Source organism: Nicotiana tomentosiformis, chromosome 5 (assembly GCF_000390325.3).
Source record: "Nicotiana tomentosiformis chromosome 5, ASM39032v3, whole genome shotgun sequence".
NCBI classification, from domain to species: Eukaryota; Viridiplantae; Streptophyta; class Magnoliopsida; order Solanales; family Solanaceae; genus Nicotiana; species Nicotiana tomentosiformis.
The window spans coordinates 40,004,557-40,076,645 of NC_090816.1; the positions used below are offsets into that span (position 1 = coordinate 40,004,557).

The 72,089-nt window shown below is 38.2% G+C and overlaps 1 protein-coding gene and 1 long non-coding RNA gene across 5 annotated transcripts in view; both read right to left on the minus strand.

Moving 5' to 3' along the window:
* Positions 1-21,071: 21,071 nt before the first annotated feature.
* Positions 21,072-41,347, minus strand: LOC104107295 (uncharacterized). Of its 3 annotated transcripts, none has more exons than XR_011407773.1 (4): positions 40,947-41,347; positions 40,597-40,667; positions 35,994-36,081; positions 21,072-21,391 (listed from the first exon to the last, which is right to left on the minus strand). It is a non-coding gene; the product is annotated as an uncharacterized lncRNA (long non-coding RNA). The 3 variants fall into 3 exon arrangements; XR_011407772.1 differs by lacking the exon at positions 21,072-21,391 and adding an exon at positions 26,385-26,704; XR_688767.4 differs by lacking the exons at positions 21,072-21,391; positions 35,994-36,081 and adding an exon at positions 26,385-26,704 and having other exon boundaries at positions 40,947-41,346.
* Positions 41,348-59,215: 17,868 nt separating this feature from the next.
* LOC104099763 (uncharacterized) overlaps positions 59,216-72,089 on the minus strand; it is a 15,827-nt gene continuing 2,953 nt past the window's right edge. Inside the window, exons 4-16 of one of the 2 annotated variants that reach the window (XM_009606860.4) lie at positions 71,310-72,089; positions 70,893-71,220; positions 69,881-70,136; positions 69,577-69,793; positions 68,336-68,688; positions 67,716-68,240; positions 66,376-66,483; positions 65,289-66,291; positions 64,193-64,534; positions 63,827-64,064; positions 60,470-63,180; positions 60,242-60,387; positions 59,216-59,713 (exon numbers count right to left, since the gene is read on the minus strand). The exon at positions 71,310-72,089 is cut by the window's right edge and continues 417 nt beyond it. In XM_009606860.4, the coding sequence (XP_009605155.1) occupies positions 59,422-59,713; positions 60,242-60,387; positions 60,470-63,180; positions 63,827-64,064; positions 64,193-64,534; positions 65,289-66,291; positions 66,376-66,483; positions 67,716-68,240; positions 68,336-68,688; positions 69,577-69,793; positions 69,881-70,136; positions 70,893-71,220; positions 71,310-72,089 (7,299 nt within the window). In that variant the 3' untranslated portion in view covers positions 59,216-59,421. Of the gene's footprint in view, positions 59,714-60,241; positions 60,388-60,469; positions 63,181-63,826; positions 64,065-64,192; positions 64,535-65,288; positions 66,484-67,715; positions 68,241-68,335; positions 68,689-69,576; positions 69,794-69,880; positions 70,137-70,892; positions 71,221-71,309 lie in introns of both variants that reach the window. The other variant, XM_009606859.4, reaches the window with a different exon arrangement.

The window sequence follows — 72,089 nt, forward strand, 5'->3', positions numbered from 1 at the left end:
TCATGAATATAGCTACGCACGGACTCTTGTCACCTCGTGCGTACATAGCTCCCCACAACAAGTAGCACACAACAATTATTACATCTAAGGGGAAAATTTCCCTCTTACAAGGTTAGGCAAGAGACTTACCTTGATTCCAAGTACTCAATCCGGCTCTTCAAAGTCACTAGAGCTCCTCAAACGATGCCGAGGACTCGAAAACTCTTGGTGTTGATGAAAATTCCCCACAAAATGCTCTCAAAATCGTCCAAGACCAAGTGGAAAATGAAAAATTAGAGACTAAGTCCCGTAATAAATTCAAGTCTACCTAGTGATCCCTTCTCCGCGATCGCGGAAAATGCCTCGCAATCGCGAAGGCCAGAATTGCAACTGCCCAAAAACCTTCTTTGCGTTAGCGTCCAGACGGTCACGTTCGTGATGCATCGCTGTCCACTCTTCCGCGTTCGCGATCCCCAAGTTGGATTCGCGAGGGCCAAAGGACTCCCTACCCAGCTCCTCTATTTCCTCTTCGCGATCGCGGTTGATGGTCAATACCAAATCAACGGCCACATCTCAAGTCAGTAAACTCATGAGTACGCGGACTCCTTATCAAATATTTCACACGATTCTGCTGAGGCAAGTGGCCTGATCCCATAAGAGTGTTTCATAGAACTACCGAGGCTAACAGCCCAATCCCATAAGAGTGTGATGCATAATCCTGACGAGGTGAATGGCCCAATCCCATAAGAATATGTTACTCTGCTGAGGCGAACTGCCCGATCCCATAAGAGTGTGTTACATGATACCCCTGAGGCGAACGACCCGATCCCATAAGAGTGTGTCACATGATAGCGCCGAGGCGAACGGACCGATCCCATAAGAGTGTGTTACATGATAGTGCCGAGGCAAACGACTCGATCCCATAAGAGTATGTTACATGATACCATCGAGGCGAACGGCCCGATCCCATAAGAGTATTGCTGAGGCGTTCAGCCCGATCCCTTTAGAATATGAAACTTTGACGGGTCACTGACACCACTCACGAATATACATGTGAGTTATAAAATTCAAGAAAAACTATCGGACGAATACGCACAAAGCAGAAGAAATTCGTAAAGGAAAGTACAATTTCCATGGCTAATCAAGTAGCTCATCAAGTATCTAAAATAGCAAGTCTGATACTCTACGCGAGTCTAATTTCAGGCTAAATTTAAATTAATGCATTTAAACAGGAGGGAATAACTCAAATAGTACAATTAAAGCATGGCGTGAGTCTAAGTCTACCCAGACATAATCAAGAATTCTGGCATATGCAAGGACACTCGTCACCTCATACGTCCGTAGCTCCCACAACATGTATCACATAATAAATATAACACATACGGTGTAAATTTTCCCCTAAAACGGTTAGACAGGAGACTTACCTTGCTCCGAAATCCGATAACCGGCTCCAACCCCTCTCCAACTCCTCAAACCGATGCCAAACGATCCAAAACTAATAAAACAACGTGCAAACCAATCAAAATATACTCTAATACTCGTAATTTAACAATTTGTAACAATTCCAAACTTCGCTCGAAAAGTCAACAAGGTAAACGTCGGGCCAACATGCCCGGATTCCAAATATTATCAAAAATAACTTATATAGTATATATCTAGAAAATCATCCAATTTCATCCACAAATTGACCCTCAAATCAAGGATTTACTATTTCTCAACTTTGGGGCTCGAAATCTCAATTTCTACAATACAAAGACGGATAAAAATAATAATCAACGAAACTAATCATGGAAAAACATCAAAATAAAGCTCATATATTTACCCCCTTGTTGAGACGAGAACAACGCCGAAAAAATCACCTCAAACGGAGATCACCTCACACAGAGCTCTAGAACTCAAGATATGCTCAAAATACTAAAATTCTCGATTTAAAATACTACCCAGATGATTTTTATTCATCGCCTTCGCGGGAGACCTTCGCGTTTGCGAAGAGAAATTTTTCGCGTTGACCGATCAACCCATAAATCCTTTTTCGTGTTCGCGGAACCTCTCTCGCGTTTGCGAAGAACAAAAGTTCGCACGAGAAACTAACAATCTTTCCCGATACGAAAATAGACATAACTCTCTCACTCGAGGCCCCCGAGACCCGGCCCAATCACACAAACCAGTCCCAAAATATAACACGAACCTACTCGATACCTCAAATCACACAAAACAATATCAAAACCATAAATTTCATATCAATTCAAGCCTAATGAACTAATGAACTTTTAACATTCTAAAACTCATGTCGAACCATAACAAATCAACCTGGAATGACCTCGAATTTTGCATGAAAGTCCCAAATGATACAACGGACCTATACTAACTCTCAGAACCATAATCTGGATCCGATATTAACAAAGTCAACTCTCGGTCAAACCTATCAACCTTCAATCTTCCAACGTTTTCCAAAAAGCATCAAATCAACCTACTGACTTCTAAATCCAAATTCGGACATACGCCTAAGTCCAAAATCATCATCTGGACCTAACGGAACTATAAAAACTCTAATCCGAGGTCGTTTACCCAAAATTCAAACCATGTCAACTCTTCCAACTTAAAGCTTCCTAATTGAGAATTATTCTTCCAAACCAACTCTGATCTTCCCAAAAATCTAACCCGACTACATGCGCAAGTCATAATACATGAAGTGAAGCTACTTAAGGTCTCGAATCACCGAACGACATGCTAGATCTCAAAACAACCGATCGGATCGTTACAAGTTATCTATAACCGAGCACCTCTATTAACCGTTATCGAGACGGAAACATTATGTACCCGATCTACCTTTTGCACCCTTCCATTTTACTTAACCTTTAGTAATTTGTCCAGTAAAAGTAAAATACTTTTTTTCAAACTAACTACGGTCGTCCGTGTGGAATCGAACTTGCTATATTTGTAATGAATCTTATGCCAATCACTTCTCCTTTCCATATTGGGTTACTTTATTCCGTGTCACTCCATTGGGTTCCTGATGTTGTAATTTGTCCGATTAGAAAATGGAATACTAAGCCACGGACCCTACAATGGTTTTTTTCATGTCGTCCTACCAATGTAATCTTTTGTCCCAATACGCAATCGGCCATGATATTTCAAGATCCCTCCTTCAATAGACTCAAAAAAATGTATTTTTCTCTATACCTCTTTTAACTTTCCCTAAAACAAAAATATTCCTTATCTACAAGAGATGACTCTACCATATTCCCGGCCATTATACTTTCATTATCTGAGTCTGCCAAGCGTATTACTAACCTGTTAATTGGTGAAGACCTCCAGTCAACCCTTCTTCCTTTTGGTCTTGCGCATTTATTAAACCACCCGTGACTTACGACTAAACACATTCGTTACAATATTGATTCCGCTATTTTTATTCTAGTTCTAAGTCGTCTTATATGAAACATGTATACCATTATGGTCCTTCATTCCTCCTTATTTTTCTCACTGCTCCTAGTAGTCAACGACTTCTTATTATGCTAATATTATGATATTCTTTATTTGAAACTATGATCTAACTACACATTCTGAATCCCTTGTACATATAGTTTTGGACCTCATCTATTGATTTCCATCTTCTTGTTACCATATATATTTGATGTATTTATTTGTTAGTTATGCTTCGATATATAGAAGAAACCGACGTTGTGAAAAAACCTACCTTCATACTGCTTCTTTCTACTTCGTCTTTTCCTTATTGTCTATCCTATGTCTTATCCTCGATGTCAACTTTATTGTTTTCACTTTGATGGTTTCTCTTCTTTAGGGGTTTCCTTGAAATATTGTACTAGCTCCATTGCTCTTGCTGTCATCTCGACTATCCCTCACGGTTGCAATATTTAGATATTACTATAGTCTATCTTTAATTTCGAGAGTCATCGTACTCGGGTCCCTTTCTAACTCCTTATGATTGTTCTTCCTTCTCCTTTCAATCTCAGCAATTTCCTTTGGAGTCATATCTTCCAACTTTAACACATTCTTCAGGTTAACATTCCCATGTATAAAGTGTTTGACTATGCTTGTTGTCTATTTATAAACCATTGTTTTCTTCTTCCATATTGTTTGTACTAGTGCATTACTTTAAAGTTGCTTATACTCCTTTCTGCACAATCCTCCCATCTTTTCGTTGTTAACTAAACTTTCTCTCGACTTAGAGCTTTACCACCTCATCTCCCCTCTTAGGGAAATAGTTCAATGTTTCACGCTAGAAGTTCTAGTCGTCTTTCTTCCTTCCATAGGTCTGTATTCCTAGTAGCTTACGATTGACCTATGGGTATCCTTTCTTCCTCTAAGACAATTTATAGGGGTCGATATACGTAGCAAGTCATATGTTCTTGCTGGCATGGCTTCTTTCGATTAGTTCAGTTCATGTGGCTTGTCAAGAATATCATTATAATTTCTTGCAGGGTTCTTTTCTCACTAATCCTCCTTCTACTTATTCACTCTTTAGATCACTGCAATGCTAGCTAGTGTGAGAGTCCTTTGAATCTCTAATCGGTACCTTAGTTCTAGTTCATCCTAAGTCATCCTTCGATATCAGCACCTCGCATTTGTATTGTTAAATAGAACTTCTAATAATTCCCATTAAAATTACTAATCCACTTTTAATGAACCATATTGCTTTATAACCTTAGAGCTCACTTGCCTACGAATCTTATTGTACTTCCATACTTTAACTTACGTCCCTTAATAGTCTTCTCTATTCACTCATATTGCTCAATTTGGTTTTGTACAAACCTTTTACAACATTCCACTTCTCGTCTCCTTCAAAGTAATTTCTACAAAACATCCTTGATTCTAACTGGCCTCATTCTTTATTTGTCTAATTTTGCTTTACTTATCTGTTAAAAGCAGAAGCTGTAGTACCTCCCCGATGATATCTTTCGCATGTTGTGCTTATCGTCTATCTTTACTACATTTTCATATATAATGATTTATCCATAAGGGTCATAAATTATCTATCTGAGCTTCCCCGCACTACCGGGTAACATTCTACTAGTCAGCATGAACTAAAAGAAGATTGGGCCATGTATCTGTACTCTAAAGGTAACATTTGGAGCCCGACGCTCCATCTTCACTCCTATCTTGGTCTTTATACTTAAGTGTTGGATACATATATATCTTGTGGATCTTCCTACCACACTAACAACAACCCCCCGTACCTACACGACGTGGCTAGGCATGAGCCCGATAACACTAACGACACAATGGCCAGGGCGGTTCCACTCTACCTGTACTAGCACGATCCTAACATACTGACGTCAGCAAACCTAGCCTTGGTCTTACCTGAGAACTCTGATCATGTACAAGCCACTGTGCAAATCTAGTCTGCTGTAACCTACCAGCACCCAGCAGTCATCTGAAATTATCAATTGTCCTGGCCTTCTTGGTCCATCCCCTAACCTCATCGGAATCATCTCTTGGAAATATAGACAGCTCTCGCTCTCTGAACTCTTTAGGTTGTGAATTTCCTGACCCGTCAAGGGCCCTATCACTATTAGGGGCCCTTGGGTGATGCCAATACTGAGAGGCTACCAAGTGCATCAATACTTGTATTGCTTTTCTTACATCCCGATCAGCCGGTGGTGGAACTGGTAGAGCTGGTGATGCTGGAGCCTCCATCGGCTCCTCTAGTACTAGTGGAACCGGGGCTATCTGAGGGAGTGACTCACCCTGGTCCCCAAATGGATCTATCCCAATAGAGGGCGTACGTCTAATACCCCCTCCCATTCCTTCCATAACATCCTGACTAGCTGCAACACTTCTGGGCAATGACATCTTTGTACAACCTACATCAACGCATACGCTACACTCGATTCCCTACAACTCAGCTCTTTCGCACGATCTATAACATGAAAAGAAGATAACCATCCTAAATGTCCCACAACCTCTTGTTTATAAGTGTGGCATGCAACACACCTATAAATAAGACTCTACTAGACATGGCTTATAGGCATCCCTAGGACAGACCTGCTCTGATGCCATGTTTGTCACGACCCAAATCGGAGGTCCGCGACGGGCACCCGAGACTTACTTGCCGAGAACCAACGTAACATATCCTTAAACTAAGGATATGATACCAACTTGTCACGGCCCAAAACCATAACCAGTCATGATGACACCTAACACACTTGCTAGGCAGGCCGAACATGACAATAATGAACCATAAAAGCAGAAATGATAGAAATAACATAAGCATGAAACCTTAATATAGCATAGTAATGCCAATGCATGATAAATCCCCCATAACTGGTAAATACAAAGGCATGAGCTCTAACAATGGAGAATACAAGTCTGAAAGATAAATAGCAATATTGTCTGAAATAAAGACAATAGTACAATATAGAAAGAGACGCCAAGACTGTGGTCGAGAATGCAGCTCTACCTCATCTCTTGGTGATCAACTCAGCTAGCAAAGTCCGCTATCGATGACTGGATCCGACACCTAGATCTGCACAATTAAGTAGAGAGTGTAGCATGAGTACAACTGATCCCATGTACTCATCAAGTATCATAACTAACCTCGGCGTGGTAAAAGCAACAGGAATTATAAATGATACTCGTTATAACCTGTACAGTTCATGAATGCAACAAGTATAGAACGATAACATGATCAAGTTATAAAGCACAGAAAGAACAACCCTGGTGTACACAGTTTATCAAGTTCTTTGCTCAGTCGATAATTAAGCATACAAAGATGATATACAAGTAAATTAGGTAAATAATCATGGAAATGGCAAGTAAAGATGAAATGCAATAACCAACAACACTAGCCAAATTTTCCTTGGAATTTTCAATACACTACCAAACCACTGATCATTTTTTCTCAATCCACGTGTACACCATCAAGAGAGAAACATGAGAGGGTAACCCTAGGGGGAAGGATCCATATCCATACGCTACACGGTGGGGTCACGTGCAATAATCATACTTCGCCCGTGGTCACAGGCTATATATCATAATCTGCCTAGCGTGGTCACAGGCTCAATATCACATATTTGCCTAGCGTAGTCATAGGCATAACAACGCAATCTGCCCGGCGTGGTCACAGGCATTCAGTCCAAATCATATCACAAAGAAGCAAATATACAAGAATACATGTATATGATCAATGAATATTATATTTCATGCTCCTGGACTGGTAAAATTGACATGCTAAGGTGTATGCATGTGCAAATTGTGCTATCATAGCTCAAATCAATAGTTTCATTTCGTAAATAGCAATTATCAAGTTCATTTAGGGTATTAGCCTTTGTGTAACCTCAAACATGGATCAAATAGTTCACAATAGGGTTACAATTATGAGAAACATTGCAGCATAAAGCTTATCAATCAATTCAAGGCATGTCATAGCATAAGCACTACCTAGAGCATAGATAAATACCTCGGTGCTCGCACATGGGCTCAAACCCCACACATATGCGCACCCATATCACGTAAATATCACAAATAATTCAAGCAACTAGTGCCTCAACTAAGTTTAGGTAAGATTACCTCAAGCAAGCCAAATCACTCCTCTAACAAGCCCTTCCCATGTGAATTAACCTCCGTACGGCTCGAATCTAGCCAAAATAACTTAATATAATCAAAATCACAAAGTCAACCCAAAAAAGTCAACCCCGGGCCGACACCCCAGAACCCGAATAAATTCACTAATTCTGAACACCCATTCAAATATAAGTCCAACCATACCAACTTCAATGAATTCCAAGCAAAAATCGACCCCCAAACCGTCAAATCTCACTCTCCAACAACATAGTCTAAAACCCCCAAATTTCACATTAAATTCACATAAACTAGATATAAAAATTAATGGGTAAGCAATATATATCATCAAAAGTGATCACAAACTTTACTTACCTCATCAATTAGGATGAAAATCACTCCAAAAATCGTCTTGGAACGACCTCCACAAATCCAAAAATAAGAAAAACACTCAAACCCTCGAATATATGAAGTCTACCAGTAAAACCGCATTTGCGGTCCACTAAGTCGCACCTGCGACGCTGCAATTCTCGCATCTGTGATATCCATTTAAGTCCCGACCATGCGCAGCTGTGATCCCTTTTCGCACCCACGGGACCGCTTCGGCGATCCAATGTCAACATCTGAGGACTCCCAAGCTTCCGTCTAGTTTCACTTATGCGCTCACTTGTCCGCATCTGCGGGCTCGCAGATGCAAAAATACCCTCACACCTACGCTCCCAGCCAGACTCCACCTTACCTAGCACCTGCGTGCAAATGGCCTCTCCTGTGGCTCCACATCTACGGGCAAACCCTCCGCATATGCAAAACACCCTCCACAATTGATCGAATCTCAACCCGAAACATACCCAAGGCCCTCGGGACCCCATCCAAACATACCAACAAGTCCTAAAACACAATATGAACCTACTCGAAGCTTCAAATCACATAAAACAACATCAAAACCATGAACCACACACCATTTCAAGCCTAATGAAACTAAAGAACTTTCAACTTCCAAAACGCATGTCAAACCATATCAAATCAACTCCGAATGACCTCAAATTTGGCACACAATTCCCAAATGATACACCGGACCTATTCCAACTCCTAGAACCAAAATTTGAACTCGATATCAACAAAGTCAACTCTCGGTCAAACCTCTCAGCCTTCCAAACCTTTAACTTCCACTTTTCGACAAAACACACCAAATCAATCTACGGACCTCCAAATCCACATCCGGACATACGGCTATGTCCAAAATAACCATACAAAGTTATTGAAACCATCAAAACTCTATTTCAGAGTCTTCTACATAAAAGTCAAACTCCGAAAAACTCTTACAACTTAAGTTTCCAACCTTGAGACTAAGTGTCCCAATTCATTCCAAAACTTCTCCGAAACCAAACCAACCACCCCACCAAGTCACATAACTATAATTACACATAAATAGGGCATAAAATAGGGGAAACAAGGCTAAAATACTCGAAATGACTGGCCTAGTCAATGGCTACAAGTATGGATACACAGAGAATTACACTCAAGTAACGATCTAATGTATTTCATGATTTTACAAATATGAGAAAGTTTTTGTTAATTAGCCTCAGATAATAATTCCATATTAGCTTCTTCTGGAGACTAACAAGACTTCCTACTTGAATTATCCCTATAACAATTGAGCGGATTAAGTGCACCCAAATATGACTACAAGTAGTTCAACCTATCCCTAGGTAGAATCTATAAAATGAGGATTAACGCTTCAAGTTCTTATTAATTAATCATTTCCAACCCCAAATTACCTTTTCCAAATTTAATTCGAAGTTAATGGGCGAGTCCTATGGTTAGCTAATCCCTTTGAAAACATTAAAGAACATGAATAATTAGAGAAAGAATAACTAACCTTAATATTAATAAAAATTATTCAATACATAAGCATAACTAGAGATTAAATCCAAACTTTAATAATGAATATTCCTATAAATAAGATTCAAGTAATGGAATAAAAACACCACACTTAGATATTCTATACAAAACAAGGAAATAAAAAAATGAGTAAAAATGGGTAAGAAAATATGATCCAAAGACTTCAAATCTTCAATACTCAAGTGTGTATGCAAGAACCCTAGCTCCAAAGCTTTTATTTCCTTTCAAAAACTTCCAAAGATCATTTATGCTCACTCTTTGAGAAGTAGATTTGGACGTCATCCAAATTGGCGCTGTTGCCGGGGAACATTTTGGCGCATTTAGGTTGTTTGAGAAGTAAGTGTACGTGCTTTTATCCAAACTTGTGAATATTTATGTAGTTAGTTTTCTTACCTCGTTTATTTTCATGTTTATTTTTGTAGTTTTTTAAAATGGCATCACATAATAAAAATTAGTCGGATGGTGGTTGTTCATACTTTGATGACCCTTGTCTTTATTGTGGAGGACCACACTCGTGATAAAAATTCTTAAATTCTCCCACGGGCGGATTGTGCGCACAATCTCAAACCCATGAGTGGAGTATGTGTGATAGGTGTGGTGGTCAAAATGGTCATTTGGGCAATTGTGCTTGTTTGTTCTTCCCCTCCCCGAACCCCCACTATGATGCTTCTATTCTTGGTTGTGATATTTATAGGGCTTTCAAAGCGGAAGAAAATGATCATGGGCAAAGCGGAGAGTTCAAACTCATGATGAAGTGCCTACTTGAAGAAGGAAACAAAGAGCAAAAAGACTTAGAGGAGATTTTGGAAAATAGTCTAAAAAATGGCTGGGAGCTTGAATCAAGATTTGAACATTCGCCAACCGACTCCATGCTTATTGGTGATTCCAAGAAAAAAATAGAATTAGAGTCAACTGGCGTAATTGAAAGATGGTCGAAATTGACTCTAGTTCGGGGGGAAAAGAGAATGTCAAAATACGGAAAAGGCTGAAAGTTGGGAGGTTGTTATCTCATTCTAAACATTTTTCAACTTTGAAATTTTATGGTGATATGGAAATTGAGCCATGTGATTTCATGTGGGAGTGAAAATAAGGAAGACAAGAGCCATACCTCTTACAATTTGAATGTTCAAGAATGCAAAATGACATTTCTCTAAAGAAAGCCAAGAAATGCAAAATGATGAAATCGATGTTTGGCTTGATCATCACTTACCACCCCTGCCGCTCGTGGTCACAAACTTGAGTCCAAGTTAGGTGCCTAATTCATATCCTCCAAGTGGCGAAAAAAGTGATAAAGTTGATTTGCACCGTGTCACGATGTTAAATGTGGCGCTTGGTGGGAGGCAACCCATCGTTTTTGATTTTGTAGTAATTTTTTAAAATTTTCAATTTTTAGAAATTCTTCTGTTAGATTTTTGTTTTTGTAGGTTTATTTGTTGTTGTTGAACACTTTGATGTGTCTGTCTTAGAGCGTAGAGAAAGTGAAGAAAAAGTAGCTAAGCTTCAGTTGCTTTTCTGCAGCCAAAAACGCGACCGCATAATGGTTATGCAGACATCATATTGGTCGGGAAATAGTCAAAGTTCCTATGAAAATGTCGCTCAAAAATGCCGTTGAAGGTCAATTCTGCGGACCGCAGAACGGTTATGAGACCATGCATGCGATCGCACATTGGTTAAGCACATACCCATCATTTTTAAATTTTTAAGTCATTTTTAAATTTTCTTTTTTGTAGAATAGTTTACTATATTATTTTTGACTAATCTGCCAAGTTTTATATTTTTTGGAGTTGATTTAAGAAGTTTGCGATGTTGGAAACATACCAAAATAGTGCTACACAGTTATGTCTATCAGATTTCTGGGGCAACCGCATCTGCAAAAATAATCACGCAGATGCGGAACTGCAAAAGCGAGAAAAAGATCGGAGATGCGCGTTTTGTGCAAAAGCGGTCTGCTTATCGCATAAGCGGCTCCGCAGAAGCGCTCTAAACATCACAGATGCGGCTCGTCAGGTAAGTTTAAACAGCCATCCCTTCTTCAATAGGTAAAATTTTAAACCCTCTTCTCCCAAACTCTAACTCTTCCCATCTCTTGCACACAACTACTCTTATCACTCTATTGCTCGCATTCTCTTGCTCACACACAAGAAACTCACCTACACTCTTCCTCTCTCTCCCTCTTCTATTTATATTTTCTTCTTCTCTTATTGTTTTTTCTACTTCTTCTCCATAGTTGTTTTCCCACAATCCCTTTTCCCCTCTATATAAATGTTAGTTTTAGGGGTGATGAAAATTGGTTGAGCTTAGCTGTGTGTGCTTGGTGTTGTTCAACCACAAAATGGGAAAGTCTGAGTACCTAATTACTTTTAGGAATCAAAACTCTCTCGTTGCTTGCTAAGTGTTCGAGGATTTGTCCAAGAGAAATGTATGTGCTAAGTGCCTTGAAATCATGTGTAATCAAGTCGGGTAATCATGTAGTGCAAAAAATTTAGAAATCTTGAGTATAAATTATGTGCTAAAGAAGTTATTTGAATTTTAAAAAGATGGCAGTTTTTGTGCTTTGAAAATTCTCATGAACACCGCAAAAGCGAAAAAAAGGCTGCAGATGTGGCCCGACACTTGAGATGATTTTCCACAGGTGTGGAATCAACTGAGTAGTGAAAGAATGCAGAAGCAGAAAACTTCCGCAAAAGCAGAATCTCACCTGCGATGATTTTTCTGCAGGTGCGATGACTGGGCAGAAAATGCAAAATTAGTAGCTTTGAGAATATGGCTTGTTGGGCCCTTTAGACTTTGATTCTTTAGCCTAATTGCAGTGTTTTGAATTGCTTAACATGATTATAATGCCCGACTAACTTGGTTTTGATTTTTAGGTATTTTGAGCTTCAAAATTGGACCCAAACATGAACGAAAATACGGCACATGACCTTGAAATTGAAGTAGATGTTGTGGAAGAACAGTATGACACTGATCATTTCATGTCCGCTGATTTTCATCGCCGATACCGTGACAACCTTCTTACAAAGAAGGTCCTACTTGAATAAGGGATCTCCGGGGAAAGATTGGTCGAGCTACTTCCAGATTTCAATGGCCATCTACAAACCACTTATTGGACTTGTTTCATGCCTACTCCGTGCGATGCCAATGAGGAAGTGGTACACGAGTTCTATGCAAATCTTAAGCGTACAAACTTCAACAACCCAGAACACATCATAAAGGGCAAAACAATGTGATTTGGACCTGAGCAAATTAATGATATCTATGGGCTTCCAAGCCATCCACTTGAGCCGATGTGAGAAAAAGATACATGCTCCAATGGAGATTGGCTAGTGTCTCAACTTTATCTCTCAGACAAGTGAGTGAACTGGACCAACAAGATGAAGGGCTTAAAATCCATTAATTTCATAGCTGAGGCCAAGATGTGGTTGTACATAATCTGTAGCAGAGTTTCACTTTATAGTAATATCTCTGTTGTTCCATATGTCAGAGCCCTGATGATTGCATGCATACTTGATGGAATTCTTGTGAATGTCGGTTATTATATCATTTAGGAGCTGACAGAGTACCTTCTACAAAATAGTCCACGCTTGATGTTCCCTTTGTTGATCACAGAGTTGTGCCGGTGGGCAGATGTTGATGTGCGTAGCACCGATCGTTGGTTACCGGCCGACAAACCCTTGCATCCGTTAAGAGTAACAGAAGAGGGTAATGCAATAAAGAGTAAGAAGCGCAAAATCACCACAGTTGTCGGATCAGAGTCCTCACAGGAAACACTGCCCGAGGGACCATTTGGGATGCTTAATTCCCAGCTTGTGTCCATTCATGACTTAGTGTCACAGATCCCTAGTGGAACCCTCGCATTCCCAACCTATTTCTGACTACTAGAGATGAAATGAAGATCTATTTGGAGGCTCAGAAAAAGCAGGCGGAGTCTCAGGAGAAGTTAGCAACTTCTGTTAGCAGGCTTGAGGTAGCTTACAGGCATATGGCCAAGGCACATATCGATCTTCAAGTTGAATTCACGAAGGAGAAAGAGAAAAACAAGAATAAAGGCAAGTTCATGGTAAAGATGTGGAGAGGCATCAAGGCCATATTCAAATGGGGGCAGCCGAACAAGAAGATATCGATTAAAGACGACGATAATAGTTAATAGTATTCTTTCTTGTTGGATGATGCCGGTGATGATGAGGCCCAGAGCTCTACATAGCAGTGATGAGCCTTTTCCTGTAATTTGCTAGTCTGATGCAGACCTCAAGGAAACCCTGAAACAACTCTTATTTTATTATGATATTATGCAGTAAGGACATTGCATTGTTTTTATCTGGGGTGAAATTAGGAAGTATACTTTATTTGTACATCTATGCTTGACTTTTGCCCTTGTCGGGCTTATGATTTTGTATGGATAATTTGTTCCCTTGTCAGAACTGTTTTACTATTGTGAATGATCATATGCCCTTGTCGGGCTTAGTTTGTGATTGGTGATATATTTGCGAATTAGTCACTTTTGTTATTTTATTTTCTTTAGTAGTTTTTAGTTATTTTATTTTTCTTTATTTAGTAGTAATATACTTGTCAATAAATCTCTTTGGGTTTTATTTATGCCACGGTTCTTTCCCGAGGAATATTTTTGTGTTGAACCGAGTGACTTTTTTGTATTACGGATAGCGTGACAGCTTTCTTAAGGGAATGAGTCTTGTTTAAGTATGACTTTTGGATTGTTTGATAATAATAAAATTAGTATTTTTCATGTGAGATGTGAATTGAGAATACCCCTCCGAAGCTGTTTGTTGAAAATTTGAAAAAGTAAAAGGCACGGGAAAGAATAATTTTTGTGATAACTTTTTGGCTCATTTTGTGACTCATTGCCCACTAGTTGGCATGATATTGATCTAGTTTTTCATATTAATAAGTGGAATTGATCCATCTTGACTAGTTCATGTGCCATGTGTGTTAGTTTTTGATAATACATTCTTGTACTTACTTTTATCATCTAGAACTTGCCTGGTTGATCTTTTAATGCTAATCTTAATTATGTTTAGTTGGAGGGATGACCTTAGACATTCTTTGTGATCTTTGAAAAAACTTCTTTAGCCTTTCGACCGTAGTTCTATTGCATAAATATTATCATTAGTTAACCCCATTTGAGACTTTAACCTTTTTTTGGCTACTACATTACAAACCTTTACCCTTTTGTGAAATAATTCCCTCTTTTGAACCCGTCCTTTTTTGAATGTTATGAATGAGGCTAAAAGTCTAAGTTAGGGGTGTTAGTTTCAATTGGTAAATGGTGAAGATGCATATTGTGTGTAAAAGCAAATACCTCGAAGTTGTGTAACATGAAAACACTCAAGATCCAAAACAAATGCAAAAACATATTTATATAAAACAAGGGGAGTCTTGAGAAAATTAGAAAGGAAGCACAACTAGAGGGTAGTTACGAAATTCAAGGTGGTTCAATGTTGGCAACTAGAGGTCAATAAGGGCTATGTATTTTTTTAAAAAGCAAAGTGCAAAAAGAAAGACAAATGTGAGTAGTGTTCAGGGAGGGTGTAGTCACTTTTATCCCAAATTCTTATCCTACCCTTCTCTAAGCCTACATTACATGCTTAAAAAGTCCTTATGGGATCTCCAATCGAATGTTCTTAAATTGGCGGCGAAATAAAATAAGGGCAAGCTTATGGCATTATATTTGTTAACACTTGAAATTTTATGTTGAGAGTGAGTGGCTTTGTGCATTTGTCCCTTGTGTATTTGTTGTAAATATGGTGATTTTGGGACTTTCGTTTTTGTAAGAAAATATGGATTATGATGGATTGGTGACATTAATATATTCCAAATTGAGTAAAATGAGCATATTTAGTAGACTAGTGTTTTTAAGTCACTTCTTGAGGCATGGTTGTTATCACTTGATTATTTTGAAACTGAATTGCATTCTTGAGGTTGTGTTTTTAAATGAGGGAGTTATTTAATTAAAGTTCACATGTTTATAGCCCAATTATTAGTACCAACCAAACCATAAAAGTTGTGCTTAATTGGAAAATGTGATTTGGAAATAACGGTGATGCTAATTGTGCTTTAAATGGTTGAGCCTCATTGAATTTTTGGTTTTGATTTTCTTGAGGACAAGCAAAAAGTTTAAATTGGGGGTGTTGATGAGTGGTGATTTTACCACTTATTTTAGTCTCTTTTCTTTAGTTTTTGTATCGTTTAATTATAAGATGAGGTAATTTATGGTGTGCATTATTAGATTTTCAGGTACAATGAGTCCTGAATAGAATTGAAATCAAATGAAATGGAATTGAGCAAAAGTGAGTTGAAGAGGTGAAAATACATTCAGTGATCTCGCTTATGCGGAACACTGTTCGCATCTAAGAGAAGATGCCCGCATCTGCAGAATTGCCAATATTCCACTGGGATCGCACCTGCGTTTGGCCATCTGCATCTGCGCTAGAAATACGTATTTGCGAAGCCGCTTCTGACGAGACATGTCTGCCTGTGGAGTAGCCAGTTCTCCACAAGACTCGCATCTACAAGTAAAATTCGGCATTTGCGGAGCCACACCTGCGATGATTCTTCCGCAGGTGCGGCCAACAGGCTTCGGCTCTGGACAGACTTGGCATTTCACATTCTCTTTATCTCAAACCCCCAAATACACGACCAAGATCATTTGAAACACATCTTTGGCTGTCTCTGGCATATCCTTGGACAAAAATACAAACTTGGAGCTAGGGTTCTTGCACACACACTTGGGAGTTGAAGATTTGAAGACTTTGGTTGAGATTTTCTTACCCATTTTTACTCATTTCTTCATTTTCTTGCTTTGTATTGAATATCTAAGTGTGGTGTATTTATTCCATTACTTGAATCCCTTTTATGGGAATATTCATTATAAAAGTTTGAATTAAACCTCTTGTTGTGCTTATGTATTGAATGATTTTCATTAATATTGAAGTGAGTTAATTGTTTCTTTAATTATTCTTGTTCTTTAATGTTTTCAAAGAGATTAGCTCACCCTAGGACTCGCCCATTAACTTTGAATTAAACTTGGTAAAGGTAAGTTGGGGTTGAAAAATATTAATTAACAATAACTTGAAGCGTTAACCCTTATTTTATAGATACTACCTAGGGATAGGATTGAACTACTTGTAGCCATATTCGGGTGAACTTAATCCTCTTAATTATTTTAGGGATAATTAAATTAGGAAGTCTTATTAGCCTTTAAAATAAGCTAATATAAAACTATTATCCGACGCTAATTAACATAAACTCACTCATATTTGTAAAATCATGAAATACATTGGATCGCTACTTGAGTATAATTCCCTATGTATCCATGCTTTTAGCAATTGATCATTTTACTTGCTTTCAAGGTTAGTTTATATTTTTGCATTTAGTTATAACATTTTCTCAAAACACCTTTATTAGTGTTTGGCTTAGCAAAATAAGAGATAATTCTCTTATTTTCCTAATCACCTACATATTGTTCTCTGTGGAATTCGACCCGGACTCATAGTTGGGTAAATTATAGTGCATGCGACCGTGTCCGCTTACTCTTTGAGGTGTGGATTTGGACATCATGAGGTGAAATTAATTAGGATATTGTGAAATGGCAAATCTACCTAGATCTAAAGCCCATTAACCACACGTGCAGAGGAATCATCGCATATGCGAGTCTTGTGGAAATTGGCTACACCGCAAATGCGGACTCTGAAGCGCAGAAGTGCACACACAGGTGCAGACATATTGTGCAGAAGCACCTCCGCGGATGCGGGAATTCACTCGCAAATGTGATATCAGTGTAACAGCTCCCATTCACAGATGCAGATAGGTAGTCACAGATGCGAGTCCGCAGAAGCGGAAATTTCCCTGCAGGTGCGAAACCACTCGAACCAATTTTTGCACTTCTTCAACTATTTATTGCTCAATTCCACTTTATTTGATTTCAATTCTCCTCAAGACTCATTGTACCTAAAAATTTAGCAATGCATACCATAAATTACCTCATCTTATAATTAAACGAAATAAAATTTAAAGAAAAGAGACTAAAATAAGTGGTAAAATCACTACTCATCAACATGTCGTACAAGTAGTGCCTCCAATCTTGTGCGCGTGTACAATAGATGCCAGCTCCAAATCATACATAGTATATTTCTTCTCATGGATCTTCATTTGATGAGACACATAGGCAATCATCCTACTATTCTGCATCAATATTGCGCCAAGTCCAATACGTGAAGCATCACAATATATAGTATAAGGCCCTGAATTGCTATGTAACACTAATATTGTGGTTGTAGTCAAGGCAGTCTTGAGCTTCTGAAAGATCTCCTTGCACTCATAATACTATCTGAAAAGAGCGCCTTTCTGAGTTAACTTTGTCAATGGGGTTGCGATAGATAAAAACCCTCCATAAAATGATGATATTAGCCCGCCAAACCCACGAAGCTCCGAATTTCTGTAGCTGAAGTAGGTCGTGGCCAACTTTGAATTTCCTCAATCTTCTTAGGATCATCCTTGATACCATAACAAGACACAACATGTCCCAAGAAGGCAAATAAGTCTAGCCAGAACTCACACTTCAAAAACATGGCATAAAGTTGGCGGTCCTTCAAAGTTTGAAGTACAATCCGTAAATGTTGCTCATGCCCCTCTCTACTATGAGATTAAACTAGAATATCATCAATAAAAACAATCACAAAGGAATCCAAGTAAGGCTTGAACACTCGGTTCATCAAATCCACGAAGGTTGTTGGAGCATTAGTCAACCAAATGATATCACCAAGAAACACATAATAACCCTATCGGGTCCTAAAATCTCTCATAAGAGTATCTGATGCCCTAATCTTCACCTTATGGTAGCCCGATCTCAAATCAATCTTGGAAAATACCTTGGTACCCAGAAGCTGGTAAAACAAATCATCAATCCTAGGTAACGGATACTTATTCTTGATGGTAACCTTGTTCAACTGTCGATATTCGATGTACATCCCCATCGATCCGTCCTTCTTAACAAACAACATTGACACGCCCCAAGGTGAAACACTCGGTCTAATAAATCCTTTATCAAGCAAATACTGCAACTAATTCTTCAATTCTTTGAACTCAGCTAGAGCCATACGGTACAGTAGGATAGAAATAGTTGAGTTCCCAGAACCAAATCAATGCAAAATTCGATATCCTTGTCAGATGGCATGCCCGATAAATATGTAGGAGATACTTCTGGGAACTCCCTCACAGCCCGCACTAAATCCATAGAAAGAACCTCCGCACTAAATCCATAGAAAGAACCTCTGCACTAGAATCGTGAATGCAAGCCAAATATGCTAAGAACCCCTTCTCAACAATACGCTAAGCCTTCGAAAATAAGACCACTCTGCTAGTAGAATGAATGGGGGTCCCTCTTCACTCTAATTTGGGCAACCCCAACATGGTAAAGTTATAATCATGGCCTGACAATCTAAGATGGCGTGATATGGGAACAACCAATCCATACTTAGAATAACCTCAAAAATCTGCCATATCCAACAACAAGAGATCATAGTATCAAAACCATTAATAGTAACAACACAAGACCAGTACACTTAATATACTACTACAGAATCCCCAACGGGCGTGGACACAAAAGCAGGAACATAAAGAGAATCACGAGGCATACTCAAGTGGGATACAAAGTATGAAGACACATAAGAATATGTAGAACTCGGATCAAACAACACCGAAGCATATCTATGACAGACTAAGATAATACCTGTAATAACTGCATCGGACAACTCCGCCTCAGGCCTAGATGGGAATGCATAACAATGGGGCTAAGCCCCACCAACCTGTCCTCCATCTCTAGGATGACCTCTCACTAACTAGCCTCCACCTATAATTGGCTAGCCTCCACCTCTGGCTACCTGACCCCCTCCTCTATCTGACTGAGCAGGTGGTGTAGAAACCAGTACCAGAATTATGGCATGAGTACACTGTTGTGTCATACTACTCTGTGATCTAGAGCAAAACCTTGTGATATGACTCAAATCCCCACACACATAGCAAGCCCTTTGCTAATGTGATTGCTGAACCTGGAGCTGTACTTGACAACCCGAATAACCACCATGGTAACTCTTTATTGGAGGTGCACTAGCAGGAGCTAGAGATGCACTGAATGCTAGATGCTCGGAATGAGGTCCATAAGCACTATGGCTGCTTGATGTGCCATGTGTGACATTGTAGTGTTAACTATACCAGCCTGATAGAATTGACTCTATCCAAGGAACCCCTTCCTCCTGACGAGGCACCACTTAAACCACCAAAATGATGAGGCCTCTTATCAGAGGTCGTCTCTCTCACCTGACCTCTATTGCGCTCAATCCTCCAGGCAATCTCTAGTACCTGAGTAAAAGAAGTCTTGGTCTCAGCCTCTCTAGCCATATGGAGCATGATGCCATGGGTAAGACCCTCTATGAACCTCTGCACCTTCTCCCTCTCAGTAGGAATCAGGATAGCTGCATGGCAAGACAAATAAAAAAATCTAGTCTCATACTAGGTGATGATCATGCTACCCTGATGAAGGCGCTCAAACTGGTTGCGTAGCTCATTTCTTTGAGTGAGGGGAATAAAGTTCACTAAGAACAACTATGAAAACTAAGCCTCCGTAAGAAGAGGTGATTTTGCTGGCCTGCCCAGCTAAAAAACCTACCACCACCTATTTGTTGAACCATGCATTTGAAAGACTATGAAATCAACTCCATTGGACTCAACTAGTCCTAGGATGTGCAAATCTCATGGCAACGGTCCAAGAAGTCATGGGCATCCTCTGAAGGTGCACCGCTAAAGTGTGGAGGAGACAACTTGGTAAACCTGTCGAACCTCTTCACATCAACTGACACCGTGGGCATATCATCGGGCTGTGCGGCTATAATATACCAAACCACCCCAACGGGTAGAACTCCTAAGGTCTGATAATCATGGGCCATCTGCTCTGTGGTATGTGTAGTGGTAGTCTGAACTCTTCCCCCAGCCTGAGAAGTGGTTGGTGCCATGGGAAATACTCCGTCCTGGGCCATACTCTCCATGAATCCGACCATGCAGACTAAGGCATCCTGAAGCATTGCGTAGCAATGAACCCATCTGGGACCTAAGTTGGTCCTATCAGCTCGACCTGAATTGGAATCTCCTCCTCTGGAGCTATCTGAGGCATGACTTTGGGTGTTGCTGCGTGCACTCTAGGCTGAGTTCTGCATGTGTCTCTGCCTCTGCCCTTGCCCCAGCCCCTACCCCTAATAGTGGCTGCAATTTAGGGCTGTAGCTCTTAATCACCTTCAGTCGAAGCATATTTCCTCACCATCTTTGAGAGAAAAAGAGATCGAAGATTCAAACTTTAGGATATAACAAAGCCGCACGATAGAGAAAGAAAGAAAGTACAGTTTCCTAGTAGCCTCTAGATGATAAGTTGAAACATCTGTGTAACGATCCTCAAGACTCTATCAAGCTTGCTCATGACTCGTGAGACATATGCAACCTAGTGCTCTGAAACTTGTCACGACCCAAATTCCAAACCAAGGGGATCGTGATGGCGCCTAACGCCACTTGCTAGGCAAGCCAACAATAGCAACAATAAAGGAAAAGCAAAACGTAAATAACAAAATACTATAAATGAAAGATAAAATTCAGGAAAACTAAATCAAGTCTGAAACCCATAACCATCTAACATCTCCCAGAAATTAGAGTCACTGAGTACATGAGCGTCTACAAACTCAACTAAATACACAGTCTGGAATAATGGTACACTGTTCGAAATAAATAAAGAGTAATAAAAATATGACATGGGTGAATCTAAGGCTTGCGAACGAGAGTGCAGTACTACCTCGGGTCTGCTCAACCAGCTAGCTAGTCTCTCCTCTATGTAACACCGAAACTAGGACTAAAATCATCAGAAGAAGTGCGAAAGTGTAGTATGAGTACAACTGACCCAATGTACTCCGTAAGTGTTGAGCCAAGGCTGACGAGGCTAATACAAGACACCAACATATAAGCATGTACAGTTATGTAACGAGTAATAACGTGAAATAACAAGAAACAATGAGATGAGATAATAAGTAAAATAGCAAGAAAGATGATAATATGTGAGAGAGATAACAAGTATAATAAGGAGATATAGAACGATAAAATAAAGGAAGATACTACTATAGTAAACCACAACTTATGCTTCCACAAGCAACTCTGAACAAACCTTTCAAAGATAACCATGAAGCAACATAGCCATATCCTCAATCCGTATAGCAAAATAAAGAAAAAACAATACTAACAAAAGATATGGCATCACCCTTCGTACTTTTAGTCTCATTATCACAAACACAATATAATAACAAGCACGAAAGCACCCTTCACGCATATTCTCTTTTCCTCTCAATCATGGTAAGACCCTTCCTACAATGATATTGATATGTAAAAAGAAAGCACGAAAACACCCTTCGTGCACAATCACTCGTTCTCACAAGCACGGAAAACTCTTCGTGCAACTCATTATTTCTTGTTGCACCCTAATTTGCACATGTTAAAACAAAACACAACTTTTGGTTCCTTTGAGGTTAATAAAAGAAGAGTCGCCACCTAATATTTAAAGGTATACTAGGTACCTATATGTCAGATAAAGATCAACATCCTGATGGTCCACTAAACTAGTGAGAATCTAGGTAAGGGTTCTGGTTATTCTAAGGGGAAGGTGTTAGGCATAAATCTACACTAAAGTAGTTCCTTAATCTTAAAGTTATAAGGTGTTTAGGCGTTAATTTGTTGAAAGATAACAGGTTCAAAAATAGTTTGTAAAGGAGTATTTAATTAAAGACTATACTATAAATTGCTTCCAAAATAATTAAAGTTGCTTTCTGATGCAAAAGGTAATCAAAATATGAGTTTATAATAATACTTAAACTTTTGTAAACTAAAAATAACGTGTGAAATATCCGTATACCTTAGCCGTGTTTAAAGGAATTGTTTGAGCAAGGTTATTCGATTTCCAAAATAACTTTTTATCTTTGTGAAAATCGGGTCCAGATTGTATTCTACCTGCGTGTCTTACGTAAAAATTGCATGGGGCACCCTATTTGATCGCCCATTTTTAACTTATACCCGTTTTATTTTTCTGTTTGCATCCGTACCCATTTTTTTGTTAAATGCATTTTAAAAAGGCGATTTTGCCCTTCTTTAATAAAAGACTATTGATAAAACTGTAGACTACAGGGTAAAACTTCAGCATATTTTGGTATGAAATTTTAGCAAATGAACTAAATAACTTCAGCATGCATTAAAAAAAAACTAATTAGAAAATTACATACTGCAAGACAAAAATTTAAGCATGTTTAGTCTGAAATTTTGGCAAATGAACTAAAACACTTCAGCTTGCTTAGACTGAAGTTTCGGATAAAACTGATGACAAAACTGTAGACTGCATGACGAAACTTCAGCATGTTTTGGTATGAAATTTTAGCAAATGAACGAAATAACTTCAGCATGCATTAGCAAAAACTCATTAGAAAATTAATACTGCAAGACAAAAACTTAAGCATCTTTAGTCTGAAGTTTTAGCAAATGAACTAAATAACTTAAGCATGTTTAGTCTGAAGCTTTAGCAAATGAACTAAAAACTTAAGCATGTTTAGTCTGAAATTTTAGCAAATGAACTAAATAACTTCAGCATGCATTAGCAAAAGTTCATTAGAAAATTACATACTGCAAGACAAAAACGTAAGCATGTTTAGTCTGAAATTTTAGCAAATGAACTAAAAAACTTAAGCATGTTTAGTCTGAAGTTTTAGCAAATGAACTAAATAACTTCAGCATGTTTAGTCTGAAATTTTAGCAAATGAACTAAATAACTTCAGCATGTTTAGACTGAAGTTTCGAATAAAACTCGTGACAAAACTTTAGACTGCAGGATAAATAACTTCAGCATGCATTAGCATGAAGTTTTAGCTTCAATTTGAAACAACTTAATGCTATATTAGCATGAAATTTTAGTTTCAACATGAAACAACTTCATGCTACATTAGCATGAAGTTTTAGCCTCAAGGTGAGAGGAGGAGGAGATCTCACGCGATTAATGCATGATGTAGATTTTATATCTTTTGTCAGGGGTGTAATTGTCATATTATTACGATTTTTTTGTCAGCTGGCTACCAAATCAATCATTTTTAAAAATAGGACACAGGTTAAAAGTTGGCACAAATACAGGGTATGGCTGCAAATGCCCCGTGTCTTACTTCCAATATATTTCGTTTCTAGTTTTGCCTAAATGATCAATTGAAAACTCTTTAAATGGTTATCATGTGCACAAGTTACAAGCTGTCAGTCTTATTACCTTGTGTTTGCCTTATGTCCAACATGATTAGTTTATACTAAGATTATTTCCTAGGTAATCAATCAAAGTAAAGATAAGAACATATAATATTAGCATTAGTTTCATAACACAAGTATACAACTGGGACTAATAAATGGCAGTGATATAAAGTTAGGAGGCTAGACTCTTGTAATGGGCTGACAAAGAATCAGACCCATCGATTTAAAATCAGCAGCAGACATCAGTAATAGTAACGCAATGAGGACAATAGTGTTCAAAGTGAACTCCATTGGCCCAGGGTACTCATGCAAAATAAAAGGGAAAATCCAGTTAGTATTTGCACATAAGGGTAAAGGCAGAAGTGCGAGGAATGAATGCATAACTGTAATCTGAAGCGAAAGAGGCAAGTCAAGGTTATATCACTAACAACCATTCATACAAAGAAAATTTTTTCTTCTTCAAAACATGACAAAGCAACTGTAATTTTCCCAAGTAATTCATCCTATAATTTTCTTGTGACGACCTGATAGGTCATTTTGAGAATTAGCCTTTATTTATGTGCTCTGAGACCTCCATTAGCTTCATTTAATACTTCTTGATTTGTGTGCATGGTCCAAGAAATTTTTCCAAAAGTTTTTACGTGATTTCCATCGTTAACATTTCAAGAAAATGTGATTTTTGGCTTTAAAACTAACTTGAGTTGAGTACGGTCAACATTTTGAGTAGACGACCCCGGATCGCTCTTTTGATGATTCCGATAGGTTGGTATTGTAATTTTGGATTTGAGCGTATGCCTGGAATTGAATTCGGAGGTCCCTAGGTTGATTTGACTCATTTTGCCAAAAGTAAGCAATTTGAATGTTTGGAAATCCCCTAGGTTTGGCCGTAGGTTGACTTTATGGTTATCATGTTTGTATTTTGGTTTTGGAACTTGGAATAAGTCTGTTTTTCTATTTGAAACGTGTCTGCAAAATTTAGTGTAATTCCCAGTTGGTTTGATAGGAATCGGACGCTTGGTTGTGTTTCTAGCTACTCTTGAGTTCCCTTTTGAATTTCATGTGTTTTGATATCTGATTCGTGGTTCTGGATGTTATTTTGGTTTTTTAATCGCGTGAGCTAGTTCATATGATGTTATTACACTTGTGTGATTTTTGGTTTGGAGCCCGAGGGGCTCGGGTGAGTTTCGAATGCATTACGGATGAGTTTGGATAGTTTGAGGATTGCTGGTGCATTGCCTGTTTCTGGTGGCTGTTGTAGATCTCGCAATTGCAAGGTATGGCTCGCATTTGCGAGAGGGGCCTGGGCTGGGTGACCTCACATTTACGAGGAATGGGTTCGCTTGTGCGAACTGTCATTGTTCACTTTTGCAAACATAATGGTCGCATTTGCGATCACAAGCAACATGGGTGAGCTACGCATTTGCGAAGCTTTTGGGCACATTTGCGATGGGGTACCTTCGCATTTTCAAGAAATTTATCGCATTTGCGACATCGGGGCTTCTGACTCACAGTTCGCATTTGCGACCTGTGTTTCGCATTTGCAGAGCTCACAACTGCGAACAAGATATCGCAATTGCGACATCTGCAACTGGGTAAAAGAGGAAAAATGGTACTTAGCACATTTTACACCATTTCTCAACTCTAAATACTCTAGAAGCTATTTTTCAAGAATTTCTTCTTCCCAAAATTATTGGAAAGAACTTTAATCCACTTTCTTTCAATTTTTCATTATTTTTCATGTATTATTAACATCAAATCTAGGATTTCTATTGTAGAAATTAAAGATTTGAAATTTTATAAAATTGAGATTTAGACCTCAAATTGAGGTCGAATTTTGAAAAAAAATTACATAATCGGGCTCGGGGGTGAATGAGTAATCGGGTTTTGGTCCGAATCTCCATTTTTGACCAAGCGGCCCCGGGGTTGACTTTTGTTGACTTTTCTCACTTTCATTAAAGATCGAATGCTTTTCACTTGTGGATAGTTTCTAAAGCTTATTTTGAATTGTTTGAACGATATTTAGCTAGATTTGGTTGGCTTTGAGACTTGTGACGAGCGCAAAACATACACTAAAATATGCTCGCTAGTCGAATATAATAATTTAAAATATCGTATCCACAGGGATTAGGGTTAAACAGTTATTATCGTAGTTTATAGTTTTATTGCTATCTAATATGATCAACAATTGAGATTTATGTGATTTAAACTAGAATTAACTAAGAGTCTAAACTATTGACTAATGACAATCAACGCAAGTATTAAGCAAAGAAAGTTATCAATTGGGAGAAAATAAGGTTTATAGGATAGGTGCAAGATAAATATTTGGGATTTAACTCTAGATAATTCACTTCTAATATTCAAGTGAGTCTCTCGAATTCACTTAGTTATTAGTTCAATTGATTAGTAGAAACTCCTCTCTCGATTAAGTCTCAACCTCACAAGATAAACCAATTTTAAGCATGTGAATATATGCAAGAATTCGTAGTGCATTGGTCTTTAGGAGAACCTCTCTCGATTATTTTCCTAACTATGTTTAATCAACAATTCAACTAGCCTCTTCCGATTACTAAGAATAATTTAAGACATCAATCAACAAAATATAACGCAAAGATCTCACAAGTTATGCCTCTCTCGATTACATTAACAAGTGTATATAGATGCAACGATTAAAACATCCAAAACGATTTCAATACATAAAACTAGAGTTAGTTATCCACAAACAAGTATCAATACACAAAATCCATCAAACCCTAAAGATAACTACTCCATGGATATAGAGTAATTCATCATAACAATGTTTAAGTTAAAGGAAAACATAAAGCAATCCAAACCCTTTAACTTGTTTGTGACACATCTTAGACATTATAGGAGTGATCCTCGACCTCCGAACACGATTCTAGTTTATTCCTTTGTGCTTTTACTTAGACTTCAAAGCTCCAATTAGCTCGAATTAGTTTCATAACATCTACATAGCTTAGAATCACCCCTATAAGGCATAAAACACATAATTAGTGCAAAACACTAGCAATTAACGCTCAAACTCAATTAAAGTGCAGTAAATTAGAATGTAAAAAGAGACTAAAACACAAGATTACAGCCTACCATCAGCTTGTTCGAAAGGAAAAGTTGTGGGTGATTGTTGAGTTGGTTGCGCAACGAGGAAAGTGTTGTGTATAACCTTGGCTTGAGGGAATTAGGACTAATTGGACTATTTCTTATGTAAATTATGTGGGAAAATGACGTATATGCGAGGTGACGAGTGTATATGCACTGTCATGGGATTAAACATGTGGGATCGCGTATTTACTTCCATGCCTTCATTTATTCCATGTTATCTCTTGTTATATGCTTTGATTTCTACATATTCTTACTGATATCTAATCTTTACTTGTTAATTCTTGTTTTGATTTGCTCATTTTCAGTCAGTCTCTGCTTACCTGCTACATCTTCCTATTTGCCTTAATTATATATTCTCAATCTCACATGATTTTACTTGCTATTATTGTCCTTATATTACTTGATGCACTCTATTATGTTCTATTATGTTATTTTGATTACGTGAGCCATTAAGCTATTCTTGTATTGATGAATCGTCAAGGTTTGGGATTACGAGGTGTTGGATATTCTTCGTTTCTATTGGCAGTTCTTTAATGTTCCGCGCATTTCCTTCTCTTTTCTGTTCATATCTCGTAAACAGTGGTGTTGAGTTATTTATGTTAATAAATTGATATTGGGAATCGGATTGTATGCCGCAACAGTACTAAAATAAATTAATATTGGGAGATAGTGTTGCACGCCGCAACGGAACAGGAAATGATATGATTTGATATTGGAAATGAGTTGTACGTTGTAAAAGATATTATGTTGAAACGTGGGACCGGGTTGCATGCCGCAACGATCTTGGTGTGTTGTAGTTGTTTGTGTCTGTAGAGCTTATTCTCGGCATTATGATATGAGATTATGTTATTCTGGGACCCTCTGGTAGTTGACCTTCGAGTTCATTTATATGAGTTTACTTCTTTATTTCTATTCCTATTTTTTGGTATTATTATTTCGTACATGTAATTTGTGAGTGACTAGCCATTTCCTAGTCACTACTTTGTCGAGGTTAGGCTCGGCACTTACAGAGTACATGGAGTCGGTTATACTCATGCTACATTCTGCACTTCTTGTGCAGATACTGGTGTTGGTCGCAGAGACTACTCGAATTCAACTATTTTCGGAGACTTGAGGTAGAGAAGCTGGCGTTCGCAATCCCTCAAATCCCCTTCTACCCTATCTTTATTGTTTCCCTGATTTCGAGCAGTTGTAATTCGTTCAGACTCTATATGTAGAATTCTAGTATGCTCATGTATTCGTGACTCTAGATTTCTAAGATATGTTTAGACTAAGCTACGTTGTATTTATCACACCTATTTCAGACTAGTACAACTTCGTATTATTAATGTTCTTTTTTAAATTGTTAAAACTGGTTAAGTAATTAGCTAACGTTGGCTTGCCTAGCAAATAAAATGTTAGGCGCCATCACAAACTTGAGGTTGAGATTCCAGGTTGTGACAAGTTGGTATTAGAGCTCTATGTTGCCTAGCTCTCACGAGTCACGAGCAGACTTAGTAGAGTTTGGAGGATCTATATGGAGACGTCTGTACATATCTTCTAGAGGCTATAAGGCTTTAGGAAAATTTTACTTCTTTCTTTCTCTATCATGCGACTTTACTGAAGTTTGAACCATTCTATTATTGTTCTCTCGCAGATGTTGAGGACACGTACAACATCTTCATCCGGGTAGGAGCTAGAGCCCTCTGTTGCAGCCACTACCAGGGGTAGGGGGCAGGCCCGAGGTAGGGACCGAGGAAGAGGCATAGCTCAGTCTAGAGCACGTGCAACAGCACCCATTGCAGAGCCTCAAATTGAGCATAAGGAGGAGATCCCTATTTAAACTGCACCTGTCGGACCCGCTTAAGTCCCGAAGGGATTCATTGCTACTCTCGTAGTTCAAGATGCCCTAGTCTGCTTAGTGGGCCTTATGGAGAGAATGGCCCAGGCTGGAGTATTTCTTGTGGCACTAAGTGTCTCTCAAGCTAGGGGAGTAGCCCAGACTCCCACCACTCTCACTCCAAAGCAAGTGGATCCCTTGTACCAGACTCCGACAGTTCCTGTAGTTAGAGTAGTCCAGCCCGTGATTGCTACATAGCCGGGAAGAGGCCCGCGATGTCTTCTAAGGGATTGAAAAGTTTGGATATGTTCACCAAGCTCTTTGCTACTCTTTTTGGTGGTATACCTTCTGAGGACCCATATGATTATTTGGTCTGTTGCCACGAGATGTTGCGCAATATGGGTATTGTGGAGTACAATGGAGTCGACTTTTTAGTGTTTCAGATGACCAGTTCTACCAAGAGGTGGTGGTAGGATTATGAGCGAGGCAGACCAGCAGGTTCACTTCCACTAACTTGGGATCACTTTTCATAGCTATTTTTGGAGAAGTTCATCTCTTTTACTCTAAGAGAGGAGTACCGCAGGCAATTCGAGCGCCTCCGGTAGGGTAGTATGACAGTTACCCAATATGAGACCAGATTTGTGGACCTATCCCTCCATGCAGCTATCTTGGTTCCTACTAACAGAGATAGGGTGAGGAGATTCATTGATGGTCCTACTTTTGGTAGCAGGATACAGATGACCAAGGAAACTAGGGATGATATTTCTTTCCAGCGCTCCGTAGAGATTGCTAGACAGATCGAGATGCTTCGTGGTCAGGGTAGAGAGGCGTTATCGGAGAAGAGGCCTTGTCATTTTTGTGATTTCAGTGGTGCCTCATTTAGAGGCCATTTGGTAGAGGCCACCCTCACATGACGATTCAGTCAACGCTTCAGGTAGCACATGGTGCTTTGGGAAGTCGTGATTCTTACGGGTCCTTTATCTTCTATCAGTGCACTACCGCTACAAATTTACTATAGTGGTCATTCGAGTCATCAGGGATCATCTCAAACTTAGCAGTTAGGCCAATTACGATGTTGCTTTGAGTGCGATGATGCAGGTCATATCAGGAGGTATTATCCTAGATTGATGAGCAGCATACCATATTAGGGTACTCATTCCATGATTCCGACACCGGTTGCTCCACCACCCGCACAACTAGCTAGAGGCGAGGGCCAGGCTGCTAGAGGTGGTGTTCAGGTTGTTAGAGGTGGAGGCCAGTCAGTTAGAGGCCATCCGAGAGGCGGAGTTCAGAGTGGTTGGGCTCCGCCTTGTTTTTATGCACTCCCAACTAGACCTCAGGAAACATCATCCTATGTCGTCATCACAGGTATTGTTCCGGTTTTCCAAAGAGATGCCTCAGTTGTATTTGACCAGGGCTCTACTTATTCATACGTGTCATCCTATTTTGCTTCATATCTGGTTATGCCTCATGATTCTTTAAGTGCTCCTGTCTATGTGTCCACGCCTGTGGGAGATTCTATTGTGGTAGATCGTGTTTATTGCTCGTGTGTGGTTTTTATTTGGAGCTATGAGACTAGGGTAGACCTTCTACTACTTGATAAGGTGCACTTTAATGTTATCTTGGTCATGGATTGGCCATGTCGAGGTTGCTTCGATTAGAATAGAGAGGGGCTCCTGGCCATTCTATTAGCAGGGTTATTTCTTATGCGAAGGCTCGGCGTATGGTCGAGAAGGGGTGTTTTGCATATTTGGCCTATATTCGAGATCCTAGTGCAGAGGTTCCTTTCATGGATTTAGTACTAGTTTAGTGCGAGTTTCTAGAGATGTTTCCTATATATTTTTCGGGGATGACACCCGATAAAGATATCGACTTCTGCATTGATCTGGTTTCGGGCACTCAGCCCATTTCTACCGCAACGTATCGTATGGCCCTAGTTGAGTTGAAAGAATTGAATGAGTAGTTGCAGGATTTGCTTGATAAAGGATTCATTAGACGGGGTGTTTTTCCTTGGGGTGCACTGGTGTTGTTTTTGTAGAAGAAGAATGGAACGATGGGGATGTGTATAGATTATCTGTAGTTGAACATGGTCACTATCAATAACAAGTATCCTTTGCTGGGGAGTTTTCCAAGATTGCCTTGAGATCTAGCTACCATCGGTTAAATTTTAGGGCATCGGATGCCCCTAAGACAACTTTTCAGACTCGGTATGGTAACTATGAGTTCTTAGTGAGTCATTTGGCTTGACTAATGCTCCATCAGTATTTATGGATTTGATAACCAGGTGTTCAAGCTCTATCTGGATTCTTTTGTGATCGTCTTCATTGATGATATTTTGGTTTATTCCCGCAGTCGAGAGGTGAATGAGCAGCATCTGCGGATTGTACTTCAAACTCTGAGAGATCATCAGTTATATGCCAAGTTTTCAAAGTGTGAATTCTTGTTGGACTTGGTTGCCTTTTTGGGCCATGTTGTATCTTCCAAGGGCATTAAGGTGGATCCTAAGAAGATTGAGGTAGTTCAGAACTGTCCTAGACCTACTTCAGCTACAGAGATTCAGAGCTTCTTAGGTTTGGCGGGTTATTATCGTCGGTTCGTGGAGGGGTTTTCATCTATCTCAGCCCCATTAACCAAGTTGGCCTAGAAGGGTGCTCTTTTCAGATGGTCTGACGAGATTGAGTTGAGCTTTTAGAAGCTCAAGACTGCATTAACTATAACCTCAATGTTGGTGTTGCCTACAGGTTTAGGATCTTACACCGTGTATTCTGTCTCATCAAATATTGGGCTTAGAGCAGTGTTGATGTAGGATGGTAGGGTGATTGCTTATGTGTCTCGGCAGTTGAAGGTTCATGAGAAGAATTACCTTGTTCATGATTTAGAGTTGGCGACCATTGTTCACGCGCTAAAGATTTGGAGGCACTATCTGTACGACATTCATTGTGAGGTCTATACTGACCAACAGTGTCTCCAGTACTTGTTCAAGCAGGAAGACCTTAATTTGCGGCAACAGAGGTAGTTAGAGTTGTTAAAAGACTATGATATCACCATATGACCTTAATTTGCGGCAACAGAGGTAGTTAGAGTTGTTAAAAGACTATGATATCACCATATTATATCATCAAGGGAAGTTCAATATAGTGGCCGATGCATTGAGTAGGAAGGGGGAGACCATGGTAGTTTAGCATATTTACCGGTAGCAGAGAGGCCATTAGCCATGGATGTTCAGGTTTTAGCCAATCAGTTTGTGAGATTGGATGTTTTGGAGCCCAGTCGGGTTCTTGCTTATGTTGTGGCACGGTCTTCATTGTTGGAGCATATCAAGGCTCGCCAGTTTGATGATCCTCGCTTTTTGGTGTTGAAGGATATGGTGCAGTGGGGTGGTGCTAAGGAGGTCGTGATCGGTGATGATGGTGTTATGCAAATTCAGGGGTAGATTTTTGTTCCAAATGTTGATGGGATGAGAAATTTGATCCTTTAGGAGGGTTACAGTTCGTGCTATTCTATTCACCCAGGTGTCACGAAGATGTATCGTGACTTGAAACAGCATTATTGGTAGTGAAGAATGAAGAAAGACATTGTTGCAAATGTATCTCGGTGTTTGAATTGTCAACAGGTGATGTATGAACATCAGAAACCGGGTGGATTGAATTAGAGATTGTAGATACCGAAGTGGAAGAGGGAGCGCATCACTATGGATTTTGTGGGAGGCTTGCCACAGACCTTGAGAAAGTATGACACGGTCTTGGTTATCGTGTATCGGTTGACTAAGTCCGCACACTTCATTTCTGTGTGACTTCCTATTCTTCAAAGAGGTTGGCTCAGATTTACATTCCGAAGATTATCTGTCTGCACTACATTCCCATTTCCATCATTTTTTATCGAGGCACGCAGTTAAAATTACATTTTTGGGGAGCCGTACAGCGTGAGTTTGGCACGCGGGTTGAGCTGAGCACAACGTTTCATCCTCATTCGAACGGACTGTCTGAGCGCACTATTCAAATCCTGGAGGACATGTTACGTGCTTGTGTTATGGATTTCGGAGGTTTATGGGACCCATTCTTACCTCTAGCAGAGTTCGCCTACAATAATAGTTACCAGTCGAGTATTCATATAGTGCCCTATGAGGCCGTATATGGGAGGCAATGTCGTTTTTCGAGTGGTTGGTTCGAGCCCGGTGAGCCTACGTTATTGGGCACTAATTTGGTCTGTGATGCTATGGAGTAGGTTAAGGTAATTCAGGAGCGACTTCGTATAGCCCAGTCCAAGCAGAAGATTTATGTAGACCGGAAGGTTCGAGATATAGCTTATATTGTGGGGGAAATGTCCCCAATGAAGGGCGTGATGCAGTTCGGGAAGAAGGGAAAGTTGAGCCCGAGGTTTATTGGTGGGGGAGAAGGTTCTCCTCCAAGTTGCTTACATTCTTGCATTTTCTCCTAGCTTATCAGGGGTACATCTGGTATTTAATGTTTCCATGCTTCAGAAGTACCATGAGGATAGCTTGTATGATCTAGACTTCGGAACGGTCCAGCTTGATGAAAACTTGGCCTATGAGGAGGAGTCGGTGGCTATTCTAACCTGGCAAGTTCGAAAGTTAAGATCTAAGAGTTTTCCTTCGATAAAAGTGCAATAGAGAGGTCAGCCGATCGAGGAAGCTACGTGGGAGTTCGAGTCCGATATGCAGAGTAGACACTCACACCTTTTTACCAATCCAGGTACTTTTCTATGTCTGCTAGAGGACGAACGTTTCTTTTAGAGGTGGAGAATGTGACAACCCGATAGGTCATTTTGAGCACTAGCCTTTATTTCAGTGTTCCAAGACCTCCCTTAGCTTAATTTGATACTTCTTGATTTGCGTGTGTGGTCCGTGTAATTTTCCAAAATGTTTTTACGTAAAGATTTAAAGAAAATATGATTTTTGGCTTTAAAAATAACTTGACTTGACTATGGTCAACATTTTGGGTAAACGATCCCGGATTGGTATTTTGACTATTCCAGTAGGTTCGTATTGTGATTTTGGACTTGGGCGTATGCCCAAAATTGAATTCTGAGGTCCCTAGGTTGATTTAGCCCAAAATCAAGAGTTAGCAATTTGAACATTTGGAAATCTCCTAGGTTTGATCGTAGGTTGAATTTATGGTTATCGGGTTCGAATTTTGTTTTTGGGACTTGGTATATGTCAATTTTTCTATTTGAAACTTGTCTGCAAAATTTGGTGCAATTTCGAGTTGGTTTGATAAGAATCGGACGCATGGTTGTGTTCCTAGCTACTCTTGAGTTTGCTTTTGAAATTCATGTGTTTTGATGTCCGATTCGTGGTTCCAGATGTTTTGATTGCGCGAGCAAGTTTATATGATGTTATTACACTTATGTGCATGTTTGGATAGTTTTGAGGACTGCTGGTGCAGTGCCTGTTTCTGGTGTCTGTTGCAGATCTTGCATTTGCGAGCCTCGCTTTTGCGAACAATACTAACGTCCCTATTATCGGGGGCGCTGCATCTTTAATGGATGCAGGTGGTTCTACAGTAAGCGGCATTGATCAGTGATAGCAGTACACTCTTTTTAGCTGATTTGGTGAGCCCCACTTCATTTCGAGGTCATGTATCTTTTGTTTCTCATGTACTGTGTTTTGAGGTATAGCCGGGGCCTTGTTGCCAACATTTCTATATTACTCTTCTATTGTACTTAGAGGCTCCGTAGACAAGTTGTGGGTTGTGTTTGATGTTGGGAAATTGAACTAGAAATGTTGGTATTTGGAAATCATGTTTTTCATTAATTCTATAAACTCGTAATATTTTAGAAATTATGAATGAAGCTGCTAATAGGAATGAAATGAGAGTTGTTAATGAAATCTTTTCAGTATTTGATTAATGGAGTGCATCTCCTCTTTATTCATGGATGAGTTTGGGTAGAAGGAAATCTAACATGCTTGCTCGGCCGGGTTCTCTCGGTTGAGTGCCGGTGGCGCTTTCCGAGTTTGGGGCGTGAGAGTATGAGAATAACCGACCACATGTACTCAATAAGTAACAAACCTAACCTTAAGTTGAAAGTAGTGACGAGTTTTTACCAAGGTCGGGTCCAATTTCAATAACCAACAATAGTTCCTAACAAAATAATACAAGTAATACCAGAAGTAACTCAACGATCAAATGCTCAACAAAACATGATTTGTGAAAATAGTTCTACCTTTCAAGTACATCAATGAAATCCCAAATCGTTTATCGAAGTTGCCAAAAAAATGAGTAAGTTGAAAACAGTAATTTTCCCAAAAATTCTTTCCACAATAAATACGATGTTTCATTTTTTTTCTAGATAGCCAGTGAAAAATGCATCATTATTCCATAGGCCAGTATGTGTGAGAAGTCATGAATAACGTGATACCGTATAGCATAAGGAAAATACATCTCTATGCATGCATGTCATGTGTGCATGTCAATGCAATGTATCTCAGTGATAATACCATATGCATACTCTCAGAGTATCAATTCACTCAGTCATCCCCATCACTCAGTCCTCACAGTCACTCAATCCTCCCAATCGCTCGGCACTCGGCACTCACACTCACTAGGTACCTGCGCTCACTGGGGGGTGTACAGACTCCGGAGGGGCTCTTTTAGCCCAAGCGCTATAAATCGTATGGACAACTCACGTGCTATAGTATAAATATTTGGATCCGCACGGACAACTCACATGCTGCACAGACAACTCACGTGCTATATAAATATATGGATCCGTATGGATAACTCACGTGCTATATAAAGCCTATAAGGCCTGCTGCAGGCAGGCAGCCCCGATCCACATAATAATAATACTAATATATATAAATAAATCCAACATGGCATGCTGCGGCGTGCAGCCCGATCCCAAAACTATCCTCACAGTCAGGCCCTCGACCTCCCTCAGTCATCAATCTCTCCAGTCTCTCTCTCATAGGCTCACAATGTCATGAAAATAGCTCGAAAATGATGATATGATGTATCAATAAATAACAACAGAGACTGAGATATGATATGTAGTAAAATGAATATGACTGAGTATGAATTTTCAATTCAAAATAAATAATTCACAGCAATATGACCTCTGTGGGTCTCAATAATACTGGCATATAGCCTCAACATGATTTTTAATATGATTCTCAACTCAATTTCTTTAACACATAAAACTACATAAAAAATGCCAAGATTATTTGACTAAAAAATTTCACGGAACCAATTACATCATAATTTCTATAGTGCACGCCCACACGCCCATCACCTAGCATGTGCGTCACCTCCAAACAATTCACGTAATACGTATATTCAGGATTCATACCCTCAGCTCCAAGATTAGAAGAGTTACTTACCTCGAACAAGACGAATCCATTGTCGAGCAAGCTAAACAATGCTCCAGAAATCCCATTCTGCACGTATCAACTTCTGAACGGCTCGAATCTAGCCGCAATTAATTCGAATCAGTCAATACCAATTATTGTAATCAATTCCATAAGGAAATACTAATTTTTCAATAAAAATCCGAAATTAACTCAAACATCTCCCGTGCGTCCCACATCTCGGATCCCGACAAAAGTTACAAATTATGAACGCTCATTCAACCACGAGTCCAACCATACCAATTTTATCAAACTCCGACATCAACTCAACCCTCAAATCTTCAAATTAAAGTCTATGAAATTTTCTATCTTTTCAACCCAAAACACTTATATGTTGAAAAAAAAACAATAGATTCGTATAATTTCACCAAAATTGAGTTAGAATCACTTACCCCAATCCATATGGTGAAAATCATCTTAAAAATCGCTTCAATCCGAACTCCATAGCTCCAAATGTGTTAAAATGGCCAAAACCTAAAACATTTAGCTTTTGTCCATGCATTTACTGTTCGCGATCACGGAAAATGCTTCGCGATCGCGAAGCACAAAAATTTCCAGCCCAAGATTTTCCTTTTGCGATCGCAGAAAACCACTCGCGATCGCGAAGAACAAACTCCCCAACTCTTCCAGACAGCCTCTAGTATAATGATCATAACATTTTGTACATAACTCCAAATAACAAATGGTTTGACTTTATGAGAACTAGACATCAATGGCTACAACTTTTATTTTTGGATCATCTCCAAATTCCTTATAGATTGTGAGATATAAGCTTCGAAAGTCGGGTCAGTGCAGCAGAGATTTTGTTCTACGCGATCGCGAAAGAGCTTCCACGATCGCGATTCACATGGCCACAAACTGCTGTTTTCTCTTCGCGAACGCGAACAAATGTTCGCGATCGCGATGCACACCTCTATAGACAGAAACCAACAATTAAAAATGGTCTAGAAATGGTCTGAAACCACCCCGAAACTCACCCGAGCCCCTCGGGACCTCAACCAAATATACCAACAAGTCCTAAAACATCATACGGACTTAGTCGAAGCCTCAAATCACATCAAACAACGCTAAAACCATGAATCATGCCCCAATTCAAGCTTAATAAAACTAAGAAATTCCAACTTCTACATTCGATGCTGAAACCTATCGAATCAAGTTCGATTGACCTCAAATTTTGCACACAAGTCATAAATGACAAAATAAAACTATTCCAATTTCCAGAATCGGATTCTGACCCCGATATCAAAAAGTCAACTCCCCGGTCAATCTTCCCAAAAATTCAACTTTTGCCATTTCAAGCCTAATTCCACTACGGACCTCCAAATAATTTTTCGGACACACTCCTAAGTCCAAAATCGCCATACAGAGCTATTGGAATCATCAGAATTTAATTCCGAGGTCGTTTACACATAAGTGAATATCCGGTCAACCTTTCCAACTTAAATTTTTAATTATGAGACTAATTGTCTCATTTTACTCTAAAATCTTTCCGGACCCGAACCAACTAACCCGATAAGTCATAAATCAATTGTAAGGCATAAATTGAGCAGTAAATGGGGGAACGGGGTTGTAATACTCAAAATGACTGGTTGGGTCGTTACACGAAGTTCGCAATTGCGACACCTGAAGCTGGGTAAAAAATGGGTAAAACGGGACTTAACTCATTTTACACCATTTCTCAACTCTAAACACTTTAGAGGCGATTTTTCGAGAATTTGTTCTTCCCAAAATCATTGGTAAGAAACTCTAATCCATTTTCTTTCAATTCTTCATTATTTTTCATCTGTTTTTAACATCAAATTTAGACCTCAAATTGAGGTCGAATTTCAAAACAAATCACATAACCGGGCTCAGGGGTGAATGGGTCATCGGGTTTTGGTACGAATCTCGAGTTTTGACCAAGAGGTTTCGTTGACTTTTTCCAATTTCATTAAAGATCAAATTATTTTCACTTGTGGGTAGTTTCTAAAGCTTATTTTGAATTATTTGAACGATATTTGGCTAGATTTGGTTGGTTTGGAGGCTTGTTCGAAAGGAAAAGCCATGGTTGATTGTTGAGTTGATTTCGCAAAGAGGTAAGTGTTGTATCTAACCTTGACTTGAGGGAATTAGGACTTGTTGGACTATGTGTTATGTGAATTATGTAGGGAAACAACGTATATGCAAGGTGACGAGTGTATATGCGTCGTCACGGGATTAAACATGCGGGATCGGTCTATTTACTTTCATGTTTTCATTTATTCCCTGTTATCTCTTATTATATGCTTTAATTTCTACACATTCTTACTTGATATCTAAGCTTTACTTGTTAATTTTTATTTAATTGTTACTTGTTTTGATTTGTACATTTTCACTCAATATTTTCTTACTTGCTACATGTTCCTACTTGCCTTAATTGTATATTCTAAATGTCACATATTTTTACTTGCTTTTATTGTCTTTATATTTCTTGATGCACTCTATTATGTTATTTCGATTACGTGAGACATTTAGCTATTCTTGTATTGATGAATCGTCAAGGTTTGGGATTACGAGATGTTGGATATTCTCCGTTTGAATTTGCACTTCTTTAATATTCCGCATATTTCCTTCTCTTTTGTGTTGATATCACGTAAAAGTGGTGTTGAGTTATTTATGTTAATAAATTAATATTGGGAGATCGGGTTACGCACTGCAACGGTACTGAAATAAATTAATATTGAGAAATCGGATTGCACGCTACAACGGAACGTGAAATATTATGATTTCATATTGGAAATGAGTTGTACATTGTAAAAGATATTATGTTGAAACTTGGGAACAGGTTGCACGCTGCAACGGTCTTAGTGTGTTGTAGTTGTTTGTGGTTGTAGAGCTTATTCTCTATATTGTGATATGAGATTTGAGACTATGTTATTCTAAGGCCTTCTAGTAGTTGACCTTCGGGTCCGTTCATATGAGTTTACTTCTTTATTTCTATTCCTATTTTCTGTTATTATTATTTCGTACATGTTATTTGTGAGTGACTTGCCATAGCCTCATCACTACATAGTCGATGTTAGGCTCGGTACTTACAGAGTATATGGGGTCAGTTTTACTCATGCTACACTTCTACACTTCTTGTGCAGATACTGGTGTTGGTCCCAGCGGCGCATAGCGGAGACTATTCGAATTAAACTACTTTTGGAGACTTGAGGTAGAGCTACTGGTGTTCGCAGTCCCTGAAGTCCCCTTTTACCCTATCTTTATTGTTTTCCTTATTTCGAATAGTTGTAATTCGTTCAGACTTAGTTGTAGAATTCTAGTATGCTCATGTATTCTTGGCTCCAGATTTTTGGAATATGTTTAAACTACGCTATGTTGTATTTATCACACCTATTTTAGACTAGTATAGCTTCGTATTATTAATGTTCTCTTTTAAATTGTTAAAACGGGTTAAGTAATTAGCTAACGTTGGCTTTCCTAGCTAGTGGGATGTTAGACTCATCACAGCCCTGAGGTTGGAATTTCGGGTCGTGACGTTGCCCCTATAGAAATGCTTTCTACATATGGAGATGAATACTAATCTAAGTTGTCTAAATGAACACTTAAGCAGGGCATTGGACAAAACTTAAGCAGGATATTTCTTCCTCAATCAGTAAACACACAACCAGGTAATTCATTCATAGAGGTTCAACAGAGGTCCGGTGTGTTATTACAGTTAGACAAATGCATCAGACTACATGGCAATCACTTCCATCACATAAACATGGTTTTTACATATAGAGAGCCTAAGTTATCAAAATTGGGAACTAGATAAACCTATGCCCAATTTCATGACAGTCACTTAAAAGTTGTCAAACTCATTGATTAGGAAGTAATGGTTCATGTTCAAGCTTCATAAGATATTCTACATCCAAACTGAAGGTTTTCAGGTTTAGACTTAGTTTCATAAGAGTCTTGTTAAACAGAGAACTAGAGAAAAGCTACTACATCCGTTCTAGTTTATGTGAACCTATTTCCTTTTTGGTTCGTTCCAAAAGGAATGACCCCTTTCTAAATTTGGAAACAATTTAGCTTAAACTTCCAATTCTACCCTTAACGAAAAGCTTTTATAACCACACAAATACTCTGGACCTCTTTTTGACTTGTTTAGGACCACAAATTCCAAAAGTCTTCATTTTTCTTAAACTTCGTGCCCAGTCAAACAGGTTCACATAAATTGAAACAAAGGGAGTAATAAAACAGGATAAGATGAACTTCATCATGTAATTTGGAACTTAAACAAGTAAGCCTTATAGACATGATATCTACAACAACAAAATAGCCTTATGATAATAGAGAATAACATTTATAGCTAATACTAATAAAGAAGAAAATAACTTAATTCAGAAGAGGTTTAATACACGAACAAAATAGTGCCAAAGTCATGCCAAATAGACAGATCCTACAACATGCTTCACAATCAAATTAAGCGAGTAAACTCTGAGAACGCAACTGCTAACATGAGTTTTTTTAACTAACATACACTATACCAATCAAACATGAGAACTATCGGATTTATTTGTCATGCACAGAAATTTGACCGTTGAAGTAAACGGAATGAAAGCATACTGACCTTCTTCAGGACAACAAACCAAGTATTGAACCTTAGCCATTCCGGAATCATCTCAAGAATGATCAACTCGACTAGAAAGAGAAAAGAAAGGACTGTGAATAAAGAAACTAGAGATTTAAAGCCTTTTCAGTTAATTTTAGTGCATTTACTAGGCTATTGATTCATGGTTGTTGAGGCAATTAAAGCCCGATATTTATAGCCAAAAGTTGGGGCTTTAGGGTTTGAAATTTGGAGCTTCAGATTCGAACAAAAGATGAAAAGAAGCAGTGACGAAATTATGACGATAACTCATGATAAAATAAGGGGAATAGAGGTAAACAAATCAGAGGGAAAGGGGTGAAGACTTTTACCATCTCCTAAAATGATGAAAGAACTGGTCGTTTGAAGCATTATCCGACCATAAATCTTTCTGATATAAGCTTTACACAGCGGGCTTTGAGTTTGACCTCTAGATCTTCAAAGATTATACTGAGGTCAAGGATTCTCTATAATTTTTGAGAATTTATCTCGATCTTGGGGTGCATGTGAGGCGATGATGAGAAATGAAGTGGTGCCAGTTGAAATCGACACTCTTTTGTGTTAGGGTTTCAAATCATACCATGAGAAAGGAGGTGATGAGAAAATGAAAACAACGGCGAGATTTGCGACTATGAGGAAAGTGAGGGATGATGAGGAAGGGAAAGGGGGCGGTTGGTGTAGTGGAGAGAATGAGAGAGATGGGAGAAAAGGGAAACGGTGGTCGTTGGATTATAATGATCTTACGGTTGTACTTAATGGGTAAATTAAAGGTTGAAATTTAGACAGTTAGATTAGGGCATGGACAGTCGAGATCGGTTGTGTTTGTTGTGTGAGAGTTTGGAGATGCTGACGTGGTGCATAGTGATTGGTGGAAATATAATGGTACGGATTGCCAAGTGAGAGGGATGTTAGGCTGATTGGACCGGGCCAGGGGTATTTTGGGCCAATTTTATTGGTGCTTTTGATAGAAATGGATGAAAATGAAATTAAATACATAGCCATCTTAATTGGATTTCAATAATTACAAGTATAGCCTATTGAGATTTTAACCTCCTTTTATCATAATTAATTTGGTTAAACTTCTTTAATCCCAATAAGGTATAATATGGTGTTATTAGTAAGTTAGTATATGTATATGTATTTGTAAGCTAATTTTATATAATAAAAAATATTTAATATCTTATAGTTATCTTAGAAATTACATAAAGGGCCGATTAACTAAAAATAGCAGTAATATAACCATAATGCTTGAGGTTAAATTACTACTATAATTATAGGCACATCATTATAGTTAATAACTATTATTATATGTTTTAGAAAAATATGAAACATGTAATTTGAATATCAATGTTTTTAAATACTTTATTACGTCATTGTTGATCAAGAAGTGTAATAAATTGATTGAAAAAGGGAGGACCAAAATTGGTCGTCAACATTCCTCGTCAAGCATAAATATTTAAGGTAATATCAAGAAATATGGGAAGCACAAACAACATCAAGAAAGAGCGATTGAATATAGCTTGCCATTCAGGCAATATTCATTACTTTGCACCAATAGCCAAATCAACAATTCAATACTTTCATCACCCCTATATAACAACAAGCTTAACACGGCTACTAACACGAATGAAAACTGTCAAGAAGTCTTACAATCTAGAAAAAACATGAAAATCATAATACATGAAGCAAGAAGATGTAAATAACTAGTTCTATCTGCATGCTCTGCCCATAGCAAACTCATATACATCTGTTATCTTGCATATCGATGCTCCCAACACGTATAACACATAGCAATTAGACACAACTAAATCCTACTTCCCTCAAATCAAGGTTAAATAAGACATTTACTAATTTCTGACATAAATCAACCTTCAAACGTGGCTTTTTCTTTAGCACAAGCCTTCAAACCACTCGAATCTTGCCAATTAATATTCAAATTAGTCAAAACAAGCTTTAAAAACAATCATAGTATCAAAAAGGATCTATTTTTATCATATTTGGAAAAATCAATAAAAAGTCAATGGGGCTCACATAGTCGAAATATGAAATTAAGACTAATTTTCGTGTCCAATATCATGATTTGACCTCAAATTGAGGTCCAAATTCTAAAAATTAGTCCTCTTAAGTTTATTCCCAAAACTCCAATTTCTACTCTTTAAATTACAAGATTTAGGGAGAAATATCAATGGGTGTTCATGAAGATAAATTAAAACTAGGTTAAAATACTAACCAATAAAGTTGGGATAAAAATCTCTTCAAATATCTCCTCAATCAATGATCTAGATCTCAAAAATGGTGAAAATAATTAAATCCCGATTTTCAGCCCTTTACATACATGGGCGTCAGGTGCTCTTTGTGTTAGCGAAGGACCTGTCGCGTTTGTAAAGAACGTTGGTCATAGCGTTCACGAAGACATCATCCCCCAAGCCTCCACCTTCGCGATCTAACGGTCACGTTCGCGATGAAGAGCCATCAGTCAGCCTCCCCGAATTCCCATGCCTATATGTTTGCGTGAGGGTCACCGCATTTGCGAAGGCCTAGTCCCTCCAGGACCTTGCGTTCGCGAGCTTCCCTTCGCGTTCGTGATGTATAAACCACCCTTGCCCCAAAATTCCCATTCGCGATCTTGAAACTGGATTCACGATTGTGAAGAACTGTGAAACATCAAAAAACAAGCTAACTCTACAAGGCCAAAAGTGATCTGAAACTCACATACCCCTCCCCCTACCCTCCCCTCCCCCGGGGCCACTCCAAGCATCCACATAAGTATAATAATATCATACGAACTTGCTTGCGAGCTCAAAACATCAAAATAACATCCAAAATCAACAATCAAATATCAAAACTTAAAGATTTCAAAGTTCATAACTTTAATTTTTCAACTTTTCAAAATAGGTGCCGAAACGGCCTCGGGTCAATCAGGACCCCAACCAAACATGCATACAAGTCCAAAATTATCGTATAAACTTACTGGAATCGTCAAAATAGTGATCTGAGATCGTTTACCAACAATAGGGATCGTGGTCAATTCTAACCATTCTCAAGTTCAAAAATCAAGTTTTCTTTGAAAATCACATTTAAACTTTTCGAAAATCAAAACGTACCATGCACGCAAGTCATAAATCATCAAATAGTACTATCAAAGGTCTCTAATCATGAAATGAGGAGCTACAACTCAAAACGACCTATCGGGTCGCTACATTTTCTTAAAGGCCACAAATATGATTTATCATGTTCGTGTGTTGGTTGTGGTTTATCCTAAAGTTGTTGTTTCCCGTGCCACTCATATTCAGAGATGTATACTCAATCAAAAGTTGATTATGTAGTTTAACCTCCCTTTGTTTCTACTCTTGTATGAGAATTGAGAAAGCTTGTGCAATGCTATGTAAGGGATTCATCATCAGTATACTTCCTCTTACCACTGTATAAACTTCGTTTAGGCCCATTAAGAGTTGTATCAACCTTCTATCTTGCCCAGCCTTATGCATATTAGCATTGGCTCCCCATGTGCATTGACAACTACACTACGCATGTGCATTCAGCGTGTTTAATTCTTCCCATAGCGTTTTTATTTTTGTGTAATATCCAGTGATATCAAGGGTTCCTTGACTCAAATCATTGATCTCCTTTTTAAGATGGTATAATTTCGCACCATTCGTCTGATCATACTTATCCCCAGGCTCATCCCACATATCTTTGGCATCATTCACGTATTGCAAACTATCTTCTAGATCCTTTCAAAAGGAATTTAAGATCCATGAAGTCACTATATCATCGCATCGCTCTCACTAGTCAAATATTGCATGTCCAACTGTTGGCTTCTAACATTTTCCTATGATGAAACCAGCCTTAGTTTTCACTGAAATAGATCTAATTACACTTCTCCTCCAGGATCTATATCATGTACCATCAAATACTACAGGCAACAATACTGATCTGGCACTCTCCGATGGGTGCATGTAGTATCTAGGGCATCCTTGTTCCCAACACTATCCTTATCTCCATCCATTAATCAAGTTGTTAATCACAGAAGAAGTGATCAATCGATGAATCTAAAAGAGAGTCAAGAATCAGCTGCTAAATTGCAGAGAGAAATCACATAAAATATACGATTCTGAGGAAATCTCAGAGTAAATTGCCACAAACTACTAATCTCAGATAGAGATTACAGAAAAGTTACAACTTTTAACAAATCGCAAAGTGAATCACAATTTTGAAAAACCTAAATCCCCAATCCAAAATTGAACAACTTTAAAGACGAAAAAGAAGAGAATAATCGTTGTCCCGCCCCGTTTTCTCGCGAAAGCGGGATTCGGCGTTGTGACAACTCTTTTAAATGGGTTGTATTAAAAGAGGAGAGTCGCCACCTAACAATTTTTAAGGTGCATTAGGGCACCTATTATGCAGATAACTCTTTTGACTAGTCAACACCACCAAAGATCGAGTAAGGGCTCAAATTACGTCAAAGAGAAGGTGTTAGGCACTCTTCGAGGTCCACAATTGTGGGTCCCAACCGAACTTAAAACTATATGGATTATGATTAGGCAAGATGATCAAAGAGAATAAAAGGTGAAAGAGTTTTAGTATAACACAATGAGAATTGATAGAAATCTTAAGAGTTACAAAGATATAATTATAACGGTCTATATATAAAGAAAAGGAGGGGTCCTAAGTTTTTTAGCCTAAAGAATTACCCTGTGCAACATAAATAATACTTCGCAACTCCCTTGAGATAGGGAATTACTCATATTATTCAGCGGGCACAGACTATCATCTCCTGCTACCCGATTACTATGTTAAAATTATTTACCTAAACTGAGCTAGTTCAATTCTAAGTCGTACCCTATGCGTGCTCTACATGTCCCATGCCTATGGTCGAGGAGGCATTGGACCTCTATTTGGGTGGTTCTAGACTTTACTTAGGCTGCTTAAAATGATAAAACTAAGAGACATACAAAACACGTAGGACTTCATATAAAGATAGTTAAAGGCTCAAGTTAGCCTCCACACTTAGACAACGAATGCATGCAAGCAGATTCAGTATTATGAATAAGCAGTTTCAGAGTTTAGGCAAATTAAAGTCATTAAGCCCTTATAGACATGGTTACTATGTGACTCTAAATTCCAGCATTATTGCTCTTAGTGGCTTAGGCGAAAGGAGCAGTAAACTATTTGTAAGCTTAGAGCTATTAGCGCCGATTTTATAGGTATGCATCTTAGGAAGGTGACATGGTCCTATAGGCATGATTTCTAACAGTGGCATAGTTAAGCAATGAAACCGTGTTTGAGAGTACAGCATTAACGTTGTTGATCTCATAACCATTTTAAGCGAGTGATAATACCCTATAGACAGGATTTCTAACGATTGACAATGGAAACTGATTTTTTATACTTAGCCCCTATAGGCATATTTTCTAGGCGAGCAATATGATAACAATAGAAATAGCAAATTAGCCAATTAAAGTCCTATAGGCATGATTTCTAGATGAAGATCAGTAGAACATAACCTAGTATAATCCTATAGGCATAGTATCTAATGAATATGCTGCATATATACAAATTGAAGGAAAGTTTATTGGCATTTTGTTTCCTATAGGCATGTTGTCTAGTAACACATAGCAGTAGATATAGGAATAAATAAAGCACTTAAGCTCATGCGTTGATAGTAAACAAGTTGTATGAGTGCGTGATTCCACTAGTGGCATAATTTCTACTAGTGTACTTGGATATTAAACAACATATATGGCAAGTTGATAACATGTAAATCATGCAAACCCTATAGGCATATTTTCTACCCTTTCATGTAAACCTTAGAATATACCCATTTTTCCAATTTCACTAACACCCCAAATTGTTTGTTATTACAAATTATTACATGCCCAAATAATGTAAATATAAATATTACACAAGAAATAATAGTAGGCCTATAGCAGGCCCAAAAGGAGACACCCAGTATGTCACAGCCCAAAATCCGTTAAAGGTCGGGATGGTATCGGGCACCACTGTCACGCAAGCCAACAATAAATAGTTAATTAAATTCTCATTTTTATATTTTTGAAATCGTAAATTTACTTCAATTTATCTAGTAAAAGATGAATTTACAGAATAAATAACAATGTTTTTCTAATTTCAATACTGAACATCCCATAATTATCCCAAAATCCGGTGTCACAAGTGCATGAGCCTTTTCTAGAAATTTAAAATAAAATACAATAACTGTTCGGAATACAATTTGGACAGGAAAGAAAATACAATACTCTGAAGGAGACTTTGCTGGCTGTGGTGCATCGTATAGAATGCATATCACCTAAGTCCCCGCCAAAATCGCGCCTCTGCGCCCACAAGGCCGCTAAACATATGTGTACCTGCACAAAAATGTGCATGAAGTGTAGTATGAGTACGTAAATCAACGCGTACCCAATAAGTATCCCGCCTAACCCCGAAGAAGTAGTGATGAGGGGTCGACTTCGACACTTACTATGGGCTATAAATAGGATATCAATGATATAATTAAGTATGGATTATATGAATGGTTGCAAGCTCAATATTTTGAAGTAAGTAAGCAGTTCTTTTATAATTAAGAAATCTCCAAATTTATCTCCCATTATTTAACAATTTAACTCAGGCCGAGAAGGCAATATCATTATTTATAAATTTCAAGGCAAGCAATACAAGCATGCGCAAAATCATGACAAGGTCGTACGGCCCGATCCAACAAATATTTAAAATGTGCACTGCCAGAGGGTCGAATGGCGCGAACCATAGATTCATCTATTCAATCTGCCGAGGCGTTCGACCCATTGCTCTTTTACCAGTCAAGGGGGAATTATCCAAGGAAATGTCAATTGCTCTTTTAACAGTCAAGAAATGATGTTTAGCTTTTTAGAAATTTTATTTACCAAGTTCGATATGATTTAAGCATTTTAAATTGACACAATTTATAATACCCTACCCCAAGGAGAATTGAAGGAAACCATAACACCATTTATAATACCCTACCCCAAGGCGAATTGAAGGAAACCATAACACCGACAAACTTAACACATCATAACCAATCGAGGACGATGACGCCATATCACAGGCGCAGATTCCACCACGCTCGAAAACATCGAGTCGCGCTACTCCATCAACCCAAGTCTGAACATTCTTAGTTCGATTGCCTCCTTCGTCAGAAGTAAAATACTGAATCTCTGAATCATGCACTGAGTAAACCCCCTTTCAAGTCATTCAATGCCCCGAGACATAAGCATGCATCCTACCATCACATCAATATTGTGCGATAACAACTCATGAGCATCATAGCAACCTGTACATAGCCTCAAAGCTCTCAGAAGTACAGCTACTGAGCTAAAATGACAGAATATTCTTCCACAAGGCGACGAGAATAGCTCAATCAACTATGCAGGGAGAAACATCCCACACCACATCTGTAGTACCATTACAATTCCTCAATTTTCGACTTATAACCAGCGCTTCATATCGCATAAGATTGAATGGGAAAGATATGAAGGCATAAGCCTCAAAGGAATCAAATCGCACGATGAGGAATCGAGAAGGGAAGTGCTCCTAACAGCCATGTAGCCTCTTGAAGATAAGTACAGACGTCTCTGTACCAATCTGCAAGACTCTACTAGACTCGCTCATGACTCGTGAGACCTAAGTGAACCTAGTACTCTGATACAATGTTGTGACGACCTAAAATCCGTTAAAGGTCGTGATGGCGCCGGACACCACTGTCAAGCAAGACAACACTAAATAGATAATTAAATTCTCATTTTTTATATTTTGAAATCGTAAATTTACTTTAATTTATCTAGTAAAAGATGAATTAACAGAATAAATAACAATGTTATTCTAATTTTAATACTAAACATCACATAATCATCCCAGAACCCGGTGTCACAAGTGCATGAGCCTTTTCTAGAAATTTAAAATAAAATACAATAACTGTCCGGAATACAATTTGGATAGGAAAGAAAATACAATACTCCGAAAGAGACTCTGCTGGCTGCGGTGCATCGTATAGAATGCATATCACCTAAGTCCCCGCCATAATCGCACCTTTGTGCCCACAAGGCCACTAAACATATGTGTACTTGCACAAAAATATGCAGCAAGTGTAATATGAGTACGTAAATCAACGCATACCCAGTAAGTATCCCGTCTAACCCGAAGAAGTAGTGATGAGGGGTCGACTTCAACACTTACTATGGGCTATAAATAGGATATCAATGATATAATTAAGTATGGATTATATGAACGGTTGCAATCTCAATATTTTGAAGTAAGTAAGCAGTTCTTTTTTAATTAAGAAATCTCCAAATTTATCTCCCATTATTTAACAATTTAACTCAGGCTTAGAAGACAATATCATTACTTATAAATTTCAAGGCAAGAAATACAAGCATGCGCAAATCATGCCGAGGTCGTACGACCCGATCCAACAAATATTTAAATTGTGCATTGCTAGAGTGTGATGACCCAAAAGGTCATCTTAAGCTTTAGAACTCGAATCTGCTCTCTTAAGCCTTAAAAATCTCATTTTTACCCTCATCGATTTGCATGCGCAGTCTGGGTAGGTTTCCGGAAAGGTTTTATGTTAAAAACTAATGAAAATAAGAATTTTTGCCTTAAAAGTTGATTTTAGTTGACTTCGATCAACATTTTTGGTAAACAGGCCTGGATCCGTATTTTGACGGTCCCGGTAGGTCCGTATCAAATTATGGGACTTGGGTGTATGCCCGGAATCGAATTCGGAGGTCCCTAGCTCAAGTTATGAATTTTTGAGGAAAATTAATTATTTTTAAGAATTGATTGATGCATGGCATTGATGGTATCTGGTCCGTATTTTGGTTTCGGAGCTCGGTACAGTTTCATTATGATATGTAAGACTTGTCTGTGAAATTTGGTGAGAAACGAAGTTGATTTGACGTGATTCGGACGTCTAGTTGAGAAGATAGGATGTTTAAAGTGTTCTTGAGAATTGCATTTGATTTGGTGCTAAATTTGTAGTTCTAGGTGTTGTTTTGGTGATTTAATCGCGCGAGCAAGTTTGTATGATGTTTTTAGACTTGTGTGCATGTTTGGTTTGGAGCCCCGAGGGCTCGAGTGAGTTTCGGATAGGCCACGGGATGTTTTGGACTTGGGAAAAATCTGGTTTTATGTAGATTCTAGTGTCTGGCATATCCTTCTTCGCGTTCGCGAAGGTCCTCTCGCGAACGCGAAGAGTAATCTGGTGAGGCTGAGAATTCTTCTTCATGAATGCGAAGGCCTGGTCGCGAACGCGAAGTGATGGGGGATTTAACCTTCACGAACGCGACTTGACCATCGCGAACGCGAAGCACTTGGGGACCTGGGGGAGGGTTGGTCATGTTCTTCTACACGAACGCGTCCACTGTGTCGCGAATGTGAAGGCTTTGGGGGAGTTTCCTTATGCGAACACGTAGAAATACTCGCGAACATGAAGGCCTTAGGCCGCTGTGCATCGCAATAATCGCGACAGGCCTCTCGCGAACGCGATGAAGGCATGTCGAGTGACTTAAAACAGACTCCAAACACGGGTTTGAGCCATTTCTTCAACATTTATCAAGAACCAAACGGGTAGAGGCGAATTCCAAGAGTCATTTTCTTTCCCAAATTATTGGTAAGTGATTCTAAACCATTTTCTTTCAACTACCCATTACATTTCTTGAATTTTCAACCTAAAATCTAGAGTTTTCATGGTAGAATTAGGGGTTAGGGTAGAAACTAGGGGTTTCGGGAATTTGGGGATTTAGATTACAATTTGAGGTCGGATTCCACAACCAATTATATATTCGGGCTCGGGGGTAAATGGGTGAATGGAATTTGGTCCGAACCTCGGGTTTTGACCAAGCGGGGCCGGGGTCGATTTTCGACTTTTTGGAGGAAAATTTAGGAAATCTAGATTTATGCAATGTAATTGATTCCTTTAGTAATATTTTATATTATTAAGTCATTTTTTAATAGATACGAGTGGTTTGGAGGTGAATTCCAAAGAAAAAGCTGTGATTGAGAATTAAGTGGTCTTCGGAGCGAGGTAAGTGTTGTGTCTAACTTTGGCTTGAGGGAATAGGTATTGTGTGAGTATTTACTACGTGTTTTGTTGTTGAATACGACGTATAGTTGAGATGACGAGCATCTATACGTTATGGTCGAGTCATAGCACGCGAGTGAAATTCTATTCTTGCAAATTTATAGTCTTAAATCTTGTTATCCATGCTTATTGTTGTTGTTGAAATGTTGGGAAACTTGTATCCGGTTCCATCAAAATCGATAAAATTGTGAATATTGATTCGAGGTTGAGATGTTAAATTGTGAAAGTAATCATTTATGAAATATTGATTTTCTTGTGAAACTCCTCTCTATTCGTTGTTATTGATTTTGTGAATTGTGAGGAAGAGTGTAAAGCACGAAGGGTGATGCCGTGCATAATTTAATTATATTATGAGGAAGAGTGTAAAGAACGAAGGGTGATGCCATGCATAATTTAATTATATTGTGAGGAAGAGTGTAAGGCATAAAGGGTGATGTCGTACATAATTTAATTATATTGCGAGGAAGAGTGTAAAGCACGAAGGGTGATGCCGTGCAGTCTTATTTGTTATTTGGCGAGGTTGAGAGTAAAAGCACGAAGGGTGATGTCGTGCAGTTTTCCTTACTGTCTTAATTGCTCAATTCATTTAAGGATTTCCGGTTTAATTATGTCTTTTCATTATTCTCACTCCTTATGTTGTATTTCTCCACTGTATGTTCCCCTACCGTTATTTCTGCGTTATTTCTTATTTACTGTTATTGCCACTAGCATGATTATACTGTTCAGGTTATATGTGGGTGTCTTGTCTTAGCCTCGTCACTACGTCACCGAGGTTAGGCTCGATACTTACCAGTACATGGGGTCGGTTGTACTGATGCTGCACTCTGCACTTTCTGTGCATATTTTGATACCGGCTCAGATTGATCGAGATTTGCTACTGGTCCGTTGTCCGGAGACTCAAGGTAGATCTGTCGGCGTTCACAGACCTTGAAGTCCCCGTCTATCCTTTATGTCTTACTGTTTTCTTTCATTCAGACAATTGTATTTCTTTCAGACTATTACTTGTTGTAAATTCTAGAATGCTCGTGAATTGCGACTCCAGATCCGGGTGGTAGTAGTTAATACAGATTTATGATATTCCGCACTTGTTATATTTCATTGTAGTTAATTAATGTTAATTACTGAATGGAAATAAGAAATTGGTAAATTATTCTCTAACGTTGGCTTGCCTAGCAAGTGAAATGTTAGGCGCCATCACGGTCCCGTTGGTGGGAAATTTTGGGTCGTGATACAGAGGGTCGAATGGCGTGAACCATAGATGCATCTATTCAATTTGCCGAGGCGTTCGGCCCGTTCCACAAAGATAAACACATTCAAACGGTCAATCAAAACTTTACCAAGGGGGAATTATCCAAGGAAATGGTAATTGATCTTTTAACAGTCAAGAAATGATGTTTAGCTTTTTAGAAACTTTATTTTCCAAGTTCGATATGATTTAAGTATTTTAAATTGACAACAAGGTTGTGAATATTACAAGTAGAGCATGCTTTTGGGTCCTAGACTACTCGGACTTAAGCATAATAGTAGCTACACATGGACTTTCGTTACCTCGTGCGTACGTAGCCCCCACAAATAGGAGCACATATTGATTTATTTCACCTATGGGGTAAATTCTCTCTTATAAGGTTAGAAAGGATACTTACCTTGCTCCGAAGTTCCATAACCGGCTTTCGAGCCCTTCAAACAACTTGAATCGATGCACAACGCTCCAAAGCTAGCTAATAATTATGTAAACCCATTAATATATACTCAAATACTCAATATAATCCAATTTCTAACCACGATCGAAAAGTCGATAAAAATCACCCTCGACCACGTGCCCGGATTCCAAATATTTTTGAAGATAATCTTTACCCATAACCTCACGAACTCAAATATATAGTTTATTCTCAATTACATGCCTAATTTTGTGGTCAAAATTCAAAAACACCAAGTTTTAGGTCTTCTACCGAAAACCCCACAATTTATACTAATTTTCATGTTTAAATCCTTATACAAACCATTTATTTAACTTATAATAAGGGAGAATCACTTACCATGAGTTTCTTGCTGAAACTCTCCCCTTGAATCTCTTCAAAGTTTCCCAAACCAAATGAAAATGGGAGAAAAATGGCCCAAACCCCTCTTAAAAGCATTCTGCCCAGCCCGACCTTCGCACCTGCCAAATTCCGCACATGCGGTCCTCACTGCCCAGCCAAGACCTCGCACCTACGAAAGTTTCTTTGCTTCTGCGAGCATCGCATGTGCTACCTACTATGCGCATCTGCACAATTTATGCACCAGCGGTATCTGCCTCGCGGCTGCGCACTCGCAGGTGCGCTTCTCCAGTCCACTTCTGCAGCTCCCCCAGCTCCAGTCCTTTCTCTCTTCTACGAGCAAATCTACCGCACCTGCGGCCAAAGTCGCGCAGGTGCGATTACACCAGAAACATTAAGCTTCATAATTTCTTAAGTCCAAAAATCGATCAACACGTCCCAAAACACGTCCAGAATTCACCTGAGGCCCTCGTGACCTCAACCAAATATGCCAACACGTCCCAAAATACGTTACGAACTTAGTTGAGCCTTCAAATCACATCAAACAACGTCGAATTCATGAATCTCACCCCATTCCAAGCTTAATGAAATTTATAATTTCACCTTCTACATTCGATGCTGAAACCTATCAAATCACGTCTGATTGACATTACGGACCTACTCCAACTTCCGGAATCGAAATCTGACCCCGATATCAAAAAGTTCACTCCCGGTTAAACTTTTCAAAATTATCCAAATTTCCAACTTTCGCCAAATGACTCCCAAAATGACCTAGGGACTTCCAAATCCATTTACGGATGCGCTCCAAACACCAGAATCACCATAAGGAGCTATTCCTAGGCTCGGAATCCCAAACGGACATTGATAACATTGAAATGCACTTCAACCCAAATATTTGGAATTCTTCCAAAATGCTAACTTCCACAATAGGTGCCTAAATGCTCCCGGGGCATCGAAAAATCCGATCCGAACATACACCCAAATCCGAAATCATCATACGAACCTGCTGGTACCTTCAAATCCCGATTCCAAGGTCGTTTACTCAAAATTCACACCTTAGTCAATTCCTTTAACTTAAGGCTTCCGAAATTCGAATTTTCTCTCCAAGTCAACTCCGAAATTCAATTCCGACCATACGCACAAGTCATAATACCTGAAGTGAAGCTGCTCATTGCCTCAAATTGTCGAACGACGCGCTAGAGCTCAAAACAACCGGTCGGGTCGTTACATAGTATTGCCTGGGCCTTCAACAAACTCTTTCTTCGCAAATGGCATGCTCAGATCCAAACAGGGGACTATACCCATCAACATAGCCCAAAAATGATAGAGGAACTCAGGCCAAACCAAAGAGTCACAAATTGACCATATGGCCCAAATATTAGATTATACATAAATCACTTAAACAAACCAGTTTGCATATTATACAAATAATGTGAGGAAGAAAAGTTAAATGCCAAAAACAGCTCAAGCTCCAGCAGCAAAGAGAGCGACCAAAAAATCCCAAATCCTAGTGTGTTAGAGTTCACAAGGGTCTCAAATGGATCCCGAGCAGTGCTTACACTAGAGAGGTCAATAGAGAGAGTTTTGGTGGCCTTGGCTTTCAGCCGGCCAAGAGTGATAGATTCAAAATAGTGTAGGTAACAAATGAGAGTGAGAGAACAATGATCAAATGATAGAACTTGAAGAGGTGCACTTATATTTTATAAGCAGACATGACAGGGGTAATTAAACAAAGAACATTCAAGCAAAAAGAATCAACATAACTCAAAGGACATGTTGATATCACAAGTTCAAACGCTTAGAAGATTGGACAGAAAATATTTTTGTAGAAAGCAGGGGAATCAGGTTTTCTGAGATTACTAACATACAAAGGCACACAATGCCAAACACTAACTTAAAGGAGTTAAAACCTAGGGGTTCAAATTATGTTAGGCATACATCACAATATCAGAAAGACAGACATGCTAACTTACATTATGAGAAAAAATAGTACCAAACATTGTAAGGAGACACAAACTAAGATAGCTACTCTAAAGGTCCCAACTAATCGCTAAAGATATAGTATTAAGCAGACCAAAGACATAGTGAGTGACAAAATAGCATGGGAGTAGGTGTCACGACCCAAAAATATCACTGTCTCAAAATAAACAACCAAACATCCTAATATCAAACCAGCAATCGACAACTTATCAATTAACCAAAACAAGTCTCCACCATTACTATTCAACCCACTAACAACCAGAAATACTAATTGATCTCTAATTTCGATAAGAAAGTGCAATACTCATCATAAGTCTATAATAACAAAAGGATACTCATGACGCTAAAAGAATGACTATGGAGCGACTCTAAGAGTTCAAAGAAAAGACTATAATAATAAATAAAATCTCTGCCCACACGAACAAGTGCGAGGCTCACCAAGAACTATCAACCTGTGCGCTCTAATTAAAGAAATCCTCGCCCGCGTTAATTGTTGTCTCTGTTAAAAAACATTAGCGAGGAATGAGTCGCTAACTCAGTGAGTAATAATACTTCACCACAACCATTTTTAATGGGGACAAGTCAGAAAACATGCTAGTATATCAAACAGAAAATAACATGAGAATGCCCTTTTAGAAACAATAAATAATTTTCAGTCTCATCATGTTTTTCTTCTAGTATAATGCAATTAACAATTCAATAATAAGCTCGGTAACCACTGTATAATATAAATATTCACATTTGGGAGGTTTCAATGAACGTATCATGTAATCAGTATAACTGTGGACTTCTTCGCAAGAAGTCAAATATAACGGTAGTCCCTACTCGAGGAAAATCGGTAACGGTATGCTAGTTCTACCTTCCCACTAGCGAGGGTTGTAACGGTAATCGATAATTACAAGGTACACCGGGTCTAATGAACCCGTTGTTAGCTACGGGATCCTTCAATGTCTACTCTACGGGATCCTTCAATGTCTACTCCCATTTATACTTGTCTCTGTAATCCGTATATACTCGTAGAAAATATTTTAAAATAATATAGGGTATTTTGGTTCTTATCAAATCATATAATTTTATTTCGATAACAGTAAATTCATGTAACGGTAAAACAGATCTAGTGACAACAAAAATATTTAAAACCGCGGTAATCATCTCAAATAACTGTTTCGGTATCATATCGAGTAAAAAATGTGTCCCACATGCAACTCAAAATAATCGGTAATATATTCATATTAAAAATCATGTGTAAATCATGCAAGTTATGAAAACACAAATTGCGGTAAGATTACTACTCACAGTACTCGTGCCAAAATACCAAATGCTTCACCTCGAGCAATTCGTACAAATTCGTACAAATTCCTCCAATCAATGTATAATTACATAATACCGATCTCATGTTAATTGCCTTATTTAGGCTAAATCCATCACTAATTTAGAATACCCAATCCTCCAAGTTTTATATTTTATCATCAATTCGCCGAATTATATTTACTCATACTATGAGTAATTTAAATTAGTCCAAAATATTTTAAATAAAAAGGTATTTATATGGTTTATTCCCCGTACTGTTCAATTTCCTTAATCGTGTGCATAAATTAAAACTGAAATAAAATTATTATCCATAATATTCCTTCTTAATTGGTACTTATCTTTTGTGCTCAATACTAGACTTACCACATTCAAACTCAATTCGATATTGTCATTGCAATACAGTTAAACACCAAAACTCAATCCTTGTACCCTAACTTAATTTACACCTAACAAAGATCATATATAATGAGACTAGTTTAAGTACAAATACATCAATACCCTTCTTTTTCCAAGTGAATTTATCCTACAGAAACTTTGACCAACTTCCAATTGCATAATTTGCCCAGAATAACTCTTATTGATATTAAATTTCGTATACCTTGTGAAACCCTTTAAATATATAAAATGAGACAAAAGAATTACCAGAAGAAAAAAAGACAGATGAGAAATTTGAGTATTACCCGTAAAAATTAGTGCGTATTTAAAATTTCTCAAGGTTTGGTTCCAGCCTTTTTCTTCTTCTTCTCCTCCTTTTGAATATTTTTTTTCGGCGTTTTTGAAGCTTCTGCTTCGGCGTAGCAGCCAGCCCCCCTTTTGCCCCCCTTTTTTTTTGGCAAATGGGCTTCGGCCCTTTTGCTTTACTCTTTTTTTTATTTTTATTTGTTTTTTTTGTTTTTTTTATAGTTAGTTTCTTATTATTATTATTATTATTATTATGCTAATGACCAATACACCCTTATAAAAAAAAATAGGGTATTACAGCAGGTCTCAGCATAGATTAGAGTATATTCTATTACAAGAATTCAGAACAAAGTAGGGAAGCCACTTATGCCAGGCAGTAAAGGTAAATACTCAGATACTAACATACGAGCTTAAGAGAGTCCAAATTGTTCCAGTTAAAAATGTACAAATAACATATCTAAGAACTAGAAATTTCAAGTAAAATCAAATACTAAAGAAGTTCATATCATAAACAAGTTCAATTCTGACAAGTTTGCACACACAGACAACCCATAAACATATTAGATCATGGAATTTCAAAGCTGTGAGTACACAAGACATGAACACAGAAGAACGAAATCGTAAAAAAATAAAGCCAAGAGACTTACCAGTTACCGGTTGAATAAACAGACAACAAGAAAGAACAAACTCCACGGTACTCTGAATACCAACAAAGAACAATAACCCACAATCTTAATGCATCAGAGTTCCCAAGGGCTTCAGATGAACCCCGCACACTGCTCGCACCAAGAAAAGTTGAAAAATCGAATTCCGGTGGCCTTGGCTTTCAGCCGGCCAATAACCAAAGTATAGAACATGAGAATGATAGAACAATAACTTCAATTTTTAGTGAATCTTCTGATTTTCGTCCCCTTGAAAGGGGAATAGGGAGGGATTTATAGAGTGGTTAAATCAGATGAGTAAATAGGGAAAGAAGTCAATCAAACATACACAAGGAAAGGAAAAATATACATGCAATCATAAAGCGGCCAGTAAAGGAAAGAAACCGAAAATCACACCCTAATTAGGGTTCAACGTTTGAAAATCCGTCTACTAGTATGAGAAATCAGCTATTCTTCCGTGTATATAGACGAGATATTGTCCATATCTTAGCGATTGAAGTTTAATGGGCCCGAATCTGAGAGATGGTACTTGCCAAGTTTAAGCAAGTACTAAGTGATACCATAGTCTTGCAAGTAATATTGAGGTAACACGTAAAAGGTAAGAAAATCACAGAAGGAATCCATGATTGAGACGGATTCGGAGAAGATTGAGGGGGCGTCTAGGGTTTTTGAAAGAGGGAGGACTGTTTAGAGGCTGCTGATGAAGGGAAATGGGGATTATGGTTTGGGTGATGGTATATAAGGAGAGTGGGGATTTTAATTCAGATCGTTAATTATTTGAGATCAACGGCCAAGATTAAGAGTAAGGTGGGGCGGGTCATTATAAACGGGTTGTGCCCGGATTTTTAAAGGGTCGTTTGGGCTGCTGAGGTTATTGGGCCAGGGGTTCATTTGGACCTTAATTGGTCCGAAGTTCCCAATTTTGTGCAAGATTTTTTAAAATAGGAAATTAAGAGGAAAATAATTTAATCAAAAATAGTTAAATAAATTATAAAAATATTATTTATGCAAATTAATACTTTAAAACAATAGTAGAAGATTATAAAAACATAAGATATTATTTTGACCTTGAATAAAATGACAAATGCAATAAAAATTGTAAAATATAGGCTATATTTGCAAGATTGTGCAAATAGCTTAAAACTACTAATGTAATTATATAAGAATAAAGTAAAAATATTTGAAATGTGTATTATAGATACAAAATAATAATTTTAGGTAATTAAGTCATCACAAAATAATTTGAAGGAGTAATTAATAAGTATTCAAGTAATTTAAATGCAAGAAAAAATCAATTACAAAGCTCAAAAAATTATGAAAAAACATAGAAAATGCATGTATAGATTTTGTAAGCTAAATAATGATGCAAAATGATGTTTTGAAAGGTATACTATTTGAAAAAATATGAGGGCAAAATTGGGTATCAACAATCGTGAGCTAGGTCCTGTCTTTAAAGACGGTTGGCATCAGCAGTCATGGCATGAAGCTTAGCTTCATGTGTTTTCTCGCCTACCTTTAAGGGGTTTCTTCAGAACCTTATCGGGAACATTATATCATGATTTTATTTTATTCGGACTCGATCTTCCTCCTGTCTGCAATACAAGTATTGTGGAATCGTCATTCTCTTTAGGCATTGTTGCCATTGTTGAAGTAGTCGATCAACTTCATTATGGTCTACTGGTCGGGTGCAGTTTATAAGACATTCAATATTTAGCGTGGAACATGCATGCTTTTACAATACTATAGATATGGATAGAGATAGATAATATAAGTATAGATATAGATATAGAAATAAATATAAATGTGAGAAATTAGAATTGACCAAGGACAAAATTATGCAAACAAAGTACACACGCATACAGTTTCTAATACTGTTCCATTTTTCACACCAGAAAAGGATATAAAAGAATTCACTTCACCTTCCTTTACATTCACAGCACGTAGATTGTACAAAAAGTATTGAAAATCGTAAAACTGAGGGCCCTGAAGCTATCCTTTCTATGATAATGTTGCATGCTAGTTTTCACTTCTTTTTTCCTTTTCCCTTTTTGGGTTTCCTGGACTTATTCCCTTTCCCTGTCTGCTTCCTTTCAGCAACCTGATTATTGCTTTCAACATTGGTGGTGGCAGACGGCAACTCAATCTTCTCAACTTCACCGCACTCTGTGTTGCCTTTTTCCTCACAATCATTCTCTAGTGTGACGTTCTCATTGTTATCCTTGGGTACAATGCACTGAGTCAGTAAAGTTTCAAGCTTGGGCTTCCTTGACAGCAAGCTCTTCAATAGTTGCTCAGCGCTTGCTACTTCTGAATCACTGTATAGTATCAAGGCAACAATTTAGCAAGAGTTCTATACAAAAGTTGGACATCTTGCCTCGACACTCTAAAATATGTTTGTGCAAGCATGTCAATGAGTAGAAGTATACCAAGACCAAGTTGAAGAATATATATATTGTACTATATAGAAGTAGTTAGCATAAATAATTGGCTAACAGAACCTTATAAGGCTCACAACAGGAATAAGTCATTAGCTAAGGCAACAGTTTCAAACTAAAGATAATGTACTTCTAGCATGAAAGAATTTGCCAGAAATGGATTTTACACCCCTAGCATATATTTTGAACCCAAACAATTTCATCTTGACAACTACGATCCTGTCTGCCCCTTGCCATTCAAGTTAAATTTTGGGTAAGGGGTGGAATTCCATTTTTCTTGATCTAACAGCTAGCAGCACCTGCTGCCTGACATTCGGATAAAACGAACTCCTATTTCATAAATACAAGAAGCAGAACATATTCCAGAAAACAAAAATTGAAATACACAATCGTAAGAAACCAGCATACCTCGTTTCCAGCAATGAATGGAGCTGTTTCAGCTCCTGAAGCATAATGTGCAGTTCCTTAATCATGTCTTCACCAGCGTAAGGCTTCTTCACCGCAGGCAGAGTAATTGCAGCAGTCAAGAATTTGATATGCGTATTTATTTCCTCCTTAATAAATAACAAGTTTAGCAGTTTATAATAATAACAACAACAACAACAAATGTTATAGTTACAAGAGAACTAAGATTACCTTCACCTTCTGAGCAACAACTGATATATTTGCAAAAGTTCCATCATTTTCACTGCTAATGAGCTTCAAAAAATCAGATATTTCGTGAAATAGGGCCCAATTCATTTGTAGAATCTGCTCAGACAGAGGAGTGACTTCAGAAAATGGCATTATCAAACTCTTTGGTTGATTACCATAATTCGAGGGAGTAGTGAAAGGATTAGTCATGACTTTTGGAACAGTGGTATTAGGAGTTTGCAACCCAATTCTTGCCGGAAACAGGGAGTCAATAATGTCTTCTCTATTGCAGTTTGTTCCCAGCTGCACTGGAATGACATTAGAATACTTCCTGGTATCATTCTCACCCAGACTGACAAACAAAAGAGGATCACTAGCATTTCGAAAAGCTTCTCCAATTTCACTTGTCTGAAAGTAATTGCGCTTCATTCCTTGTCGAAGAACGCCATAGAAGTACTTTGGAAGCTGGTTCCTAACATCATTGTTACTGAGCACTTGGAAAAGAACATCATAGTACTTGCCACAGTTCACACACAGTAAGCACAGGATAACAACCAATCTCAAAACAAATAGCTTATAGTATGCATTAAAGCTAATCTTCGATCGCGAAATCCATTCAACAGTACCAACTTTATCGAAAATGAATTGTTTCACCATCAAAAGAATGGAATGATAAAAATTTTCCAAAGACTGCGAGTTGATTGCAAGCCTGGAAGTGGGTAAGACCTCAGATTGTTCAGAAATAAGCCATTCCACCAATGAAGATCTTGTGGTGAAAAAGGATCCCCGGCGCTGCGACACCAAGATCAAAAAGCGCTCAACAAGATACAGGAAACAACCCGGGGATATGTAGTCATTTAGTCTGATCCAATTTGCATTGAAGGTATCTTGTAAAGCTTCATTAAATTTCTGAACAAATACAAGCTCCAGAACTTCACTTGGGTTATTTAAAGACTTTTGAGAGCACTCAAGATCACTATTGCTTGATGAAAAAGCTTCATGAGACTCCAAAGTTTTGCCTTCACAAATGGCATTGACAGACACAGATTCTTCCGTGCGTTCTGTTGATTTCTTGCAGCCGAGAATTTCCATGAATGATTTCCATGGTTCTGTTGGAATTCTTCCAACAATTTTCTTGTATAGATCTTCAGAATGTCCTCCAGATGCAAGCAATATCATGACCGTCCTTCCAATTTGTCCATAGCTCAAAAGACCTTTGCTGTTAGTATCTTGAAGGATGAATTCTTGGAGCAAGTCACTGGAAAGCTCTGTTCTCCTTAGAGAAATCATATTCTCAACCATTGACTGCCGGGGGTCGAGGGGGAAAACATTGTCAAAATATTTGAAGGACTGCATCAAAAAGTTCCGTATTCTCCACTCAAAACTCTTAGAATCAAGGTGTTTGGACTCGTTCAAAAATTTTGCAATCTCATATATATTTAGAAGGCATATGCTTTGCTGGAATAGAGTCATTGAAGTTGCAGTCAACTTATAGAGGGATTCCAGAGTTTCCAGAACTTTCAAACCTACAAGGAGTAATTCTGAATGCCAGTGATTTCGAGCGGCATAAATAAAATGCCGGGAATCAATAAATACCATCTTTTTGCTCCGTCTAATGAAACTTGGGTTAATTTTTTTAACCCATTCGGCTGCTGGATGCAACAGAACATATGTAACATTAAGATCATTCAATTGCTGCCTTGCACCAAAGTAATTTAGGCAGAAATCACAAAAATTCCTATTTTCACCAAATTCTTCAACATCAAGGACATCAAGAGATTCAAGAAGACCAATTATATTCTTCTTCCACAAATTCCAAAACAGAAGCAGTGTCCTGATACTAACCTGGCTGCATGAAATCAGTTCTTCCGAACTTTGTATATTGACGGATTCCATATCATGCCAATCATACTTTGCTGCATTACTTTCAAAATGAACATCCAAGATTTTTCTACAGCACAACATTTCAGCAATTAGACACTTGCATTTCTGAGACGCAATGAACAGGTGCTTCACGGTAGACCAGTCACTTGACTCATTTGATAAAACTTTAACCACAATGTACATGGCTTGAAAGTTGGAGCCACGCCTCGCAAATGAGATTAACCTTTGCAGAAGTTCCTCCTTTTGTGTGAATGACTTTGGAGGCCAACCTTTACTTCCTGGCACCCATAGGGAGTTAGAGAGAACATATAAAAGGATGAGTGAAGATGCCTTGTCAAAATCCCGTGCCTTCCCAATTAAATCCGCTTCACGAAGAATATTTCCTTCCAGCCATGCAATTTCTGCAGCTTCAGTGAAGTTTCCTAATTCTTCTTCTAACAACAGCAGCTCATCAAGACACTCCCGAGACTTCAAAAATTTGCGTTTCATGTCCATTGAAGGGAATGCTTTAACAAATTTCATCATGGATTCTCTGTCGTTGAGCTCACAATAATTAAATGCACAATTCTCCAGGAACTCCATCTCAATTTTGTCAATTCCAGGAGCTTCTTTCCCTGCAGTATTGCCCTTGCCAGCATATTGCTTCCAGTACTCAACATATTTCAAACCCAAGTCGAAACATTTTCCTTTCGTGCAAACTAACAAGCACTCAGCGAAATAATTGCCTTTTGCATAAACTCCTGCTGCCTGCTCATAGCATCCAGCCAGTGTAAAACACTCAGCAGCTTTTGCCAGTTCAGGTTTTCCACACTTCTCCAAATAAATTTTACCTGTGGATAAGTTTACAGGTTAAACGGGAGAACACAAAAAAAAAAAAAAACAGATACGAAAACAACATTCTTTAGTCTTGATATAGGTTACCATGAAGCAAAGCAAGACTGCAAAAGGAAGTCAGTAGTTATCAACTCAAAAACATAGATAGCTCAAAAGGGCAAGTTGGGAAAAAACTGTATATTTGGCAATGGTACAATAACCTCTACAGATAACCACGGCAGTGGGACATAAAACTTGCAACATTTCAACTGATTGTTGTATTGGTACACACTACAGTTTTCCATTTTAACTAATCAATCAGTTAATTAAGGAAAAAGATGGCATTGTTCATAATTTTTTGTTTTATGGTTTTGGGGGAGGGCAGTAGGGGAGATTCGGGTAAGAAGAATGTAACTTAAGTAATAAGATCCTAGAGGTCTACCTAGCATAGCTCATTGTCCCCCAAGAGTTACATTCAGAGATGTTATTATTAGATCTGAAAACTGGATGCAAGTCCGTAAGAAATGGAAATGCAGAAAAGTGATATATTGAGAACACAAGGCATGGACTCTAAGAAAAAAAAAAAGAAAAAATGCCAGGCAAGAAAATAGCGATGCTTGAGAAAGTGAGGCAACTTTTCCGGAGAAAAGCACCATTTGTTACCTGCTCTTTCATACTCCCTCAAGTCATAAAAACATTCAGCTGCAGACTCAAATCTTCCAATAGAATCGAATATTTCAGCAGCCTCACGTAGGTAGGTGAAAGCCTCTTTGGGATTTGAATCACGAATTCGTTCAGCAGCTGCCCTGAATCCAGCCGCCTTTGCCCTTTTCTCCCAATTCTTTTCTCCTGCTTTTTCAAAACACATAATTGCCATCTCATAGTTTTTCTCCCAAAAGAGCTGCATGATAACATCAATGCACTTTATGAGGGTCAAATAATACTGAGAGGTATATATAGCAACACAAGAATGAAATGTGTAACAAATGAATACGGTAATAGCCACAGATCAAGGAAAATCAACTTGACCTTCACTCCCCTTGACTTCCACTCCTCTGGACTGCTGGAACTTCGCATAGCTTGTGCAAGTGAATCATCTATCTCCCTTGTTTCCACTAGACACAACCTCCTCCAATAGTCAAATATAGGCTTGGAAAATTCCTCTATATTTTCACAAATCCATAACCTTTGCCTAGTTCGAGTTATAGCTACATAAAGCTGCTTTAATTCAGAGCACAAGACATTATGTCTTGCTTCACAGAAACTTGGGAAGGATAAATCCAGTAAACCTTGTTCTTTCATGAACTCATATACCACTCTCCACTGATTTCTAAGCGGCGATGACCCAAAAAAATTGTAAAGCAGCACATCCTACAAATATAAACGAAGGAAATGAGAGGCTACAGAAGAATTCAATAGAAAGGAGAATATGCTTTAGCAGAAGATGCAATTCTACTCAGCAGGTTTATCAATGTTTGTGCTCTTCAAACGCCGCATTTGCAATTTACCATTGTTCTGCCTACTCAAATGGACACTTGGTTGAAATATTAGTTAGCTGGGCCATGTCTCTAACAAGAAGTGAGTTCTTGGACTAACCCCTTTCCAACCCTACCCAAAAGTGAAATTAGAATCCTAATGAACCAGGGAGCAGGAAATGTGCCTCAAACCAATCTACACCAAAGATTATGGGAACTCTAAAACTAAGGGCAAATTATGTGTACTCTAAAACAAAGTCATAAGTCATTGATTTGGATCCTTCAAAACATCGAAAACTTGTAAGATATTGAAACTACCTTTCTTTTTGAAATTCATGCCTCTGTCCATGCAAAAATATGATAAACAAGAGGATGAAGGTAGGGGATTACTTATTATACAAGCCTTTGAATAGCATGAGTAAGTGGTAGGTAAAGCTTGCTTCATACTTCATGTACATCCAGAAAGAGACTAGTAGATACGTTAAGCAAACAATCATGCGCAGGAAGTAGTTATGGTGCTTATTAAACTAGCAATCCTACACACAAGTAGGTCGATTATCATTACGAAGAAAACCAAAAAATAAAAAAGAGAAGTTGAAAGACAGTAATAATTGAATTCCTAAGAATAACAAATGAGAAAACTGACTTGCCTGAAACTCCAAGCCTTTGCATTCAACAATGGTCAAAATAAGAGCTTGCCTTCCGATACAACCTGAGATTTCCTTCTTAGCAGATTCATCCCGCACTAGTATGACCTGCTCTGCACCAAAACCTATTATTTTCCCTCCAATACTCCCACTATTCCCAAAAATAGTTATAATTGCATTTTCATCAGCTCCAGGCTTGAGCAACACGGGAGCCTCACCATATATAAGACTAGTCTCAGGTTTCAAGAAATCAACAGACTGAGGGAAATAATGACAAAGCAGATCAATTACACTCTGTGCTAGCTTGAGCACACCAGCATGTGTCCGGAAGTTCTGAATCAACTGAAAAACACGTGATAGATGTCCTTTATCTCTTCTTCCGACAACTTCATCACCCTTTGATTCCATAACAAAATCATTGTAGAATAGATTCCTAATGTCTTCAAACCTAAAATCTATCCCCCTAGCAATTGTCTGTGCTGTATCACCAGAGAATACAAAGCCTTCATCAACATTTCTACAAATATATTTGAAAAGAGCTATTTGTCTCATAGTGAGATCTTGAACTTCATCAATATATACAAAATCAATCTTGTCCCCATCCAGATACTGAAATTTTAGCCGAAGATGAAGATCATTAACTAAATCAGCTAAATCGTATTCACCACTCTCGATCTTCATTTTTTCATAATCCTGGAAAATACTATATATTCTCTCTCTTTGTTCTGCACTTACAGTAGAGACCCGATATTCTGACATTGAAATATAAGTCTCTTTGCTGAGTTTCCCGTCAGGAAAGTCCCCTGCTTTCAGCCCCCCTTTTATATAAGAAAGTATTTCGGTAAACACCCTTGAAGAATCAAGATTCTTGGTCAAATGAGTACTGAAGTGAGGCCAATACAAACTACAAAAGCGATCATAATTGACCTCCTTCTCTCTTATGAAAGTTTGCAAAGTGATTGACCTCAAACTTTTGTCTTCGGAAAGCTCCCACTTCAAATGGAACCTATCAAAATAGGAATAACCTATAGTTCCATCAAGCATCATTAGGAACTTACGAAATGTGATCACAAGAGGGTACTTCACGTACGGGATGTCAATAAAAGAGTCCGGTATATCTCTAAACTGTGACGTTCCATCCAAATCATCAGTTTCGCGCAAGCTGCTTTCAGCTGAGAAACTTTTGCCACAAATGAAGCTGCAAATTTAAGAAAGTTAGCATCAAAGGAGCAGGTTGTACACCTCTTAATTGGATAAAAATAGAAACCTCATTCAAGCTTATAACACAACATTAATTCAGTATGAATTACAGGTCAGAACCAGTAAAAAAGAAACATAGCATAAAGGAAATGCAATTACACGTGTGAAAATCTATGACTCCCCATCTCCAATTCAATTATGCACTCTCCAAATCATCAAGGTTATAGGAAGAGTTATTATCATGTAAGAACCTTAACTATCATCATTCTTACGTTACTGTAACAACAATCTTCGGTTTGGTCATAGAGCTTTATGAAATTCTAAAAAAAGAAGAGCATACTATGCATTACTAATGGTTAAGACCGCCAACTTCTTTACATTCCAAATATCTTTTTGGACAAAGGTCTAGGAAGTTCAAGGAGAAGATGGTGTTCAAACAATAATAGGTAACCTTTTGCTGAGTTCAGATATGGTTAATAAACTAACTGCTGCTCCAAGGTCACATCATTTTTTCAAACATAGTCATACTACTGCACAATGGTGTTTTGAGTTAAAAGTTCAAAGCACCTAACTTTTATAAATTCATTTGGGTGAGAATTTGCTAGATCATTTAAACATAATTCCAACCATCAATAACCATAGCAACTAGCTCTCAATTTAGATGTACGTTAACAACCATGGAATATGAAAGCATATAAGTAATTATTACATCCATGCTGTAAATCTGAATATGTTTGCTCTTTTTTAATCCTAGTTTTGTAATGAAGCCTTCAACCACTCATTTCTCGTTTTGAGAATATTTTATGTGGTATTCCTTCTCCACTTTTCTCCTAGCTGGCTCAATGATTTTTAGCTTTCCTTACATGTATTCGAGCAACTATACCTGCATCCTCCTACCAATACGCGTACCAGGAAACTCTACTTTCACCAATGCTTAGACACATAAAAGAGATTACTTCGGTTCTTTGCCTATGACAGAATTACTCAGGTCTCACATGGTTTTTCTAGCTTCATTAACCACTAAGTTACAGCACAGAAACTAATTCATATCGTTCTTTCTTCACGCATTATAAACCTTAGACTTGCACTGTAAACTCAGAAAAAAACCAAATAAAACGAAAGAGAATACTGAACCACATTACTTCAAGGATCGTTGCTCAACAAGGATGCAGCTTATTAAAGCAAGCACAGTCCCATCAGGCAACTCTCTGACAGCAGACTAGAACTCACCTTTTCAGCTGAGAGATTTGTTGTTTGACGGCGTAACAAAGTTTAGGACTAACTGTTACGAAAAGCTGGCGCAAGGTATCCTCCTCATTTTCCTCATGTCGTCTAAATCCTATTTCCTCTGCACGCTGACTGGCATCTTGTTTTTCCTTTAATCCTTCGACAGCATTGTGGTGTTGTTGTTCCTTTTGCAATAACTTCATGGTCAAAACTGTTGTTTTTCCTGTGCCTGAGCGACCAAGGATGAAACTGCTTCTACTAAATTGGATTATCTCCCTCTCTTCATTAGTAACTTCAAAAGGGAGATCTAATTCTTCACCATGGTGATTAGAGAGCAAATGGTTGACAACACCAGACGATAAAGAGTAAAATTTCATTAGTAATAAGCTTTCACTGACTCTTGAATTTTCAACATAACTTCTACCATCTATTGCACCAGTTGTTTCATTATTCAATTCGCTCGCAGTAACACGTTTGTACTGAATGATATCACGATAGAGCTTCCAACTCTTTGGAACTTCCAAGTCCCTGAACAAAAGTGAAAATATTAAAGAAAAATTTAAAAGAAGCAATTGCAGCTCATTATAAATTGGAAATAATAGAGCACAAAAGAATCGGTTTACCCCTCAAGACACTTTTCCTTACAAAGACTGATGAATTCATCAGTGTACATTGAAGATATGATATCAAGGCGCCTTGACAATTTTGTGACCTCCTCCAAGGGCAAAATATCCCAAACCCTCAGCACTTGAGTATAGGTGGACTCTTTCTGAATATCAACCGTGCAAACGACATATCGCCCTTCAACCTTAAATTGTTTTACAATTTTAGATGAACTCTCGGAAATTGAGTCCGCATTCCTTTTCTTGGGACGCCATCCACTAGCCAGCTTAACTAGAAGATTTATCACAGACATCCTCAGGCGGGAGGATGCCAGCTTTACAAAGGATTTTCTAAAATTGTCACTGAAGAGTACCTGGCAACCATATAGAAGATAATACAACAACGGCCAAGTAAACTCATTAATACAGGAACCATTACCGTGTACTTATGTGTGACAAATGATACTGACCAAAGTTTTGCACCTTCAATGAGCGAAGCACACACTTACAAAGAATAAACATATAACATGGATCAAGACAGATGTTTCAATTGACTATAACTTATGGGAGGTTGAACACGTTAAACAGAGAACAGTATGTGCTCCAGGAGGAAGAGTCATGGTAATGAATGCTAATGCAAGATGTTAGTTTACAACTGAAACACAATTGTTCCAAATAAAGAAGCGAACCATAAGAAAGACAGCAGCATATACATAACCCATTATGCATCAAGAGATCATACATTAACTCCAGACCCCACTTATGGGAAATTATTGGGCTTCTTGTTGTTGTAGATCATACATTAACTGGTCAAAAAACTGAAATACTACATCAACAAACAATCCGGAGCGGAAAAACACTGGACCCACCCATGATAATACAAGTAGGCATAACAATCCAAACATGAAATATTGGATCCTCAGTTAAATGCTTCTGAGGATGTGAATGTGAATCAAGATCAACTACTAATTCTCTGCACACTTTACTCATTGCAATAAACCACTTTGAGCATGTAACATTGAAGAAGTATACATTCTTTTTGCAGGATAAGTCCCTAGAAAATAACGTTTTGAATTCAATAAACAATAAAATAACAAGATAACGTTTTGAATGTTCATGGTGCCATAACTTCATTAATATAACATAATCCTTTTTATAACTCGCTCCATTAGACATTAACTGACCTCAAGTCATTGTCAATTAAAAAGCTGTACTTAAGAAGAAAAAATTTAATGTGAAAGAGCCAAAAGCACAAGACATACCTTCCATCTTTGAGATTTGAACAGAATACTCTCTGGATTAAGTAAATCGTCCAGCTGATCATATTCTTTCTTAACATTTAAAATTGTTGTCCTCATGTCATTGTCTTCTGAAGCATGAAAGAAGCACTGACGACTCTTGGCGTCAAGAACTAATGCTTGCCAAACAGAGTTGCTCTCAAGTAACGTTTGTTCATTGCCAAGAATCCAAAGACAGTGCCTATAAGAATAAAACCCTGCAAAATCAGCTTAGAAGAAAATAAGAAGATCCAAATGTGACGTAACAGCGAAACAATTCAATCCATACCGAGCCCTGGTCAAAGCAACATTAGTCCTTTGAAAGCTAGACAAGAAACCGATCGATCCACCACGATTAGATCTCACAGTAGATAATATTACTATATCTTCCTCCCCTCCCTGAAATCCATCTATTGACTTCACCTTAACTTCAAAACCCTCCAGGTTATCATAATTCTGCCCAAGTTTACCTTGTATGGCCAAAATTTGTGCAGAATAAGGTGATATAACACCAATGCTGAGTTTCTTCCTGGAGCCACTCCAAACTGCAAATAATGAATAGAACATAACAACAACATCAAAGAAAACAGAAATACGTGGAAGCTACAGAGAACCTCCCACGGAGTCCCACCCACGCAAACCCAATTAAACATTAATTAAGAGAGGGCCAACCAAATATTTGACAGAGTGCACTCATCACAAGGAAGGAAACAGTAAAGTAAGTTGTGGAGATCTCGCAATTCAAAGATTAAGCGACACAAACCCAAGTACAAAATCTGGGTTATTAGGTGTTCTGCATTAAAGATTCTTGAATAATCACAGCCTCATTTCCAGATCCTAGTACTTATCAAAAAGACAGAAAAAGAATTCAAGAAACTCAGCCTTTGTTGTTTTTGTCTTTAAAAGGCTTTTTCTTAATTCTACAATTTACATGGTTATAAGTTATAACAAAGTACAATTGGCTATTAACCTCAAAATAGACATTCGCATTTTAGCTCCCAACTGCTGTACATGAACAAGATATATTCACTCAGCCTATGTTTCTTTTGGGTGGTGAAGAAATACAGTTTAAGGATACCCCATGCACAAAACACTTGTTTATTTTTGCTACTTTGAGACTAGACCCTTCAATACCTTGATACACACATCGGTAGCATCGTACACCCACACTTTAAACAGAAGCAAAAAAGTTAATGTTGAGTTTGACAAAGGTACAAATAGTTATCGAGGCAAAAAGACAAAAGAGCATTTCAGGAAAAATTCTAACCACAAAATGGCAGGTTTCATTAGTACGAGTATACCTTTGAACAAGTTATGCACTATCTTCATCACTAAAGCCACTTCAACCATATTTCTTCGACTATGTCCAACATCATCTAGTTCTTCTTTACCCAATGGAACATTTATAAAGGAATATGGACCAAAACACCTTCCCGGAAGATATCTTTTCTCATACGTTTTATGCCTTACATCAGGGGCATCATGAATTTGATTATGATAGAAACTTGAATTTGGAAATTGGCTAATTGATGGATGCATCCGGTACTGTATGTTAAGCAGGTGTTTAAAATGTCCCAGTGAACTGAGTCTTTCAAAAAGGCTCCTTCCAAAGCCAGCTTCTTCAGAAACCTATTTCAGAGTAACAGAATTATGTAAAAACAATATAGTGAAAAGACAATCAGTTGAAATTGCACGTAGAAAAAAGAAGGCAAACTTACTCGACTCTTAACTGTTGCCGGCAGTTGACACTCATCGCCCACCAAAACAGTATGCGTCAGACCTTGAAGTTGGAATGGTATGACAGATTCACACTCCTTCAATTGGGCGGCTTCATCAACGACTAATAAGTCAAATGGCTTGATATCCAGTGAATGAAGCTTATATGAACTAGAAGCAGTGCACAATACCAAGTAAGCCACTTGGAAACAGAACTCCTTAATCGACTCCTTACTCATAGCACTAGGAAGACTCAGTTTTCCAAGTGATTGGCGAACATCTTTTAGAAGACCAAGGCACTGGCTTCTTAAACAACGTAAAGAAAACTCATCCAAAACGGCCTCAGAAGAGACTTCAATTGTTTGCTGAGATGAAAATAGCTCTTCCAGTTCTTTAGAACCAACATTCTCTTTAAATAACATTCCCTCCAAACAATCAAGTAGGGAGATAAGGCGCACCATTCTTTCAAAGTTCTCCTCTTGAATAAAACATACCGGTAGATGGGTACAGAATACAAACATGCATCTTCTCAAAGATGATGCTGTAGAATTAAACCGAGATCTAGCAAAATCAATCAATGAGCTGATTTTTGCTTTTTCTTTTTGTGCTTCCTCTTGGTCAGCAAGTTCCTTCAGTTTGATCAACTCATTCTCCACGTAGATGTGGTACTGAGAAACACAATCTTCTAGAAATCCACTCATGGAACTTATACAGTGTTTCCAGCCAGTCAGTGGTCCCAGGCATTCCACCAGCCTATCGACACGATAATCAAGGTAAATCTC